The sequence below is a fragment of the Lynx canadensis genome, chromosome D2 (genome assembly GCF_007474595.2).
Source record: "Lynx canadensis isolate LIC74 chromosome D2, mLynCan4.pri.v2, whole genome shotgun sequence".
Taxonomy (NCBI): Eukaryota; Metazoa; Chordata; class Mammalia; order Carnivora; family Felidae; genus Lynx; species Lynx canadensis.
This window is the reverse complement of record NC_044313.2, coordinates 29890680-29962768: the sequence shown is the minus strand read 5'-3', so window position 1 is coordinate 29962768 and position 72089 is coordinate 29890680. Positions and strand designations below refer to the sequence as shown.

Genomic DNA, 72089 nt, shown 5'->3' with positions numbered 1-72089 from the left:
TAAAAAAGAATTTTCAATGGGACTAGAGAGCGAGTAAGAAAGAGAGTCCAGGTTGAGGAAGAGTAAGAGCTGAGGAATAAAAATTAACAAGAATATGAGAAAAGATAGGAGACAAGACAAAGAAAGTGAAAGAGGTCAGGGTTGAGAGACATTCAGAGAGGACTCAAGTAGAACTAAATATTGGTCTTACATAAAAAAGGACATTCAAGTAACAGGATACTGGGGATGCAAACAAACAATCAGACCGAGATAGCTTTAAATCCTGAGCCTTGCCTTCCTCATTGTTAAAAAGGGGAAAACAGTAGTAACATTCCGTGGTGGTTGTGAGGATTAAGTGAGATGATAAACATGAAGTACAAGGCACATAATAAAGTATGTGACACAGATAGCTATTAATTTCATCAGGAAGAAAGCAAAGGGCTGTTTCTGTAAGTAAAAACAACTTAGGAAAGGTTAACCTGAAGTAATAGTCAGAAAGGGGAATGTGCTTGAAATTTTGGAAGCAGAACAGAATCACACTAAATCATGCTATTAACTTCTTATTCCTTCATGCCCCTTGCTATACCAGGTTGGATAGATATTTGATAATAATCCCAACAAAGTCAAGCATTTTAATAAAAATTTTAAAACAGAACAACAACAACAAAAGGCTAAAAATGGTTATAAGAAATTAGGGCTGCCTACCTAACTTGTGGAGTCTAGTGCAAAATGAAAATGCAAGATCCTTTGTTTAAGAATTTCAAAGGTGACACAGAGCATTAAACCAAATGCAAGGCCGTCCTGAGCACAGAGCCCTCAGTGACTGCATAGGTCACAAAGCCATGAAGCCAGCCCTGCAAGGGATAAACCATGCTGGTAAAGTTTATGTCTAAGGCTCTAAAAGTAGTCAGGTGGTAAAGTTTATGTCTAAGGCTCTAAAAGTACAAGCCTGGGGCCCTTGGCAATGAGAATATTCAAGAAGTGTGTCAATTAACTGTGAAGGTTCTGGGGTCTTGAGATACATGGCATAGAGGCACTAGTCACAGTGCCAGCTGGCCCTGAAATGCTGGTTGATGGCCAACTGACATTAGAAGAGTTGGCACTAACTGCTTTTGGGACCTGCATGAAATATAATCATTTCCTGCCTCCTTGATTTTTCACATTTTAGTTAATTAAGTTACCACTTGAGGACATAAAGTAAGCCAGCGATTTAATTTTTAAAAAACCATTCTAGGACACGTAAAACTTTCATTCTGGACCACCTGAGGTGGGTACATTTCCAGCTAATATGAAGGAGGTGGCATTTCTCCCCAAATCCAACATCTCCTAATGTGGATACTAAAGGCAGGCTTAGCCGTGGGAAAACTGGTCATATTTTAAGGGGTAAGTTTGTTTTTAGCATTCCCATTTTTCTTCTCCCTTTAACTGTCCTCCTAGTGAATGCTAACAAAAATAAAAGCCCTTTTAGAAAATGCACCGCAAATAAACATTAAAAAAAAAAAATTTAAAAAAAAAAAAAAAAAAAAAAAAAAGGGGCGCCTGGGTGGCTCAGTCGGTTAAGTGGCCGACTTCGGCTCAGGTCATGATCTCGCGGTCCGTGAGTTCTAGCCCCGCGTCGGGCTCTGTGCTGACAGCTCAGAGCCCGGAGCCTGTTTCAGCTTCTGTGTCTCCCTCTCTCTGACCCTCCCCTGTTCATGCTGTGTCTCTCCCTGTCTCAAAAATAAATAAACATTAAAAAAAAAAAAATTTTTAAATAAAAAAAAAAAAAAAAAAAAAAAAAAAAAGCACCGCAAATAGTTTCAACAGTTTCAATCTACCAGAGACAAAAGATAAAGACAGCAAGCACACTTGGGCATTGTTATTTCCCTACTGTTTTCATTTTCCTATCTTTTTCCTGTTCCTGTTCTTCTGCTGGTTTATCTTCTACTTCACCTCCTTATTTACTTCAATCCGATGTAAATGTAATACCTGATTACAAAGTACCTCATTGTGTCACCACAAAATTGATTAGACAGTGAACCAATCTTGTTTCCAATCCATTTACAGATGCTTATTTCACCTCTTTGGGTGGAATATGAAAAAGCAGCATCATTATTATAGTGACATTTGGCAATTACTTGTCTTGCTTCTACTTAGAATTGTATCTAAAACTAAAATGGAACCTAGAGGTGACTCTGCTTAAGCACCTAATTTCACAGACTAAAAACAACTTCAGAGATAGACCTTTCCAGGGTAAACCCAGGCATAGGTGGAGAGCACGACTGGCATACAAACCAGTAAACTGTACCACAGGACTAAACAGAAAGAGCACAGAGCTGTTAACTAGCAGGTACTCAATAAGTATGTGTCCAACTGAGTAAAGAAATACAAGAAGACATGAAATTCTAGAAACCTAGGTTCTAATAAATGCTCTGCTAGTAACTAAATATACTAAATGGTTATATAATTAATGATAAATATAAATTATAAAGTAGTAGAGATGTATTATAATAAATTATAAGCAAAGTTATAATTATAATAAAGATAACAAAGATAAAATAATTATATATGAAGATAATAAAAGCATTGATTATAGATAAAGATAAACTGATTAAATGCTTTAACCTTTTACAACCTCTTTTTCATCATCTACAAAATAAAATAATATTGTTTTGACCAAAAGCAGAGTTCCAGGAACAATACTTTAATACATGTGCTATACATAATTTTTATTAATTATATAACAATCTAACTTTGGTAAGACTGTTGAAAAGTTTAAAGGTATTGTATTTGAAGTTATTCTTTTCTGGAGATCCTGAAAACACTGTGGCCTTGAAACTTTGTGTTTTATCCTCAGGGGCGAGTTGTGATATAGAACAGACGTGAACTGTCTCCCCATACCACTTTGTTAAAGGTGTGCTTCAGGAGTAAAGCATATGTTTTACAGTGTGATCGGGGAAGGTCTCTGAAAAACAACCCTGTATTATCATTGTGACACTTTTCTCCCAGTTGAGACAGATTCACATTCAACATTTGTCAAATGTCCTCCATTTACAATGGTCTGTATTTGATGTTAGGTTGAACCACACGGAATTGCCCTTCTTGTGGGTCAAGAACAGTCAACGTTGGCAATTTTATATGGCTCAACCTAATACTTTAACGTGTTATCTCCCTTTTCTCTTACAATTATGCTACAAGGTATATGATGTTACCCTCATTTTACAGATGAAGAAGTGAAGGCTCAGAAAAATTAAATTGATTTGCCTAAGGCTCTACAACTTGTTAATAGCAGATTATAGGTAGAAACCTAAGATCTCTGGATTTCAAGTAGGATGGTATTTCTTCTGTACTACAAAACAATACAACAATTTAAAAGACAGTGATTCAACAATGAAATAAAATTGGGTACGGCATTGGGAAGATTGAGTGGGTTGAGAAGCTCTAAGAGTTCCAAAGAAGTTGAGAAGTAAAGAAGTGAAATAAAATAACAATTTCCTACAAAAATATATCAATTCCCTTCCTCCTGGAGACAATGCAATTGTAACTTCAATAATGTATGTGCCTTGGGCAGAGAGCACAGGAGACAAGCAACAGCTACCACATGACTTGAGGGTTCCAGGAGGCAGTAAATGATTATAATCTGAGTAAAGGGAGGTAGAGACAGCACTGAGGGGAGAGAAGAGGAAGTGATGAGACTGGGAGGGAGTCAAGAGGATTTTCCTGTCTGTCTGCTAAACTCACTCACAGTGTAGCTCTTGGAAAACTGAAGTTGAGTACAGAAGCAAGTGAGCAAAAAGCAACTGTTAATTGAATAGATTCTGAAAAATGAGGTTGTGCCGGATTAATCAGCATCTTTTTGCAATCTGTCCACTAAATCTGATATTTGGGCTGTGCGTTGTTTTCTGTTAATTAAAATTCTTAGTGCAACTGCAGGAAAAATGCTTTGTTCTTACAGATATTCCCAGGAGTGTTGGAAGGAGAATGTGCCAGCTAAAAATATCCCATGAATCTGAGGGAGAAATTCATAAAACTGTATGGATCATGATCTTTGACAAACATTTCGGTGCCTTTTGTTCTCTCACACCCAAACTCTGGTCCAGGAAAAATAAAATAAGATAAAATAAAATGTCTTCAGATAGTCATATGTGTCTTCCGTGTGTCTTCTCCATTTCTCTCTCATGATTTAATGAACACTAATCGCATACAAAACACTATGTGAAGTAATGGAGGAGGGACTAAGAAAGAACCACAACCCTTTTCTGTCTCTTGTTACACAAGAATAAGTTAATTTACATTATGATCATTGGGCCTTTATGTGTTCTACTTCAAAAGCAGTTTAAATGAGGACTTGGGGGCATGAGTTAGTAGTGTGGTGTGAGGGCAGGAGGAAGAGATGTCCAAACCTAGTTCTTAACATAGGGTCTTTGGATTCCTTATGAGGTCCAAGGATGGGCTTCAAGGAATCCATAAAAGCCTTGAAATCTTGTCTAAAACTGTGTGTGTATTTCGGCGTATACACATGCATTTTTCTAAGAAAATCGATAGTTTTCATCAGAATTATAAAAGGATTGATTACCTTAAAAGGTACCCTATACCCAAAGAAACAGCACTAGAGATTTGGCTCCTGTGGTAAGTGGATAAGGATCTGGGAAATCTCTTTAGATTTAGAGGTCCTTCCTGAGATTTTGAGTTCCACCAGCCCATAGACTGCTCCCTCACTAGGTTGGTTTTCTTAAGCAAAGGAAGATTGCTGCTGCTGGTGATACCACTGATTTTGCCCTGTCTGGAGTAGAGGCTTTATGCTCTCCTTATGGCAAAACTCTGCTCTTCGTGAAATAAAAACGTCCCCCGTGCCACTGGGAAATCACCCATCTCTTCACTCTGGGCATGCCAGATATCCAGAAGGGCATTTTCCAAACCCAGCTGGACAACTTCCTCTTCACCCCCCTCCTAGTCTGTTAGGCTAACCCCAAGGTTTACAAAATTACCCACACAGAACAGGAAATGCAAATGTTAAACTGCTCATAACGTTTGGCCATATTTTTCATGTGATTCACATTAAAGCATCTTATGTAAAAGTTGAACAAGCATTGAAAAAAAGTATACTAATTACAATGTAAGTGAATTGTTAAGAATTATAGAAAATTTGAATTCCTTGACTTCTATAGGCCAAGTTTGGAACTTTAACATAAGTGTTTGTTGGTGGTGGTGCTTTTGTTACTCTTTGTTTCCTTTTATTTACATGAAATGAAGTGGGAATAGAGAGGGGAACAAAGGAAAAATGACAGGAAACAGCCATCCACCTCCGCACCAAAATACCAGCAGAAAACCACAGTTATGCTGCCATCTAACAGTATATTCTGTTTAAGAAACTCCCTGATCCCAGAAACAGCCATGTAACTCTAGACTATAATGAAATTACATCCTGCACATGCTCAAAACCATCCTCCATAGCTTCTAATGACATAAATTTTGTTGTTGTTGTTCTTTGCTTTCTTGAACTCTCAGAGGAGATTTTGTTTTAGAAAAGAGCCTATGGCTTTCAGAGAAGGTGGTGATGGTGATGACGATGGACACAGACATGGTAATAGAAGTTTATCAGGACCTCTAGTTTCAGCTGCCATTAATTGGGAGCTGGGACAGAAGTGCCTGACCATTTCTTATCAAAGAGAGGAGAAAGCAGCCACTTTTCTTAAGGAGAACAAACGTCTGTCAGGGTAAATGATTCACGCAGAACACTCAGCCCTTTCCAGTGTGACAGTAGCTAGGCTCACTCTCAATCTGTCATCAAGGGACTGGTCATTTCTAAATCTCTTAAGAGAAAAGATTAAGATGCTCTTGGAATCACATACGTGCATTCAATTCTACTTTGCAAACCTTCAAATGGTGAGTATTCCTTGTTTAATTTTTCCAAGAAAAAGGTTAAATACTAAATAATGATAGTAACATAATAACTTTTGTACGGATATCAAGTTTCAAAAGTATTGCTCACAAAGATCATCTGAGATGAGAATGTAGAATATATTACCAGAAATTGAAAATTGGAGATGTCTTCAAATATTTCTATAATTTTCCCAGATGCTATTCAGGTAGGGTTTGCCCTTGGAAATCAGAGTTTTGATGGTGGTAAATTTAACAATGGTTCTATGAGATTCTGGGATCCAGTCACTTGTGAGGTTACCATGTTCTGTAATCCTAGAATCCAAACTCCCAAAGGAGTATAATCAACACTCCATGTAATCTGAGGAATACAATCAAACAGACGTGCTTACTGCACAAAGTAAGCCTGAAAGTCAAACATCCACATTGAGGTAATACAGCTCTCAAAGGGATCAAATGACACCAGAGACAAATGTATCAAGTTGTTGTGGCAACTGATCCAAAGTGTGGTCCAGCTGTTCCCAGTCTGTTTTCCCAACATCAGAGGCTATTCACTCAAGGCAAACCATAAAAATACCTCCTTGCTCATAAAAAAAGACATTCTCTGACTTCTACGCCAGATTGTTCATCTCCTCAGGCCATGGTCTGCCTTTCCCCATTCTTCTGTTCATCAGTGTAGGATCTGGGGAGAAGCCTGCCAACAATTACACTTGGGTTCCCTAATTCAACAGAAAGGCAGGTTACCTCAGAAGAGCAGAGGAACATGTGATTCATCCACCCACAGCCACACACAAACTCAGTTCTCATCTTTTAGGCCCACTGCTTTGGACCAGGTGTTTATACACATCCTGTCGGGGCAAATGCTTTCAAAGTACGTTCAAGGGGAAGCTGATCTATTTCTTTTTTTCTCTATAAAGTAGATTACAAAATACACCTATTAAAAAGAACTGGTGAGGGAAATAGTATAGTGATAGAGTAAGCACTCTTCTCTGTGAACAGACCTCAGTTAAATCCTGGATCATCACTTATTAGCTGTGAGTACTTAGAAAAGATACCTGCTCTCATTTTGCCTTGTCAGGGCAATACTTCTGAGACTATAACGTGCATATGAAACACCTGGGGACCTTATTAGAATGCAGATTCTGACTTAGTAACTGGCCTGTGTTGAGGCCCAAGAGTCTGCATTTCTAACAACTCCCAGGAGATGCTAATGCTGCTGATCTGGACCACACTTTGAGTAGCAAGGTAGTCAGGTCTTTCAGGGATTTAATTTTATATAAAACAGCTAAAACAACGTTTGGCAGATAGAAGGCTTTCAGTTAGTGCTCTTCCCTTTTATTTTCATCATGCTCACCCCACACAATATATCACACAGAACACTATGTATATAGAGCTTCAATGTCTCCAAGGATTTGCAGTTTGAGACAGCCAAAATGGGATTCTAATAACATAAAATCTTTCATTCTTTTTTTCTAAAATGAAAAGAGACATGGAAAGGAAAAATGGTTCGGCTGGCTGGAAATATTGGAAAGTCCTCCCTAGAAGGTGGCTGTACTTTTGACTGTAGTGACCTTTCTGATAATAAACAATGAAGGAAAGATAAAAGAATGGAGACATGGGAACAGTGGTCACATCTCCCATTTAGCTTCCAAAAATTTTAATATAACACAGTTTAAAGCTTTTTCATGCCTGTTGCCAAGGAAGGAACTTATTCAGAGACAATAAATATATATATATATATTTTTTACCTCAAAGTAGTATGTATATAAGTCAAGAGTATGTGTGGAAGAAAACCAGTTTCAAAAAGGCACCATTCCATTCATGTGCTATGTAGATGAATCATTTTGAAAGATTCTGCAACATATTGAACATTTAGAAATGTGACTTCCATAAAAAAATTGAGCAATCATATGATCGAAAGTTACTAAACACTCCTGATTGTAAGTATTATGCTAAACGCTTTACATGTGTCATCGCATTTATCCTCAGAGCAATCTTCCATGGTGGGTAATTATAGAACTCTAAGACCCACTCACACCTTGGAGATCTTGATCTAGCTGTCCCTTCCACCTGGAACACACTTCCTTAGGGTGTCTGCTTAGCTGACTCCCTCACTTCTTTCGTATCTTTGCTCAAATGTCACATTCTTGAAGATCACTCTATTTAATACTGTGGTTTGCTCTCCACCCGCCCCCCCAGCACTTCCTTTATTCATTTAAACCCTATTTAAGACTCAGTGCAGCTAAAGTTCTTGTACATGATAAATAAGTGTTAGAGCCCGAATTTAAAACCAGACTGTCTGACTCCAGACTAGCCAAAAACTTGTTTAACAGAGGAATAAAGAAAGTAAGCAAGCGTGAGGAAGCTGGCATCCACACTTTTCCATTTCCCATGAAGTTGCCAACTAGCATTTCCCCAGGGTGGGCTCCAGGGTGATTGAGACAAGGACGATTGGGACCTGGCACAAAGATAGAAGGGGTGATCCTGGGATTTCAAGCCTCGTAAGTCTCTAAAAGCAGCCCATTTAATGCCCATACATTTAACAGATGCCCTTGATGTAATGCACATAATGTGCCTGGGCAGCTTTAACGAATGACAGATGTTATTAGCTATGCACAAGGCCCTGGACCAGTGTTTTTCAAACTTTTCCTCCTTAGGCAAAGGAGATACCTGTGGAAACCTGGAGATAATGCCATGCCTTTTTGGGGGTTTTGCATATGTGTGTACACTCCAAATGAGAAAGGAGTAGTCCAAATCAACAGTAGCCATGTAAGCCAGTTACCCCGGGAATGGCTGAGGTAAAGAGAGCCACTAATGGAGGCTACATAGCCTTCCAGAATTAGGTTGAGAGAAAAGCTACAAATACCCCTTTGGCTGATGATAAGGAACCTACTACCTGCGTCATAGGTATTACGCCTAATTTACAAAAGAAGTCATTAAGGCTAATGAGGTTCTGACCAACTTGCTTAAGTTCACACAAACAGTAGGTACTAAGGATTTGAATGCAGTCTGCTAGGCAGCAAAATCTGTGCTCTGGATCACTTCTGTAAAGAACTTCACATAAAGTTTGCCCCCAGAAAATGCTCAATTAAAATTAAATACACACACATGCACACACGCACACACACACACACAAACACACCACACACATGCAGCTGTGTATATACAGTCTTCCTAACACAAAGAGCTCTTTGAATTTTCAATTCACTTTAGAAAGTTCTCTTTCTCTCTCTTCCTTTTTCTTTAATTTTGTTTGCAGCCCAGTTCCATATGTCATTTATGGCTTTCTTCCCTGCTTATCCTTTCCTTTTTAAATCCTCTACAGCAGATATTTGTCTAGCACAGCTCTCTTGAGCCCACAAGGATTTTCTTCCAATTGTCATCCTTACTTCCTCCACCAGGAGCACCTCTCCCATTCTCCCTCCTCTTCTGGAAGAAGGAGAAAAAGCATGGTTTCCAAAGTGATCACTAGAAGGATAAACTCTTTGCTAACTAGACTCCTACTAAGCTCCCCAGGGGGCAGGATCTTGTCTCTCCTTTCTCCCTAGTGTATCCATAGTATCTAGCACAGTGCCTGAACCTGGTAGGTGCTCAATAAATGTGTTTTGAATGGATTAATCAATAAAACACAACAGGATTATTCCACAGAACCACCCAGTTTCCTCCTTTGGCTGAAAAGACCATAAGCCAAAGCCTTGGAGCATCTGCAGAATGCTATAAAAATGTTCAGTAATAGAATATGTGCTAAGCATCTGTATATAGTGGACACTTTCAAAAGCACAGAGAGATGGAGAAGGATCACAGAAAGACAGAAGGGGAAGGAAGAAGGGAACTCACATTTGTAAGAGCTCAACCTATTGAGTGTACTGTGCAAAGTGCTTTTCATGCATGCCTCACCTAGCCTTCTCAATAGTTCTGTGAGGTAGGCATTAGCTCCACTTAATAGATGGGAAAACTGAAGGATCCCTCTGAAGGATTTACTTCTTCCTCAAGGCCACAAATCTACTAAGGGTCAGAGGGATTTTGTCCAGGACTGTTTGACTTCAAAGCCCTTGTTCTTTCTAACAAACCATAATGCACAGCTCCCTAGGTTATTTGCTTCCAAAATAGTGTTTTAAATACGTTTTAACACTCTTAAAACACTCTTTTGATTCACTTACATTGTTAAATCTTGCTTCTATATTTTTTCTAAATAGGGTCCACATTTCATTAGCACTCTTTTCTCTAAAATTGAGTATTGATATGATGGATTCCTTCAATTTTTCCTTTTAAACAGAATCTCTGCTTAACAAGTCATTCTAATGTCCCATTACCCGTGAATTTCCAATAGATGCTATTCTCAGAGTCATTTTGCTCACATTTACTTATATTGTAGGCAAATCTATAGTTGCACTTGCAATGACTTTTTTTAATGTTCATTTTTATGCTTTTAAATGTAGCTAAAAATCTAAATTATAGAATTGATCTCTTAAAATTGATCTCTTTAAGCCTACAGCTGTAGTAGACTCACCATATTTCGTTTTTCTGCAACAGCAGAAGTGAGGAATGATATATATAAGTGCAGACTAAGACCAACAAGAGAAAAGTGCTGACTTCTCTATAAGAGAAAAACTTATTGAAAATTAGATGACTTAAAGTTTTAACTGACTACAAGGGGCAGGGATTTTCTGAAGGCCAATTCCCAGGTTAATTTTTCTTACATCTTTTCTCCCATCCACATGTCAGAAAAGAGGCTTCTGAAGAAAGTTTTATGCCAAAAACCCTGGTAATAAATGTATTCTTAGAGATCAGATCTAGGCAGTCAATCTTGATGGCAGTGGCTTCCAGGTTTAGAGTGTGACCAGCATCACCCAGAGGGCATATTAGGGCACAATGCTGGATCCCGGCCAGTGGCTCTGGGAAGACGTTTGAGAATTTGCATTTCTAACAAGTTCCCAAGTGCTACTGCTGCTGCCGGTCTAGAAGCACACACTGTGTGCTCTCTGCAGTTTAAGTGCCCAGGGGCTACTGATGCTCAATTAGAAAGCTCCAGGGCAGTAGTTCCTAACCCTTACTAAATGTCAGAACCAACTGATGAGCTTCTTAAAAGTACTGATGTCTGGGAAATGCAGCCATAGAATTTTATCCTGTTGGTCTCTGCTATCGCTTACACAATGAGAACACCTGGGCTTGCCTAACTTGACAAATACTAAAAATGGATTTCATATCTTTTCAAAAATTAATTTTCAAATTTTATCTAAGAATAATCTGAAAGGTTACTTACTTATAAAATGGGAATACTATTTTTTCCCAAGATGATTGTGAGAATGAAACAAGATAAAATATATAAAGTATCCCAAAATAGTGTGTGGACCATTACAGGCATACAACATTATTTAGTAGTGTTTTCCCTTCATGGTTCAGCACACTTTTCATGACTGCCAATAAAAGGTTCACTTAAAAAACAATCTGAGAGAAACAAAAGAGCAGACAGCAGAATTTCAGGTTAAATATGGTGGTTTAAAAACAGGCATTTCCTGGGGCACCTGGGTGGCTCAGTCAGTTAAGTGTCTGACTCAGCTCAGGTCATGATCTCGTGGCTTGTGAGTTCAAGCCTCATGACGGGCTCCGTGCTGCAGCTCAGAGGCTGGAGCCTGCTTCAGATTCTGTGTCTCCCTCTCTCTCTGCCCCTCACTTGCTCACATTCTGTGTCTCTAAAATGAATAAATGAATAAATGTTAAAAAATTAAAAACAACAACAAGAACAACAGGTATTTACTGAATTCTCTCCCAAATCCCCACTAAAACAATGGCAATGGGACCAAAAAAAAAAAAAAAAAAAAAAAAAAAAGAAGAAAGAAAACCAAAAGGACATTCACCTACATGGTCTCAGAGAATAGGATAGAAAAAGATCACAATAAAGATGTTATTAGAAAACAGAAGGAAGAGGAGGCTGAATTCCCTATCAGTCCCCAGAGCTGGAAGCACAAGGTGTCATCAGGAATAGAAGGGATAGGTGAACTGAAACAGGGCAATTGAAAAACAACTAGATTGTCAGATCCCTACCCTTATGCTACATCAGTGGTTGTTCAAATGTGGTCCAGGGACTCTTGGGAAGCCCCAGGGCCCTTTCGGGGGGGTCCATGAAATCAAAACTATTTTCATAATTACACAATTATTTGCCATGTTCACTATCTTTTTCCCACAAGTGTATAGTGGGGTTTTCCACAGTTCATATGATGTGACAGTGTCACTGCTTTGGTGATTAATGAAACATGTAACTCATATTTTCTTGTTTTCTATTCTAGACTTTTCTAAGGGATATTTTTGGTGTATAAGTACATATGCTTTCAAAAGTTAATTCAGTTTGTTCTCAATACTTCTGCTGTATTCTTTATAATCTATTTTCTATTATACCTTCTGTAACCTGTGTAACCCCATCATCATTCAATAAGTTATTTATAAATTCTAATGTTTTTCTTATGACTACGGAAATAAAAACACTTTGTTGTCTTGTGTTGCAATCACATTTTAAAATTATTTTGAAGACTTCTCTAAATTTTAAATTTATAAAAAGCATCTTAAAGAGTAGGTAATCATACTGCATGTGGTGCACCACATGGCTGAGGGACTGATAGAGTCTGTACAATCGATATTACTGAATGCCTGCTGAATGAAGTCGGTAAGTTAGTGAAAGAAATCACCCTAGTGCCACTTCTCAACAATTCAGGAATTTGTTAAATTAAAGATCTAGCTGCAAAGGTGAAGACAAAGTTAATATCTCAGAATATTAATGTCTGTATAAGCCTAAAGATGAAGCTTTTTTTCTTGTATCCATCTAATGTCAACACCAACTAATCATTGATAAAGATCTTCTTTCATGGGAATGACACTAAAATATACTTGGTGTATTGGCACTACATATAGATAGATGAAATATAGAAAGCGTTAGATAACTTATTTGGTTCTCATTTGTATTGGAAAAACTATGTTGACATTTGAACTGATGGTACAAAAGCAACAGTGGACAAAAGTACACAATCAAGTCAGGAGCAGCAGACTGCTGGGGACTACTGTCACATACTTGGAATAAAACAAAAATGGCAATTTCACTTAATAATTTCTGCGATCAAGTAATAAAACTAATAACTTCATTAAATTTTAACCTGAGTACACATTTAAAAAAATATTCTATATGAATAAATAGAAATAAACATAAAAGACTTCACCTCAACAGCAACTGAGTTGCAAACTGAACTGGTCATGTTTTTCATAGGACAATTTTTTTATTAAAAGAATGACAGGCAAATTTTAGTTGTTCAGACTTGGGTATTTGGAAGATATTTTTTTTTTCAAAAATGAACAAAACAAGCATGTCACTTCAATGAAAACAATCAGAACTTGCTGCTGATTATAAATTTTGAGCTGTTAGGTGAAAATTAGAATTTTAGAATATTTGTACCTGCTATCATGAGCTTGTCAGCTTCCCAAACCTTAACAAGGCTTTTCTGATTAGGTCAGTGGTGATATTAATGAATATGCTTTTTTTTTTTGAGGTTTCATCATGAAATGTGTTAGCATTTGGGAGATCTGTATAACTCATAACTCAGTAAAGCAATATTTTCCAAATGATCAATGCATGATGTTACAGAATCATGCATGGGTAAAATATATATTCAAAACATAAGACTGACATACTTTTATACATCAGAGTCTGAAAAGTTCACTGATATGGCTTCATATTTCATACTACAACTAACCTTTAGGAAACTATCACTTAACTGAATTTTGGTGTAGTATCTAGAAAAATAGCCATAATAATCTGAAAAAGGTTATTCAAATAATCCTCCCTTTCCTAGATACGTATCTCTGGGAGAGAAAATTTTCTTCATAATCTTTTTTTTTAATTTTCTTGAAATGTTTATTTATTTTTGAGAGAGAGACAGAGAGCGAGTGGGGAGTGGCAAAGACAGAAGGAAACACACAATCTGAAGCAGACTCTGGGCTCTGAGCCATCAGCACAGAGCCTGATGTGGGGCCCGAACTCATTAACCGCAAGATCATGACCTGAGCTGAAGTTCGATGCTTAACTGACTGAGCCACCCAGGCACACTAAAATTTTCTTCATATTCTTAAACTCAAACAACATATTGCCATAGAACATATAAGAAGACATGTCTGCACATCTTCAATTAAGCTAGGTATTAAAGAGATCTGCATGAATATAAAATAATGCCAATCTCCTCACTTAATTTTTTTTGTTTTTGAGAAAATATTGTTATTTTATAAAATACATTTTTTATGGTAAAATGTAATGGGTTTATTATTTAAAAATAAACATTTAAAAAATTTCTGTTTCAATTCTAATATAGTAAATATCTATAAATATGATTTTCCTAAAAATTATTTTGGGCACTCAATGTTTTTCAAGAGTGAAAGGGTTCTGAGACAAAAATGTTGGAGGACCACTGCCCCCTACACAGTTAAGAAACTGCTGCATTTCCAATAAAGCAGCACATCAGCCATTAAGCCAGAGTCGGAGACACCATGCACAGTTGAGGTGGGGTCAACCATACTGCAAACAAGAGGAGTAAAAAGGCTACATAGTAAACAATAAGATATCTAGTCCCCTTCCTCAAATGTGAGAATACCTGCTGACTTATATTTCTGAGATGAGAGAAGGGAGAATTCTTCTCTGGAAAAACTAAATTACATAAGAGAAAAAACCAACAGATATAGACAGTTAAGAGTACCCTAATGTAACAACCCAGCCAGATCACCCTACATAGACCCCCATTATTAAGAAGAAATATCCATAAACAAAAAATGTCCAATCAGCTTTACATGCCTCTTTCTTAAATATGAGTAGAGATCCAAGAATCATTTGACATTTGAGGAAAATCTTTAATGTGAAAGACAAAAACCAAAATAAAGAAATGGCAGAAGGAGAGTAGAACATAGAGGAAACAATTTAATACAGAAATCATAAAAAAAAATATTGGAGAAAGAAAGAAACAAAAGAAGGAAGGAAAGGAGGGAGGGATGAAGGTGGGGAGGGAAGGAATAGAAAAGAAGAAAAGGAGCAAAATAAACAAACACCTAAAGTTGATATCCTCAGAGAGAAAACAGAAGATAACTGCATCCAGAAATAAGTAAATAAGTAAAGGAGAGGTCATTAACAGGAAGGCTTGAGGAACAAAAAGAGCTTTTGGAAATTAGATATATGATAACAGAAATGAAAATTTCAACAGAAAATTGAGATGATTAAGTAGATTTATCAGAAAACAGAAGGGGCGCCTGGGTGGCGCAGTCGGTTAAGCGTCCGACTTCAGCCAGGTCACGATCTCGCGGTCCGGGAGTTCGAGCCCCGCGTCAGGCTCTGGGCTGATGGCTCGGAGCCTGGAGCCTGTTTCCGATTCTGTGTCTCCCTCTCTCTCTGCCCCTCCCCCGTTCATGCTCTGTCTCTCTCTGTCCGAAAAATGAATAAACGTTGAAGGAAAAAAAAAAAAAAAAACAGAAGAAAAAGAAAGGAGAGAAAATATATAACAATTAGAGTACTATTTGAGGAGTCCTGATATCTGACTAGCAGAAGTTCCAGAAAGAGAAAGCACAAAAAATAAAATGAAGAAAATTATCAAAGAAAAAAAGATCAAGAAAATTTCCCAAACTGAAATATGAATTTCAGATTGAGAGGATCTACATCTAGTGAACAGAATATAAAGACAGTTGCATAAAGGATCACTGGGGACAAGGAAAAGATCTTAAATGTACCAAGAGAGAAAAAAAAAAACAAACAAACAAGGCAAATAAAAGAACTGGAGATTAAAAAGGCATCGGATTTCTCAACAGTTACAGGAAAAACTAGAATAAAATGGAATTAAAGCATCAAAATCTGAGGGAAATCGGTATGCATCCAAAATATAAATCAAACTCTAATACAAGGTCTCAACATGTTTACCCCTCATTTATCTTTTCTCAGGAAGTTCCTAGAAAAAAAAAAATGTTCCACCAAAATAAGGGAGTAAACCTCAAAAAAAGGCATGGATCCAATAAATAAAGAGAGTCAAAAGGAATCCCTACGATGATGGTGAAGGGAGATCCCAGGACAACAGCTGTTCAGGAAGCACTGAGATCAACCCAGTCCAGATGGGATCAGAGGAGGGATGCCTTCAGGACAGCAGGACAAGGACAAGATGAAACTGATGGCTACCTGGGGTGTATGGATAGAGAGAGAGAGAGAGAGGAGGTTTACCCCTCTGGTACAGAGTTTAGGGATGAATTAGGGATAGATTAATAAGAAACTAGGTAAATGAAAAAGAGACAGTTATTAGCTCCAGGGAAAACAGGAAGTTGTGAAAGAAAGAAAGAAAATAACCATAGCACACTACATTCTCTGCTATGAGTCATATTTACATAGTAATAAAAATGTGAATGCTGAACTCTGATCTAACCAATACTTCAATATAAAATATTGGAAGATGGGGAAAGTAAAGTATTTCAGCATATGAAGAGCTAGAGAGGTATGAGAGCTAAATTCTCATATTCCGTAGTAGGAAGTTTATAGATAATATTTGAACTGGAAAAAAAATCAAGACATAGCAGCATCAGACTGTTGTTTAGAAATATGGAAACAAATAGAAGCGGCTAAAATTGTGACATTTGTTTCTGGAGAGGTGAATATGGGGGTGAGAAGGGTGGAGCTGGGTACTGATGGTTTCTATTATAAACAAAAATGCAATATGTGCTTATTACAGAAAAAAAGAAAAGTAAAAATGGGAATAAAAGAGTCTCAATATTCCCTACATCTAAAGATAAACACTATTAACCTATTAGTGCCTTTTGAGTTTATGTGAATTTTTATATATTATTGAAGTATGATTTGTATATTTTATATTTTACTTTATTCACTTAACAAAAGCATTTTCCCAATTCTTATGTTTTTCACATAAATATTTTCACAGCAATTTATTGTATTATATAATAGATACCATTATTTAGTGTAACAATTTAGGCTTTTCCACAATATTTTATTATAAAAAATTTCTAACAGAGACAGGTAGAAATATATAGTGTATATATATATATATATATATATATATATATATATATATAAAATGTATAGTGAAAACCGTAGATCTACCACCTAGGTTCTACAATTAACATTTTACTACACTTTCTCTATCTCACATTTATCAATCTATCTATCACTCTATCCATTCATTGATCCATTTTATGTTTTTAAGCATTTCAAAGTAAGTTGTAGACAACACTTTATCAGGCATATTGTTAACTAGAGTTAACATCTGTTTATAGTTCTTTTTCTTAAGTAAATTTTACATATATAATGATATGCACAAATCTTAAGAATGCCATTTGATGAATTTTAACAAATGCACATTCCTATGTACCCAAATCCCCTATTAAGATTACAATCACCCCAAAAAACTTCCTCATGTGCCCTTCCCTCTCAATCTATATCCCTACCCTCTACAACCTATAAAAGCAATGTTCTAATTTTTAAAACTTCATATAATTGCAATATATAAATGTTCTTTTTAATATAAGGCTTTTTCCACTTAGCATAATGACTCTGAGATTCATCCATGTTGTGGAGTATATCATTAGTTTGTTCTTTGACCTTGCTGAGGCACATTCCTTTGTATGAATACACAACAGTTTGTTTAATCTATTCTATTGCTGATGGACACCTGGGTTGTTTCTAGTTTTTGCCTGCTATGAACATTATTTTTTTAATGTTTATTTATTTATTTTGAGAGAGAGAGTGAGAGAAAGAGAGAGAGAGAGAAAGAGAGGGAGAGCTGGGGGGGGGGCAGAGAGAGAGGAAGATAGAGGATCTGAAGCGGGCTCTGCTCTGACAGCAGAGGGCCCAATGTGGGGCTAATTCCATTACCTAAGTTATCTCAGGGTTTCTATTTATTGCGCATTCTTTGGCCATGGGTCACATTTTTCTGTTTCTTTGCATATCTAGTAATTGTTTAATTGTATACTGTGAAGTGTGGATGATATTTTATAGAAACAGAAGAGTGTTTGTTTTGGATCTAGCAGGAAGTTGGATGAACAGCTGATCATCCAACTTGTGGCAGCTTCAGTTTACGCTTTGTTAGGGTGAATCTGTTTTGGCTATACATTAGAATTAGGGAAAATCCTTTGTCCCAGGACAAGACTTTACTCCTGAGGCATAACTCCTAATTTTCACTGGAAAGCACAAGGTGTTTATCAAGTCTCTCTAAGTCTGTGAAATTCAAGTTCCAAGCTGTCCCTCATGTGACAGATTGCAGCTGAAATCACTGTTCAACTTTTTCAGGTTTCCAGTTGTTATTTTCTACCAGGCTCCTTGGAGTCTCCCTTGAATATGCACATTTCATGGATCAGGCAAAGATCTGAAGGAAGTTTATGTGCATATTTGGTGTTTTGCCCATAGCTCCTTCTTTCTGAGATTTCTACCTTCTGATTCCTTCTGAGATCTCAAACCAATATAATCATGTATTTTGTTTGAGTTTTAGCCACAACATACTGCATGGATTCTTAAGTAACCACAGATCTCACTAGTATCATTCACTTCTTTCAAGGATTGAATAACTTTTTCCAGTTTTTGCTGCCTTTTGGTTGCTCTCCAGTGTGTGTGTGCGTGTGTGTGTGTGTGTGTGTGTGTGCGTGCGTGTGTGTGTATTATTTATTTATTATTTATTTGGTCCAGATTTAGCACTGATAACTGATACAAACTACTGCACTACTTCTGTAGTTGGAACTTCATCCCAGTAACTCTTGCTGGGTTGGGCAGGACCAATCATTAAGTCATGTATCTTCTACTCAAAATCCAAGAGCATGAACTTTCAAATCAAAACAGGCTAACTATATAGACCTATTTATTTATTACTTCGGACTCAGGGTTCTTGTTCAAGCTCCAAGCTCAATATTCCAGTACTGAATTGATTCTTCTGGCTACCTATATATCGATATATATTGGCAAATTCTATGTTCTTTTAATTTTTTCTGATAATGACTCTTGATTTCTTTACATTATTAAGAAATTCACCTCGACATTTCTCAGGGTTAGAGAAACATGGTATTTGGCTTTAATTTTCATTGAATTCTCCTGGCCAGGATTTCCTGGAATTGTTCCATGACTACTCCAAGTCTTGATTGAAAACTATGGCTGGAAGGGATAAATGGTGGATTCCAGGTGCTACTGGTTGTCCCCAGATGAGTGCTGGTCCTGGAGCCAAAAGAAACACAACCCCTTGCCTGCTTTGGGGGGTATTTTTAGAGTAGTTGCAAACACATGACATTTATCTTGAGAAGTGGCCAATATTTTAAAAATAGCTAATAAACAAAATATATTTATAAAAATTTTATTTCTCCACTATAAACAAAATACTGTGCTCACTTCATTCCATTAGTGCTATGGAAAGTGTTTGAATATGGAAGAAAACTTTTTCCAATCCTCCTTGTCAGTCATAGTAACTGAGTAAGCCTTACATTCTTACCCAATAGTTTTCATACACTGATCTCTTAATTTCTCCTTATAAACACTGCAAATTCTTCAAGCTCCAGCCTTTACACTACATTATCCAGATAGCCTTTGATTAAAGACAGTGAAGAGAATTTGAATTGCCCAGTAGAATGTAATGTTTTCAGTAAAAAAAGCATTGTTGTGTAATCAAAGTAGTAACAGTTAAGAGAATAGACCTTGGAGTGAGACAGACTCAACTTTAAGTTCACAATCTGCCATTTACTGTGTAATGTTTGGATTTTCTACAACTTCCTTTAAGTTATGTAAGAGATAAAAGTATCCCCAAACTCATTTGGTTGCTGTGAAGATCAGTTATGGTAAGGCATAAAAGGTTTACAACAGTTCCTGCCACATTATGATCATCAATATTGTTATCTTCTCTCAGTAAAGGCCCAATAAACAATAGACTAAATAAGCATTTTGGAACTAAATGATATTCTGGTGGAACAGAAAAACACACAAATTACAATAATAAATTAAGAGAAAAATATAAGTTGTATAAAGTACCATGGAAAAAAAAGAGCTAAGAAAGAAAATTAAACACAATCTGTTTCAGATAGGATCATCAGGGAAGGCCTCTCAAAGAAGATAACATGTCAGTTGAGTATTTAGAGATGAGAAGGAGCTAGCCACATAAACAAATAGGACAACAGCATTCTAGGCAGAGACAATAGCACATACAAAGATCCTGAGGAAGACATGCATGTGAACCTTCTAAAAAATGAAAGACCATTATGGTGTTGGGACAGAATGAGTAAGGTTAGGGTGGTACTAGAGGTCAAACTACTAGAAGCAGCAGAGGTCAAACACAAGGCACCTTCCTTATAGGACAGAGTAGAGAGTTTGGCCTTTTGTCTAAGTGCAAAGGGAAGCCACTGAGGGGTTTTAAACATGGGGAAGACAAGATCCTTAGACCTACTCAATCCATGACTCACAAATTGAAGGAGGATAAAAATTTCTGGAAACCTTTAGAACTTGATGTTTAGAGAAACTAAGTACAAATGGCTAATAAAATATTTTCCATTATGATTGAAGTTATTGATTGCTAACAGTCAAAAATCCTTTTGGGATAATTAATGAAGATTTCATCCACTGTTCTTGCTTTCACAACTGTCATGCATCCCAAAGGATATTGTGACCACTTAAAACAGAGGAAGTAAATGTGTTAGGTAGGCAGGTTTAGAGTCACTGAGAAAGGTGGTCATAGTTGACAGCTATGAGGGCCCAGAATAGGAGCACATGTCTGAGCCGTGGGGACTACATTAGATGAGAGATGACCTGGAAGATGCTGTGGGATAGATTTCTTACAAAAAGGAAGGGCAAGATTCCAGTAAAAAATTGGTGAGACATTGTGAGATACTGACATGCCAGCACAAATACCATAAGGAAACTTAAAATTAATTTATGTATCTGATAATTATCTTTACAAATCAAGATACCCTTAAGGTAACAGGTCTTTCCCACTGTAAGCTTCTTCCTGGAATACTAGGGTTTATCTTCTCTTGAGGCTGCTTCATTCCCTTCATATTCCATTTTTTAAAATTGCTTCATGTTAGTAACACTCTAGGCACTATTTAAGACCACTGCCATTACCATAATGAAGTGTTGCTATTTTTCACATGATATGTTGACTATTGAACACTACTTCCTCTCTTAAGGAAATTTATTCTCAAGGAAAAGCTCAGATGAGTGGTGGCATGCTCAGATTCCCATTACCTGTTCACTGATGACATATTAATTTAAAAGTGTTCATAATAGCTGAGCTTTTAGTGTTTTTTAAAAAAAATTTGCAACAACAAAACAAAATTATATTCCCATGAGATAGTATGCATCATAAGAACAGCTTTGGAGTTAGTTTTAACTTTTTCTCTTGGAGGATAGAGAGTGGCTTATTAGATGTCAGCTATAAACTTCATAACAACTTATTATCTCTCATTTCACAGTAGCTGATAATAAGTAAGAGCAAAAATGGTGAATACCTACTGTTGCCAGGTAACTGCATCCACTGTGCTTCCTGCCACCTTCATGAATCTATAAGGAACAGAAAGAACAAATAAAATAAGCTGAGACATAGATCAGGCCAATCTTTGGGCTGAGAGTCCACAGCCACAATTATGGCCTATCTGGAGTTACTGCAAGTTAAAGTATACAGAAGGTGAAGGTAAGGGTACTTTCAGCTCTCCACATGTCCTTTACCATCTAGAAATCAAGACCCCAGTACAGCATGCTGTCTCTGTTTGTCTTCCCAAGCCCTTGCCTGATGGCTTCCACATCACTTTCCCCATGAACAAAATTTCTCTCTCCCATTTTCTATTCTCTGAAGACTCTGAAATCTGCTAGGAAACAAATAAACAGTAACATTTCCCAGAATGATACCACAATAGATAGATGCCTTTGAAAAACCTTAGTCCTCTCCTTCTGAAGAGAGCATGGCAAAACAGAATTTAGTTATGTAAGTATAAAGCACTATCAAATACACCCCAGGGATGGCTGCCATGCCTATCTGAGTGTAGAAAACTGAATACCACACAGAGAAATCTTTTTCTTTTTAGTGTTTCAAGTTTTTATTTAAATTCTAGTTAGTTAACATACGGCGTTATGTTAGTTTCAGGAGTAGAATTTAGTGATTCATCACTTACATATAACACAGAGACATCTAACTATTTCTGAAGCAGTGAAGTAGAGGACTGAGTGTCATCTGACATTTGCTCAGCTCAAAAGGGAAACCAGACCTGTTTCCTCACAAAACACACAGCAAAGCCTTACTTTATTAATCCCCCAGCCTTCTATGCTTCTACCAAAACCAAAGAACTGGGAAGAAGCATACAAGGCCCCACAGATGCCACAAGGTGTCATAAACTTCAAGTCTGTGAATGACCCAACTACCTACTTTTCTCCACTATCTCCATCCACATGTTCTGAGGCCATCTGCTGTCAAAGCCATTGTTACTATTTGAGACAGTTACACCCAGATACAGGAAATCAAAAGGAGTTTCTCAGTTCTTCAAGATATTCCTTTCAACCCTGAGACCCTGGAGGGGAACTCTTCTTCAGACAGAAGCACTTTTCCATCAATACATCATAACCAAAGAACTCTTTCGCTAAGAAGGGAGACAGTGTTTTGTCAAGAAGGTCCTATCCCACCCTATCCCAGCACAATCTGGCAGGGAGACACATGGCAAAGGGGTTGCCATGTGCTGCCCAAACAGAGGCTCTGCTTTGTCATGATGGTGGAAGAGTACTTAATCTTTGCAGGACTGAAAGAGAGAGAGAGAGGATGCCAGTACTGCTGTTTAGCATTGCAGTGAACTTTATAAAAGATGACAAAGAAGGAGAGGGAGATGGGGTCGATAGGAGAAAGAGTATGGGAGAGGAGGGGAAGGGGAGGAGGTGGCAGCTTGGTTCTTGTCTGTATGGCTTTGTCTGTTTTCTCCAGTACCATTTAGTAGTCCAGGAGCAAGAATATGGGAAATGGAACATAGGCGTGATCAAGGAATGGAATTGGTTTGATGGGTAAGACCAAAATGTAAATGGAGATTGAAGGGAATGAGTACCTACTTAGTACCAGCCATTCACATGTGTTATTTCTTATAATTCTCAACACTCTTTTGCTTGGTAAGATGGTTATTATTGATTCCATTACACAAATTACTAACTTCTCTCCTGGCTGGAGAAATAGTGTCTCCAGACATCCCAAACAGCCCATTTTTATGGAGTTATGCCACCCCTCTTAGTAGCACTTCTTGGGAAGCAGGGCATGACGAAGCAAAGCAATAAATACAAGCTGGAAAATTTTGAAAATAGAAATATTTTATGTAAAATTGTCTTAATTTACATATAAAATAACCATAATAAAAATAACACTAACATTTATAGTGATTTATCACTATAAGATGTTTTTTAGCTTCTTGTAGATATAATTTCACATAGCCTCAAAACCACCTGGTATGTAGTGAATATTTCTGATTTATGGTGCAGAAGGCTGAATCTGGTAGAGGTTATGTGACTTGCTCAAATTCATAGAGCTAGTGTGGACTAAACCCAGGTTCTCTGACTCCAAGCCCTACCCTCTTTCAAGGATTCTATGCTGCCTCCAAGCTGTTTTCACTGAGGCCAAGAAGTACAGTAGAACTCTAAGATGCAAAATAATAATAATAATAATAATAATAATAATAATAAGTTGAATTCTTGCCTTGAGAAAATACTAGCAATTTACCTTCTTTGCTTGTTGGCTTCCTCTCAGACTTGAGCATTTCATGCCTATTTGTAAGAGAATATGATGAAGCAGGTATCAAAAGTGACTGACCAGGGGCCTCTGCCATACTACAACCACCCTAAAGCCAAGAAGAAAGACCCAGAGACCATCAGCTATCAGAGTTTCTGTTGCTGTACTACTCGTACAAACTAACTGCTGTGGGACAGCAAGTCAAGGGAGCAGTTAGCTCTACCTTCTTTGGTGTTATAAGAGAGATAAACATTGAGAAAAGCTTTATACTGCACATGATACTGAATATGGCATTGAAAGAAGGGTAGGATTTTGCCATGAAGAGCAGGCCAGACATAAGAACAGCCTGAGCAAAGCAAGGTAGAAGCAAGGTGGTGTGTTCTCAGGAGTCCAACATGACTGGTGTTAGAGGACAGGTAAGGGAATGACAGGAAGTCAGGCTGGTCAGGTCACTAGCTGCTAGCCTATGATGCTAACAAGTCTGGTCTCTCCCCCTTAACAACTAGGTACAAGTCCAGCTCCTATTTATCTTTGTAGGACTAGTACCCAACATAATATTGCAAAATACAGCTGGTTCTTTCTTCACGTATATTTGTTGGATTTATCCTGTGTCTAAACAAATGAGAGAGTATCAGGATCAGATTTGAGTTTCAGGAAGATCACTCTGGCTATGGTAAATGTGAAAGGTACTGCTGTGGACAAACAGGAAGGAGATGACTGCAGAGAGATGGGAGGCTTGGAATGTAAGAATGAAAAAAGACCCACTGAGTAACACTGATGGAGCACTCAAGAAGTTTATGGGCAACCCAGGAACAGACTTTTGATGCTGATGTTGGTGAATGTATTCCAATTCTCTTGAATATGCCTCAAAGAACTGGAAGTAAATAGTCACTGATGATAACAGCTATGCATTCACAAGAAAATTAGGAGGAAAAAAAAATCATCAATGCCCTGCTTGGCTAAAAGGGTCTGTGCTGGGTAGGCAATTAAGAAGACACCTGGGGTGCCTGGGTGGATCAGTGGGTTAAGTGTCCAACTTTGCCTCAGGGCTTGATCTCCTGGCTCTGGAGTTCGAGCCCACATTAGGCTCTGTGCTGACAGCTCAGAGCCTGGAGCCTGCTTCAGATTCTGTGTCTCCTTCTCTCTCTGCCCCTCACCTGCTTGCACTCTGTTTCTCTCTCTCTCTCTCTCAAAAAAAAAAAATTAAAAAATTAAAAAATAAGAACTCATGTAATTTGGTGTCTTAAAAGTTGGAAACTTGTTCTTCATGATACTATAATCTGGAGATCCTCATATGTATTGGATAGTTTGTTCTGCTATCGGTTGATAATTAAGTCCTTAAGTAACTTTCCATTATTAAAAGTAGCAGTATAAAAAGAGTGGGAAAACTAGAGTTAGGAACATTCAAAGTAAGGCTAATATTCTCCCCCCACAACCTACCCCATATTCCTCAAAGAAAATCTATAAAATCTATAATTAAATATAAAATATATTGGACCCTTATATAGAATATTATAGTTTACAGAGAAATATTTTTAAATTGAATAAAGGAAAAGACCTACCATGATCCTGGATAGGAAAATCAATTATCCTTCCTAAACTAATTTATGGGTTTAATGAAATTCTAATAAAAAAACCCAGCAGATATTTTTGAAACTTTGCAAAATCATTCTAACATTCATCTCGAGGAAGCCAAGAATATTCTTTAAAAATGGAATAATGAAGGGACATTTATTTGATCTACCATATAATAAAATATACCATAAACCCCACAATTATTAAAACATTCCTAGGAATTAGAAAGGAGATCTTAGGAACTAATAAAGAGATTAGGAATTAGTAAGGAGACCTATGGAACAGAACAATTTTTTTAAGTTATACATACGAATTTATTACATGGAAAAGAATTTTAGTATATGAAAAACTGAAGCATTTTTTTAATGATGCTATGTGATTTGTGGCTATTTGGGGGAAAAAATTAAAGTCAGATCCTCACTTAAGATCATATTTTGTATAAGAAATCAAAATAGTAAAATATGGTTTAGTTTCATTATATTTAAAGAATATTTCAATTACAATGTAATATTTAGAAACAAACGATATTATTATCTTTAGTAGTATATTGAAGCAATAGAAAAGCTGTTTTAGCTAACTTTGAGGAAATGCCATTATTAAATATGTATTCACATGAAAATTGCTATAAACTACGTTCTTCCTTTTTCCCTCCTAGCCAAATGATGAAACCAACTTCAAACATATGGAAGCATTTCTACACTTATTCTGAGGAGCAAAAATCTAATTCACAAATAATGTCAAACAAAATATGCATTTCCAAATACTACTAAGATGACCAAACATACCCTTATTTTTTGAAAAGTATAAAAAATTTATCTCAAATGAGGGAAATGTTCTGTTTTCAGAAGTCTTTGATATATATTTTTAAAACTAAAATACAAAAAACAACCACAGAAATAACACATAAAGGAAATTAATTAGACAAAACCCCAAGGAATAGACATTACTGAGTCTGGGGGCTTCCCCACACCCCCATGCTCCTTCCCTGAAAATTAGGGCTCTCTGTAACTACCCTATATCTGTATCATTTCTATACTTTGTTTTTATATCTATATTGGCACTGTGGAAGGCAACAAGTCCAAAAAGATCATCATTTTCTTTGTTCAAATTTAACATTGATGGATTCTTCTGCTCTCTAGTTCTGCGTGTTTCTCAGAAACTAGCCCAAACCACATAAATGAGTGACTTCAACACAGCTGCAGAATGCTCAGCAATGGTAATATTAGAGGTGGAATAACATGCACACAGACTAGTGCTGTCAGGAGTGAAATACCACTGGGAAAGTGAAATTCCGTTTAGTGTCTGGTATTATCCAAGGATTTTCAGCCATCTACTTCCATTCTAATCCCTAGATTTAGGTCTATGAATGTATAAGTAAAAGATGACCCAGGATGTGAATAACAAAAGGGGAAGATCTTGGTTTTCCAAAGTTGGATGTCTCCACACCTGAATTATGAAGACAGAAATCCTGGATGATTATCTCAGAGAACAAGAGATGTCTGCCCTCATGCTGACACCTAGTTGTGCAAAGGATAAGAGAGGGAAAGGGCAAGGACTTATATCAAAGGAAATTGGCCAGTGCCAGGCAGACCTTTCAGTATGGGGAGGATCTTTCCCATTGGAGCCAATCTGCTGCTATGGAAAAGAACAAAATATCCCCTTTCATTGTGAGAGTTCCTTTCCTCCCCCAAGAGATCCCAAATCTGGGAGAATTTCTTTCCTTTGTTATCCACCTGCACATATGACGTATCTGAAATATTGTTGAGCCTTCTCTCCCAGGGCATATCACAGCTCTCTCTTATAATAAGGCACATCTTTACTCATGGTCTTTGGGGTTTGATTTCTACTTTTGGACCACAGAATGCAACCCTAAAAACTGGATTCTGAATTTTGCTCCCAGGAAGGAGGATAAATCCTTCACAGGGAACTGGATGTCTAAAATAGGTACAAACTTCAATATGACTGTGGCAGTCTGATCTTTTTTCCCTTGTCCACAAAGAGAACTTTGGTTATGCAACTAGCATGAATAAGATATGACAGCCATTCTGCACAAAGCCTAGGAAAAACCTGTGAGAAAATTATTCATCTTGAGTTACAGCAAACCAGGCATCTTCTATTTGGTCCAAAGCCACTTACTTTTCCATAGCTAATTATATATTGAGCTATATATACTAGGAACTGCATAGAACAAATGATTTATTAATACATCTCTTTCTCTTTCTGTTTCTTTCTCTTTCCCTCCCTCCTTCCTTCTTCCTTTTTCTCCCTCACTTCCCTTTTTCTCCCCACTCCTATTTATATATAATATTACATGGGCAGTAAGCTGATAAATAGCATGGCTATATGTTCATTGACTTTAATAACTAGTGCAACTCTCTATTTAGGCTTCCCTTCTGGCTTACAATTCCTTCAATTTGATAGATTTATAGAGCTTTTTAATATACAGGAACTTGAGATGGATGAGATTCTTCAACCAATCTTTCTTGCCAATAAAAGTCACATCCATGAGGTTTAATTTAAGGGCAAACTTGAATGAAAAAAAGGGAAAAAAAAAGTTGGCTATCATTTATTGATTAACAGGCATTTGGTAAGTGGTTTACATAATGTACAGCCTTGTAAGTTTTGTATTATCGCTTTCATTTTATAGATGAGGAAACTGTGCTCCAGATCACCCAGGTAATAAGTTGCAGAGCTGAGATTCAAACCTAGTTCTGAGTCTAAAGCCCTTGTTTTAACCATGCAGAGATAGCGAACTTGTGATGTGTATAGTGCTGCCCCCTTTTTCTGAGCCCATGGAAGATATTGGTAATAGATCTCAATACTGTCTCACTAATCTGACAATTGACCTAAGAATCCTTCTCAAGACATGTTGCCAGGAACTCTTACCTGGAACTGGCCCCCAGGATGAAGCCTATTTGCTGCTAATGGGGAGTTAAAAGGAGGGAGGCTATAGGACCATGTTTGGAACAAAATGGAGGCAGATGTGAGATAATAATATATAAGGGCAAAATAAGCTTGCTTGATTAAAATGAAGGCAACTGGCAGTGGACTGGGGGATGATGAGAGAAGATGCTGAAACAGATCTGGAAGGCTGTGGTTGGAGCTGGAAGGTGCTGGTTAGGGGAGTGTTATTACAGACACATCTTGACTGTCTAAAATGTTGCTAAGGAAGTCATAAAGGCTTGGATTCAAGCAAAGAAGGCCTGATATGATTTGCCCTGGCTGTGGAGCCTGGTGGGAAGAAGGAAAAATGCATCAAGATGTCATGATAAATTTCACATGTAAAACTAAACTTTCCAAAAGCTCAAGCCTTGGTATGAAGCTGAGTCCAGAAGAGTGAACAGTGTTGAACTAAGGTGGGAAAAGATTCTATTTTTTCTAGTATGCTAAATCATGTGGCTCTATTAAAAAATGAAGATTCAAGAAAAAAGTACCATAGAGTAGAAAGACCACAGGCCCAAGGAGTCAGACAGGTATCTGATTTAAGACTTGGCTCCATAGCTTATGAGCCATGTGGCCTTGGGCATGTTGTTTAATCTCCCTAAACCATTTCAAATGGAAGGTAACAGCACCTATTTCTCAAAGGCCTTGTGAAGATTAACAAGATAATATGAAGGAACAAGTGTACTGCCCGGTATACTGTTGACACTCAATAAATGTGAGTTTGGTAAATAATTTAACATCTGTGTACCTCCATTCCTTTATCTGTAAAACAAAGATATTAAAACTCATTCTCCTATACTAAAAGGTAGTGATTCTCATGGTTTGGTGTGCAAAGGATGCCTTGGAGTTGCTGTTCAAAATCCTATCTAGGTCCCATCACCCAACATTCTGGTTTGGTAGGTATGCACTGGAACTTTAGAAACATGCAGCATTTTAAAGAAACTCTCTAGGTGCTTCTAATGCAGCAGGACCATAGGGCATACCTTTGACAAATTCTGATCTTAGTAGCACCTGTTAGGGTAGGCCATTCTTGGAAGAGAAAGTAGAGTTCTAAGGGACAGTAGAAGAAGAAAAAAATGAGAAAAGAAATGGAAAAAAAGGAAGTGAAGAAGAATATTTTCCAAGACCATCTGTGTCAAATCTAAGTCTATGTCCCAGGACTCTAGCCTCCTTCTTCAATGTTTTTTCTAATCCCCATCTGACTTCTCTGACTCTGGAGGAAGAGAAAAACATCCTTCATCATAATGGCAATAATTGATAGCCTTGGGCTTAGGGAAGGAATTGGGTTGTTTCTCTAATCAAGAAAGAAGTCCTTTCCAGAAAAAAAAATAAAAGAAAGAAAGTTTAGTAGTAGTAGTCGCTAACACAATGCTTAGCTAGGGAGCAGACCCTTGCAGTAGCCAATGCTTCCTTGTTAATGAGTACTGAACAGCTGCTGGGGGCCTTTCCTCTCTAGAGGCAGAGATAGAAACTCTCTTCTTAGGAACTAAGAGGAATAAATTGTTCTCTCCTCTTGTAGTTTGGTCAAGTCATATAACTCTTTCACAGTTGAAATAAAACAGAAAAATTATTAGGAATAACATTGTAATAATTACCCTGTACACCAAATTGTCCCCAGCTGTGCATCTTCCCACTCCAAATGAGAATGTGGTGGTTTCTATGCAGGAGGTGGAGCTGTGATCACCCTCATTATCCTGACATGTTTTTGTAACTAATCTTTCTCGTTTCCATCTCAACTCAATTCTCTAAACTTCTAGGAAAGCTACATAAAGTTATATGCAAATAAAACAGGAAAAAAACCTACCTTTCCATCCTTGAAATATACTTATTCTTAACAATTATGGCTGATATTCCTTTTGGTGTCAATTGCGCCAAGAACTTTAAATTCATTATTTCATTTAACTCTGCAATAAACCTAAGAAATAGGCTCAGTAGATTGAGCGTCTGACTCTTGGTTTTGGCTCAGGTCATGATTCCAGGGTCATGGAATCAAGTCCCACATCGGGCTCTGCACAGAGCATGGAGCCTGCTTAAGATCCACCCCCCCTCTCTCTCTGCCCTCTCCCCAACTTTCTCTCTCTCTCTCTCAAATAAATTCAAAAATAAAACAAAAACAAAAACAAAATAAAGAGTAGGTAATTTAATTAGTCCCATTTTATAGAGGAGAAGATTGAGGTTTTATAGACCTTAAACAATTCCTCAAGATGACCTAATGAGTCACTAACCTGGGTGTCATCTAGTTCCAAAGTGCATGCTCTTCACCATCCTGCTATTTTTTCCCTAATCCTACTCACCATAGTAGAAAACAGACTGTTGTTTCAATGTCTTTATGGAGAAAGGGACCCATGAAGTAAAAAACATGCATACAGCTCACAAAAGTCATAATGGGACCCCAGTAATACGAACACAGAGAGGTTTTCATCTTTACCTATAGAGCCTTCATTACTATCTATGCTTGAAGTGTTAAGTGGAGTCCATAAATCAGCATTAGGCTTAGTAGAAGAATCTGACACAACTCAAGATAGAAATTCTGGACATAAAAAGGCAATTTTTCTGTTTCTGGTTTGTAGACCATTGAGCATATAGCATAGATCATGTGGTCTGCTGTGATGGAGAAGGCCATTATTTGCTGCCTAATTCTCTTCTGCTTTTATCCTTGTTGCCCACATTAGAATGCTTTCCACAGCTCTTTGGGCTGCCATGGGAGCTAAAGGACCTGTCTAGCTTTCTTTTCTAGCATAGATTCAGGTTAGAATCCACTAGCTACTCTGTAGATGTTAGGGTAACTGCCATTTTCATTTATTCAACAAATTGGAGCACGTGCTATGCATTAGGCTTTTTGCCAGCACTACACACACATTGGTAAATACAACAGACATACTTCCCATCCTCATAATGGGAGTTTGTAATCTTTAACCAACAAATAAACATAAAATAAATACGTAGTTTTAAACTATGATAAATGCCATAAAGAAAACCAACAGAGTATGCTGATAGAGAATTACTTAGCTAAATTACACAAGAAAGGTCTTTGATAGATGAGGAGAAACCAGCCATGTGGCAAGCAGAGAGAACACTCTAGAAAGAAGAGCACTTGTGAAAGCCCTCAAATAAAGAGAAGCTTAGCACATACAAAGCCAGTGAGGCTTGAGTGAAGTAAGAAAAAAGGAAAGATGGAGAAAATAAGAATGAAGAGCTAGGAAGCAGCCAGAATGTTCATTATAGAGCCTTGTCAGATGTGATAAGGAGATTAAATTTTATTCTAAGAGCAATGACAAGTCATTAAAGAGTCTTTAGCAAGAGACTTACATTATGTGAATTATATGTTTGTAAAAGATTTTCTGACAACTGAGTGGTGAATAGATTGGAGAGGAAAAGAATGGAAGCAAGTACACTGATAACTAGACTATTAAAGTGGTCCAGGTTCTGAATTCTCCAAATAGTAATTCTTTTGTTATTGTCTGCTCTACTGCCATCCCTCACCTAAATCAGGGTTCACTTTCCCAGTCAGTGTAGTCCAAAGACGTTAGTGTACACGAGTCTCTCAAGATGGTCTCTTAAAATAAGACTCTGATCAAATAAGTTTAAGAAATTTTGTGTACTACTGCTAGGAATTTAGCCAAGGGATACAGGAGTACTGATGCATAGGGGCACTTGTACCCCAATGTTTATAGCAGCACTCTCAACAATAGCCAAATTATGGAAAGAGCCTAAATGTCCATCAACTGATGAATGGATAAAGAAATTGTGGTTTATATACACAATGGAGTACTACATGGCAATGAGAAAGAACGAAATATGGCCCTTTGTAGCAACGTGGATGGAACTGGAGAGTGTGATGCTAAGTGAAATAAGCCATAGAGAGAAAGACAGATACCATATGGTTTCACTTTTATGTGGATCCTGAGAAACTTAACAGAAACCCATGGGGGAGGGGAAGAGAGCCAAAGCATAAGAGACTCTTAAAAACTGAGAACAAACTGAGGGTTGATGGGGGGTGGGAGTGAGGGGAGGGTGGGTGATGGGTATTGAGGAGGGCACCTTTTGGGATGAGCACTGGGTGCTGTATGGAAACCAATTTGACAATAAACTTCATATATTGAAAAAAAATCATTAAAAAAAAACCTAGGGTATATGTCTTCTGGATAATTCATGAAATTTGTAGATTCAATTGTGGTTAGTGGAGATTTCTGAAATTTCTACATCCATTGACAATAAAAATTCTTCCTGAATCTAAAAAAAAAAAGAAAGAAAAAAAAAAGCAATTTTGCGTGCTAAATCCCCTTCTTGGAGATTCAGGATGTAAACTAATGTATTAAAGGTGTTGGGAAGTGTATACACAAAAATATATTTGTGTATCCCAGTATTTCTCAAACTTACTTGGGCATGGAATGTTTTATTACCCCCTCCCCCAACATAATGTTAATACCCTACAAAAAGTGATATTCACCAGAACATATTTAAGGAAATGCTTCCTTAAATGCTTCTAACCAAGAGTTAACTCATTGTTCTTGGTTTACTGAGACCCCATTTCTCCACCTCCTTGTTTATTATTTCAGTGGCTTACACAATATTTTCTGACTCCACATATATTATCTGAGATATCAGCCCTTGTATGATTTATTTCTTCTCTCCACTTCCATCATCTATTTTCTGTCACTTGTTCCTTTACTTTTACATTATAAAAGTTATAAAATTTTCCTTCTTTTCTGTAACCACAATTTTCTTCTTTTTTTCTGTATCTGGATCTTCTATAAGACAGCTTGAGTATCCTGAAATGATCCTCTAAACAGTAATATTTTATCTCAAATTTTCTATCTCTGTCTAATGCTCTGCATACGGGAGATTTTCTTGATTTTATCCTCCACTTCTTTAAAAGAATTCTTTTTAAAAGCTTTTTGAAGATATGTTTCAATAGAAATTTATTTAAGTGTACTCTTTAAGTATACAACTCAATAAGTTATATTTATAGAATTATACATAATCTAATTCTAGACTATTTAATTCCAAAAAGAAACTCCATACTTATGAGTAGTCACTCTCCATTTTCCCACAAGCTCCACCAGCCCTATCCAACCACTAATCTATTTTTATAACTATAGATTGCCTATTCTGGTCATTCCATATAAAGGAAATCATACAATGTAGGGCCTTTTGTGACTGGTGTCTTTTGGTTAGCAGTGTCTTCAAGGTTTATCCATGTTGTAACATATATTGGTATTTCATTTCTTTCTATTGTCCAATAATATTCCAGTGTAGAGATATGCCACTTTTCATTTATGCATTCATCAGTTATGGGTATTTTGTTTTTTTATGCCTTTTGGCTATTATGAATAATGCCACTATGAATATTTGTATACATGTTTTTATGAACACACATTTTGTTTCTCTTGGGTATATACCTAGGAGTGGAATTGCTGAATCATAATGGTAACTCTGTGTTTAAACTTTTGAGTAATTGCCAGACTGTTTTCTGAAGCAGTTACACCATATTACATTCCTACCAGCAGTGTATGAGGGTTCCAGTTTCTCCACATCTCCAATTTGTATTCTTTTTCTTTTCTCCAATATTTATTCTTGTATGTCTTTTTAATTTTGGCCATCCCAGGGGATATGAAGTGTTATCTCATTGTGATTTTGATTTGTATTTCCCTAAATGACTAATGATATTAAGCATCCACTCATGTGCTTACTGGCCATCTGTATATCTTCGTTGGAGAAATGTCTGTCCAAGTCCCTTTTGCTCATCTTTAAAATAGGCTATTTGCCTTTTTATTGCTAATTTGTAAGAGTACTTTATATAAATCTTGGATACAGGTCACTTATTGGTTACGTGAGTTGCAAATATTTTCTCCCATTCTGTGTGTTTACATTTTTGATAGTGTCATTTGATGCACAAAACTTAATTTTGATGAGGTCCAATTAATCAATGTTTTCTTTTATCACTTATCTTTTTAGTGTTGTACCCAAGAAATCACTGTCTAACCTTTATTGGACTTAATTTCAGCAATTATGTTTAGTTTCAAAAGATATCTTTTTGTTCTGATGGTACTTTTTTCACAGAAATGTATTTTTACTCTTTAAGTACAATAGCTTCCTATATCTTTATGAGGATACTAATTAGAGGTTTTTATTTTTTAAATTCTGGTCTTGAATTATGATTCTTCCTGGGTTTGTTTGTTTGCTTGTTTGTTTATTGGGTTTTCTCCTTCATGCTACTGGTTTCGCTTGTAAATTTCTTTAATGTTTATGTAGTTTTGGGAGACATAGAGAGAGACAGCACAAACAGGGGAGGGGCAGAGGAGAGAGAGGGTGATGCAGAATCTGAAGCAGGTTCCAGGTTCTGGGCTGTCAGCACAGAGCCCGACACAGGGCTCAAACTCACAAGCTGTGAGATCATGACCTGAGCCAAAGTTGGACACTTAACTGAATGATCCACCCAGATGCCCCTCTACTGGTTTTGTTCTCATGTCTTGTGGTCTTTGGCTATCTATTCATATTTAAAAGTTGGGGACTAAGTAAATTCTTCTGGTAGCATGAACAGATTTTTCTCAGCTGTTGAATATTTGGGCTTTTTAGGTAAGTCTCTCCTTTCACTGGGATCTCTATTTTATGGGCAGAACTTGTTCACCAACACATTTCACTTTAGAGGGGGAGTACAGTAGGGCATAGACAGCTTTTGGGCTAGGGTATCCCGTAGTGCTTTATCTTAGTGTTTTACTATGCAGGAATAACTCTATCTTAGCAATACTAGCTCATCCCTAGGTTATCCTTTCAATTTCTTTGGTGAAGGGATTTGCTTGGAGATGATAGATTGAGTTGTCTTTGCTCTATATTGGCAGGTTAGGGGACTTAAAATAATGGAAGGGAGAGATGAACTGTAAGTGTAGTTCCACTGCAGACAGAATTTAATATAAACCCCTTGGCTTGGTCCCCTTTTCTCACTCCAAACCCTCCTGACTCTCAGCCTTCTGCTAGATGGATTGGCTATCTTTCCCAGAGCCCATGTTGTCTGGGTTGCCACTTCCTCATTCTGCTTAATATGTCAACAGGCTTCCATCTGTTTACTGTCTTATAGAAATCTATCAAAAATCTCTCATCAGCTTCTGATCCCTTTTTTGTGTGTTTGTTATTATGAACTTCTTTTTTAAATCAATTTTTAATAGGAGTTGGGATGGTGGTTCCAGAAGGAAATGCAGCTTGTCCTCAGATCACTATCCTGAACGTGAAGCACACCCAATAATTTTAAAGCCATCTTTTATTTCTCTAGAGATAGTATTTCCTGAATATGAATGTGTGTTCCTCTTGGTATAACTTCCTTTTGAAAGGCTCCCTTTTCTGCATGTGATGGCCCTTGAAAGAGATGTTAACTTCCAAAAGGATGAATTCATCCTTTATTAATTCTCTCATTCCTACCTTGCTGAGATACCCATCAATAAATCATGTCTACCTTAACTTCTCTCCATCTCTTCAGCCATTACCTTAACCCAATCTACCATGGTCTTGTAGTGAAACAGTCTTCATGCTGAGCTCTTCTGATCCCTTACTTTTGTACCTTGAAATCTATTTGGCACAAAGAATACAGTAGATGTCACTGCTCTTACAAAAACTCTGTAATGGGGCACCTGGATGGCTCAGTTGGTTAAGCATCTGACTTTGGAAAAGGTCATGATCTTGTGGCTTGTGGGCTCATGCCCCATGTCAGGCTCTGTGCTGACAGCTCGGACCCTGGAGCCTGCTTTGGATTCTGTGTCTCCCTCTCTTTCTACCCCTCCCCCGCTCATGCTCTGTCTCCCTCTGTCTCTCAAAAATAAATAAAAACGTCAAAAAAAAATTTAAAAACCTCTGTAATGATTTTTCATTGCTCATAGAATAAAATATACAACTTCTTTTCCATGGTATACACAGCCCAGTAATGATCTGGTCCTGGCCTATCTACCATTCTTTTTCTCACTATACTGTCCATCTTTATATTCCTCAAATGTCTTATCCTTATTTCTGATTCAGGTCATTGACAAACATGACCTAGAACCTCTATTTAGAACTTTCTTCCCTCTACTCTGAACATTTGGCTCCCATTCATTCTTTTGTTCTTGGTTTAAATAAATTATTCTTCAGATAAGTCTTTTCTGATCACCTTGTCTAAATAGACCCTCAACCCCAGTCATCTTGATCATTTCCTTCACAGAATTACACATTTTTGTAATAATTTATTTTCTTATTTACTGTGGCTCTCTTGCTAAGCTCCAAGAAGGTAAGAAACACTTTGACTTTTTTCTTCAATATATACTCAGCACTTAAGCAAGGATCAAATACAAAGTAGGTGTTCAATATATGTTGAGGAGGGAATTTAGTAGTCATCTCACTAGGATTTAAAAGCCTCAAAAAGAGCCTCAATAAACACTATTTCACTGAATATCTGCTTTTCTTCACACTGCCACATTAACCAAAAATAGATTAGGTCCTTACTCTGTAGCAGTTACAGCAACAAACTCCAACTTTGTTAAAACTTTGTAAGTTAAAAGAGCTGGGAAATTAAAACATTAGAAAGCCTAGATGAAAATTAAATAGTAACTTTATCCTAAATGAATAAGGGAATAAACAGCAAAGGCTATCAACAAGAAAGTAGACAAGAACAATTATAATAAAAATAAACTTCTGAAAAAACAAAAACATGTTTCAAAGTAACAAGAAAAGCAATAGATTCAGATAAAATTATCATTATATAGATGTTGCATACCAAGTTTACTAAAGAGAAACAGGAAACTGATATAACCCTAAAGAACAATTCTTACACTTTAGATACAAATCACTGACTTAAAAAAGGCCAGTTCACCAATGAGGAAATGGAAATAATAAAACAAGCATTTTATGAACTATTTCTCATATTCCAGGCAATATGTTAGTCCCTGAAGAAACATGAGACTTCATGTTTCTATCGCTGTCCTAGTGAAGTTATATCCTAACTGAGAAGATATTCTTGTTTAGTCCTGTAACTACCTAAGAAAAAAAGCTTAAAACTGGTTATGTAAAGCTAAAGCTAATGATTATGATTTATATAAATCACCATAATTTACTTAAATTACTATACAATGATTTACAATGCTTCACAATCACATTTATGCATACTGCTTTTAGATCAATGAATTTAGAACCAGCTGTTGAATAAGTCAACATTCATTCAATAAGCATTTATAAGACACCTACTGTATTCATAGGTTCTGAGTCTAACTGAGTAAAATATAGACCATGTCCTGATCCTAGTCCACAGTCTATTAGGGAAGGCAGATATATAAATAAATAATTTATCATCAATTTGATAAGTGCTAGAGAAAAAAAATTAAAAATGCTATTATAAAGACAGAGGTGGTGGTAAGAAATTCTGCCTGAGGATGTCAGAGAAGACCTATTGGAAAGAAGAAAAATGAGAGTAGAGAGTGATATTCCAAAGAAAATTACACAAACTAAAAAGGGGCATAGGTATACTTTGATGTAGTTAAGGGCAGATTGTGCACAGGAGGTATAGCTGATTCCTAGCTGCAAAGTGAGGCAGGCACTAGACCCTACAGGCCAGGGGTGCATGTGAAAGTGTTTGGATTTCAAGCAAGAGTGATTTGACCACATGCTGTATTAAAGAAGAGAAAACTACTCAGAACAAATATATGGAGAAATAATTAGAGTCTGAGACTACATATAGAAAAACCATTTAAGAGAAAGAATGATAAGGTTTAAAATAAAAATGAGAAGAAGCTGGGATGTGAGTGATACTAAGAAGTCAGAAATAACAGAACTTAATAACTAACTAATGGAGTATGTGAACAAAAGAGAGGAATGAATGTAAAATGGCCTCCTGGTCTGCACCTCGGGCAAATGGTTATGGTGTCATTAACCAAACGTGGGATAGCAGGAAAGGAGACAACCTAAGGATTTGGAAAATGTTCAGTTCTTTTCATAGTTAACAGAATTCTAATTTAAACAGCCATGTGGCACAGTCTTGCATTAATTAAAATAGAGTAAATTAATAAAAATGACTATAGTCATTGCTGTGGGGTATTGGGGGAAAAGATATACTAATACACTGCTGCCCTACAACCTGGTGAAGTCATTCTGAAAAGAAATTTGGCAACAAATATGAAAGCCATAAAAATTATCATATACTTTGACCCAGAAACACAACTTTTTGGAATATAGCCCAAGGATATAATTCAAAAGAAATAAAAAACCTATTTGTATAAAGATGTTTATAGCTGTGCTATATATTACAGACAAAAACTGGAAACAACCCAAATGCCCAGCAGTGAGGGAATGTTTAAGCAGACTTTGGTACATTAATGCAATGGAATATTTCATTGCTATTAAGAATGACAAATATGAAAACTATGTAGAAATAATAAAAGGGCAACATAAAGCAATGAATAAAAAATGCAGAACTCAAAATGATGCATATAGAATGATCATAACTATGTAAAACTGTATCGGTATAACCAGGAGGATTGGAAAAGAGCTGGTAATTTAGAGTGCTGACATTTTTGTTATTGTTGGTTGAGTTGCTGGGAATGTTTATGTGTTTCAAGTTATAATTCACTGTATTTTTATTACATACACATTAATAAAGATAAATTTCCATTTTTTCTGGCATATAAAATTTTTAAAAGTTCTTATCAGTACCTTTCCTTTTCCCTAAATGACTTTCTCTATTCTCTGGAGTCCTATTAGTTTTTGGATGTATGGGGAAGTGGACTCCATATTCCATGACCTCCTAACTCAGTTAAATCCCAGCCTTTATAATCATTCATAGCACCATGTTCCTCTCCTTGTTATTGTCTTAATTTTAAGATCAGCTAATTAATCTCCATGTCTTCCTTAACATACTGTATACTCCATGAAGGCAGAGAAAGTATCTGTTTTTGTTTATGATTACATTCCTAGTTCTGAACATAACACCCAGAACATAGCAATTACTCAAGGAACGTTTGCAGGATGAGTGAATTGACCCTGTAGGCCATGTTAGTGAAAAGGCATTTCAGTACCATGAAATACATTGATGAAATCATTACGGAAAAAGGACAATCCAAAAGAATAACTACATGGATTAAAATGATAGTTACACACCTTGCTTTATTATATATTATGAACTATGAATAAAGTTCTATACATGTGATTCTTATTCCTCAATTGTAATACATAAAATGAAATCAACCTATTTCCATCACAACCCCCCCCCCCACACACAGAGTAATTTTAAAGTTCAGTGAAAGTATGCAAAAGGAAACCAAGAGCTGAATTTGTGGGTAGGAGCCAAAATCATGAAATTGTTGTGTAAGAAAAAGGGGAAGTTGCTCTTGAGAGGCAAGGGGAGAAAAGAGACGGATGGGGAAAGGAGAGCTGAAGTAAGGACTTAGGGATTCTTTGTAAAAAGGAAAGTGCCTAAAATTAAATTTCAGGTTATTAATGTTGTTACACTAAATCTGTATGCTTTCCCAAACCTCCAATAATGTCTGCTATGTTAATTACCTTAGATCAAGACTAGGGCACCACAAAAGGAGGAGAGAGAGTTCTAAGAGCCATTAAGGCACAAGGGCCAACCTGGAGGTTAGCCAAAGGTTTCTCTCCTCAGATAATCTCTCTTTGTATTCATATGGCATTTATCTAACCTCATTTAGAATGTGCACTTCACTGGAAAATGTCTTACTCATCTTTGAATTCTCAGGAATAACCATATTCATCCCAGAGTATGACAGGATGGCACATAACAGGTGGGTCTTGGTGCATACTCTGTGTTCCGGGGGAACTTCTGACTCTCCCCACTTCATAGTTCCCACCCTTCCTGCTCAAGTCACATCTCCACTTTGGGTCTTGGATTCAACATACAGCCTTCCTCTTCTTCAGCCTTCCTCATACCATTCCCTCAGACATTCCCTTTGACCCTATATAACTGGACCTAACCTGCATGGGTTCAATTGGGCCTGGCCCACCAGCAAGACTGGGCATAGTGCCTCATCCATAACCAATGCTTAAAATGATTATTAGATTCAGTCAAAGTAATCACATGGTAGCAATTCTCTAGAATACCTACTAATGACTCTATCAGTTAAGTAGTGCTTGAATCTACAAGTAGTAATAGTGATTCTCAAATTTTTAATCCAGCTCCAACGGCCAGGGTTATGTTAAGGTTTACTTTCTATAAGAGGTCACAAGAATACAGTAATAGTATTTTGACTTTTTAAAAATATAAAATGCTATCAAATGCTTTAATATTAAATGTGTTTTTTAAAACAATGTAATCCCTTCCAACCTGCCCAAGAGATTGTGATACCCTTCCCCAGTCCCACCACCTCCTGATGACTGTGGAAGGCCTGGAGAGATGAGAAGTTCTTCCGCTGTTTGATGGAGAATCATTAATTTAGAGTTGGGGAAGTCACTATGGAAAAAGTCTCTCCATCTTTCTTAAGACTACAAGTAACCAGGAAAAATACAAATACATTAATCCATTACACTTATGAATAGTGTCATACGAACTGCTAAAAAATATGACCTACCCATCTAGGAGGGCGATGACGTTCTTCCTGGGCCGCCCAATATTAGGGCCATACAAGCTGGCTCTGGAGTAAATCCGGATGGGCTGCAACAGGCTCTTCAGCTGGATGTAATCCTTTCCCAACTGACTGCCATTTACTGCCCGGCCATGCATGGTTCGATAGTTATTTGGCTCTAGATTAAAAGCAGACATGCAAGTCAGAGTTGAGAAGGGTAAGGCTCTGCCAACCCTTTCCTGTCCACATATCTCTCTGCTTTTTTCTTAACAATGTGAATAAAATAGCCAAAAAGAGGGTGTGAACTAGTTTAACTCGAGGAACCATCATAACAAAAAGTCAAGTGCTATTTTACCATTCTCCTCATTTTCAAATGAATCTTTCAAAAGATCTCCTACTCCACAAAAGAGAGACCATACTGATTTTGGGTGATACTTTATAATGAATTATAATGAATAATACTGGGTTGAATATTGTATCCCAAAGTTCATATCCACCTGTAGCTTCAGAACGTGACCTTATTTGGAAATAGCGTCTTTGAAGATGTAGTTAAGATGAGGCCATATGGGATCAGGGTGTACCCTAAATCAAGTGACTGGTGTCTTTATAAAAGAAAGGAGGGGCGCCTGGGTGGCTCAGTAGGTTAAGTGGCCAACTTCGGCTCAGGTCATGATCTCACGGTCAGTGAGTTCAAGCCCCGCGTCTGGCTCTGTGCTGACAGCTCAGAGTCTGGAGCCTGTCTCAGATTCTGTGTCTCCCTCTCTCTGACCCTCCCCTGTTCATGCTCTGTCTCGCTCTGTCTCAAAAATAAATAAACGTTAAAAAAAATTAAAAAAAAAAAAAGAAAGGAGAGGGAGGTTCAGGTACACAGACATACTGGGAAGAGGGCCATGTGTCGACAGAGGCAAAGACTGGAGGGATGATGTTATGCCAAAGATCGCTGGTAGCTACCAGAAGCTAAGAGCAAGGCATAGAGTAGATTCTCCCATAGAGCCTCTAGAAGGAATCAGCCCTGCAATGCTCTGATTTTGAGCTTCTGGTTCCTTGAACTGTGAGAGACTAAATTTCTGCTGTTTTACACCACTGAGTTTGTGGTAATTTGTCATGACAGGCTTAGGAAACTGATATAAATGGTAAGAAAGCAAGGCTTTATAAAGATGGTCATTGTACCAAAAATAAAAATCTTGGGGTGTCCGGGGGGCTCAGTCAGTTAAGCATCCGACTTCGGCTCAGGTCATGATCTCACAGTTCATGCATTTAAGCCCCACCTCTGTGCTGACAGCTCAGAGCCTGGAGTCTGCTTCAGATTCTGTGTCTCCTTCTCTCTCTGCCCCTCCCTTGCTTGCACTCTGTCTCTCTCTGTCTCTCAAAAATAAACAAATGGTTAATAAAAAAAAAAAAAAAAGAAAGCAAAAGAAAAATCTTAATTTTCAATAATAACAAAGTGGCTGGGTTAAACAATTTAGAGTACAACATCCTCCCTTAGTTTCTATTAACTTGGTGTTCTAAAAGGGCATAGGAAAATCCTAAAAACCAGCAGCTCCACTGCTGGAAAGAGCTAACCTGATTTGGAATGAAGCACATGCCCCAGGTAAGGCCAACACCTTGGTTACCCACAAGTTTTAATACTGGTAGGGTCAAGAAATTGACCAGCAGACTTGCAAGAAATTTAACAGGGAAATTTTGGGAATAGGACAGTCACAGTGGGCCTTGATAAGCCCACACATACCCTTTGTAGTCTGGAAAGCTGTGTGTGCTCAGTAGACTGGAGAGGGCACTAACTATCCATGTACTGACAGATGAATGTGAAACCTAGCACACTCATAAAGGAGACATAACAAAGCATGTCAAAAAGGAAAAGTCAGTGAGAATTGTAAACTGTTTAAATTTGGAATGTGTTCCCCAAATCACACACAGATCCACTGGCAAAGGTTAGAAGTCTTACTGGCTTAAGATAAGCACAACCTCTAATCAATCATTGTCTCACCATTAAGCTATGATGACTCAGGGGCAATCTTTAGGAAGCTGGCCTAGACAATGATTAAAAAATAGAAAAACAAGATATATCAACAGCTATAAAATGCAAAAGAGACAGATGCTACACTATTAGTCCAGGTAAGTTACTAAACAAACAAATAAAAAAGAAACAACAGAAACAACCTCTGAGATGGAGGATTTGGAATCTAGAGTTGTTCCAACATATTATTTAAAATGTATAGTTTTCAACAACAACAAAAATTACAGCATGCAAAGAGATAGGATCCATAAAGAAGAAAAAAAAAGTAGTCAATGGAAACTGTCTCCTAAGGGAGAAGGACTTCAAAACTACTATCATAAATATGTTCATAGAACTAACAGGAACAATACAAAATTAAAGGAAAGTATGATTGTATCGACTAATCAAATATAAATGAAGAGAGATATTATAAAAATGATCAAATGAAAATCTGGGACCTGAAATAACTCTTCACATACAGAGGAACACAATGAAATTATCAGCTGAATTTTTACCAGAAATAATGGAGGTCAGAAGACTGTAGAATGACATATTCAAAATGCTGAAAGAAAAAAAAATTGGCCAAGAATTCTATATGTAGCAATCTATCCTTCAGAACTGAAAGCAAAATTTACATCTTAAAGATTTTTTTTTAAGTTTATTTATTTTGAAGTGCAGAGCCTGATGGGGTGCTCAAACTCACAAACCACGAGATCATGACCCGAGCAAAAATCAAGAGTCAGATGCCTAACCGACTAAGCCATCAGGTATCCCAAAATTTAGACCTTAACCAGAAAAACAAAGAACAGAACTTGTGAGAAAATCTGCCTTACAAGAAATAGGAAAGGAAGTCTTTTAGGTTGAAAGGAAATGATACCAGATGTGACTCAAAACCACACAAAGAAATATAGAACACTAGTAATGGCAATTACATAGAAAATATAAAAGATAGTTGAAAATATCCATTACTCTCCTTTTTTTAAGTTTATTTAATTTTGACAGAGAGAGAGAGAGAGAGAGAGAGAGAGAGAGAGAGAGAGAGAGTCCATGGGGCTCAAATCCATGGACTGGGAGATCATGACCTGAGCCAAAGTCAGACACTTAACCAACTGAGCCATCCAGGCACCCCTCCATTACTCTTTTTTAATGAATTTGAATAATAGTTGCATAAAAACAAAAACTATAAAACTGTGTTGTTGGGCTTATGACATATGAAAATGTTTATAATAATGTTTATAATAATAATGGCTACAAAACAGAGAGAAATGGAGTTCTATTGGAGTAAATTTTCTATAGTTAAGTGGAATTAAGTTAGAATTACTCTAAAATAGATTGTAATGAATTCGGATATATTACAATAAGAAATTACTAGGAAAATAAGTAAAACAAAATAAAAACAAAGAAATTAAAGTGGTATATTATACAATATCTCTTCTGCATAAAAAGGCAGTACAGGATGGTACAAAAACAGACACTCAGATCAATGGAACAGAATAGAGAACCCAGAAATGGACCCACAAACATATGGCCAACTAATCTTTGACAAAGCAGGAAGGAATAATCAGTGGAATGGAATAAAGACAGTCTCTTCAGCAAATGGTGCTGGGAAAACTGAACAGTGACAAGCAGAAAAATGAATCTGGATCACTTTCTTACACCATACACAAAAATAAACTCAAAATGGATGAAAGACCTAAATGTAAGAAGGAAACCATCAAAATCCTCGAGGAGAAAGCAGGCAAAAACCTCTTTGACCCTGGCCGCAGCAACTTTTTATTCAACACATCTCCTGAGGCAAGGGAAACAAAAGCAAAAATGAACTACTGGGACCTCATCAAAATTAAAAGCTTCTGCACAGTGAAGGAAACAATCAGGAAAACTAAAAGGCAGCCGACAGAATGGGAAAAGATATTTGCAAATGACATATCAGATAAAGGGTCAGTATCCAAAATCTATAAAGAACTTATCAAACTCAACACCTAAAAAACAAATAATCCAGTGGAAGAAATGGGCAAAAGACATGAATAGGCACTTCTCCAAAGAAGACATCCAGATGGCCAAGTGACACATGAAAAAATGCTCAACATCACTCATCATCAGGGAAATACAAATCAAAACCACAATGAGATAACCACCTCACACCTGTCAGAATGGCTAACATTAACAACTCAGGCAACAACAGATGTTGGCGAGGATGCGGAGAAAGAGGATCTCTTCTGCACTGCTGGTGGGAATGCAAACTGGTCCAGCCATTCTGGAAAACAGTATGGAGGTTCCTCAAAAAGTTAAAAGTAGAACTACCCTATGACCCATCAGTTGCACTACTAGGTATTTATTCAAGGGATACAGGTATGCTTTTTTGAAGGGAAACATGCACCCCAATGTTGATAGCAACACTATCAACAATAGCCACAGTATGGAAAGAGCCCAAATGTCCATCAATGGATGAATGGATAAAGAATATGTGGCATATATATACAATGGAGTATCACTCGGCAATCAAAAAGAATGAAATCTTGTCATTTGCAACTATGTGGATGGAACTAGAGGGTATTATGCTGAGCAAAATTAGTCAGAGAAAGACAAACATCATATGACTTCACTCATATGAGGACTTTAAGATACAAAACAGAGGAAAATAAGGGAAGGAAGGGAAGCAAAAACAGGGAGGGCGACAAAACAGACTCTTAAATATGGAGAACAAACAGAGGACTACTGGAGGGGTTGTGGGAGGGGGGTATGCTAAATGGTTAAGGGCATTAAGGAATCTTACTCCTGAAATCATTGTTGCACTATATGCTAAATTGGATGTAAATTAAAAATAATAAATTAAATAAAATGGTAAAAAATAAAGGCAGTACAGGATAAACAGAGGAACAAAAAATGAAATAAATGGAAAACAGCAAGATGGCAGATATAAATTCAACAATATTAACAATTACATTAAATGTAAATAGATTGAACACTCCAATTAAAAGCAGAAATTGTCAGGATGAATAAGGAAACTAAGATCCAACTAAACAGACATACTTTAAAGTAAAAGATACAAATAGGTTGAAAGTAAAAGGATAAAAAAAGATATACCATGCAAACAGTAACCATAAGAGAACTGGAATGACAATACTAATATCAGACAAAATAGACTTTAAGACAACAGTGTTACTAGTGTTACTATAAAATGTGGGGCATTTTATAATGATAAAAGTGTTAATTTGTCAGGAAGATATAACAATTATAAACATATACATACCAAAAACAGAACACCAAAATATATGAAACAAAATTAAATAGAAAAAATAGAAAATCCAACAATAATAGGAGACTTCAATATGGTATTCTTAGTTATCAGTAGAACAACTAGGCAGAAAATTAGCATTGATATAGGAAACTTAAATAACACTATCAGCCAACTTGACCTTATTGATATCCTTAGAACACTCCACTCAACAGTAGGATACCCATTCTTTTTTTAGTGTATATAGAACATCCTTCATGATAGACCATATGGTAAGCCATCAAACAAGTCTCATATATTTAAAAGGATTAAATCATATAATGTATGTGCCCTTCTCACAACAGAATTAAACTAGAATTCAACAACAGAAAGAAATTTGAGACATCTATAAATATTTGGAAGTTAAATAATCCATGAGTCAAAGAAGAAAGTGGAATTAGAAAATATTTTTAATGAAATGAAAATAAAAATATAGTATGTAAAAGCACATGGGATGACACCAAATGCACAATCCATGAAAGAAATAATTGATTAATTAGACGATTAAAATTAAAAGTATTTGCTCTGCAAAAGACAATTTTATGAGAATGAGAAGACAAGCCACAAATTGGGAGAAAATACTTGCAAAAGACACATCTGATAAAGGACTGTTACCTAAAATATACAAAGAACTCTTAAAAATTAGCAAAAAAGAAACAAATGACCCAATTTAAAAATGGGTCATAGACTTCAACAGACACCTCACCAAAGGAGATATACAAATGGCAAATAAAAAATGTGAAAAGATAAAAACAATATGAAAAGATGCTCCACATATGTCATCAGGGAAATGCAAATTAAAACAACAATTAAATACAACTCTATACTATTAGAATGACCAAAAATTGTTAACACTGACAGCACCAAAAACTATGTCGAATGTGAAGCAACAGGAATGCTCAGTCATTGCTGGCAGAAATGACAATTGATATGGTCATTTTGGAAGAGTTTGGTGGTTTCTTATAAAACAAAACATACTCTTACTATATGATGCAGCAATTGTGCTCCCTGTTATTTGCCCAAAAGAGCTGAAAATTTATGTTTTTACTTTTGGCTATGCATGGATTTATGGCAGCTGTATTCATGCTGTATTCATGCCACAACTTGGAGGCACTGAAGATTTTCTTCCATAGGTGAATGGATACATAAAATGTGGTACCTCTACACAATGGAATATTATTTAATACTAAACAGAAATGAGGTAGCAAGCCATGGAAGAACCTTAAATGCATAATATTAAGTGAAATAAGCCAACCTGAAAAGGCTACATAGTGTATAATTCCAACTATATGACATTCTAGGAGAAACAAAATTAGGGAGAGAGTAAAAAGATCAGTGGTTGACAAAGGTTGAGGACAGGAGGAAGGGATATATAGATGGACCATAGAGGATTTTTAGGGCAGTAAAAATATTTTGTATGACACAATAGTGCTGGATATGTCATTGAACATTTGCCCAAATCCATAGTATGTTCATACTAAAGTAAACCATAATGTAAACTATAGACTCAGGATGATTATGATGTATCACTGTAGGTTCACCAATTGTAAAAAGTGAACCACTCTGGTGGGGGATGTTGATAGTGGGGTAGGCTATGCATATGTGGAAGCAGGGAATATAAGGGAAATCTCTACTTTCTTTTCAGTTTTGCTGTGAACCTAAAGCTGCTCCAAAAAAAAGGTGTTTTAAAAAAAAAATAGAGAGCCACAATGAGATATTAGGGATGTACAGACAGAGAGAAGGCCATATGAGAACACAGAAGTTGCCCATCTGCAAACAAAGAAGAGAAGCCTCAAAAGAAACCAGGTCTGCTGATACCTAGATTCTGGACTTTGGGCTTCCAGAACAGTAAGAAAATAAATTCTTGTTGTTTAGGAGATAAAAAGACTCCTATATTAGAAAAAAAAGAAATATCTCAAATTAGTAATCTAAGCTTCTATCTTAAGAAAGCAGGAAGAGACAACTAAACCCAAAACAAGAAGGACTGAAATAATAAAAATTAGAGTGGAAATCAATGACATAAAAAAATAGAGAAAATCAATAAAAGCAAAGGTTGGTTTTTTGAAAAGATCAACAAAACTGACATACCTTTAGTTGGACTGATCAAGAAAAAAGAGAGAAGTCACAGAGTATCAAAATTAGGAATGAGGGGCGCCTGGGTGGCGCAGTCGGTTAAGCGTCCCACTTCAGCCAGGTCACGATATCGCGGTCCGTGAGTTCGAGCCCCGCGTCGGGCTCTGGGCTGATGGCTCAGAGCCTGGAGCCTGTTTCCGATTCTGTGTCTCCCTCTCTCTCTGCCCCTCCCCCGTTCATGCTCTGTCTCTCTCTGTCCCAAAAATAAATAAACGTTGAAAAAAAAAAATTAAAAAAAAAAATTAGGAATGAAAGAAGGGACACTACTAAGGACCTCACAGTAATTAAAAGGATAAGGGACTACTATGAACAACTTTATGCCATTAAATGACTTAGATAAAATAAAAAACTTCTGATAAAGATGCAAATTACTAAAACCAATTCAAAAAGAAATAGAAAATATGAATAGGCCTATAACAACAAAAGACACTGGATTAGTCATTATAAATATTTCCACAAAGAAAGCTCAGATGGATTAATTGGTAAATTCTATCAAATATTTGAAGAAAAAATAATACCAATCCTTCACAAACTCTTCCAGAATATGGAGGAAGAGGGAACACTTCTCAGCTCATTTTATGAGGCCATTATTCTCCTGATACCAAAATCAAACAAAGACATCACAAGAAAAGAAAATTACAGATGAATATCCCTCATAAATATAGACCAAGAAATCCCCAACAAAAGAGTTACAAAGTGAACCCAGCAATATATAAGAAGTATTATAATACCGTGGATAAATAGGATATACATCAGGAATGCAAGATTGATTTAATATCAAAAACCCAACTAAAGAAGGGGTGCCTGGGTGGCTCAGTCAGTTAAGCGTCTAACCAGCTCAGGTCATGATCTAGCAGTTTGTGGGTTCAAGCCCCATATCAGGCTCTGTGCTGACAGCTCAAAGCCTGGAGCCTGCTTTGGATTCTGTGTCTCCCTCTCTCCCTGCCTCTATCCCACTTGTGTGTGCTCTCTCTCCCTCTCTCTCTCTCTCCCTCAAAAAAAAAAAAAAATATATATATATATATATATGTATGCATATATTAAAAAAAACTTAAAAAACCCAACTAATGTAAAATATCATATTAATAGAAGACCAAAAACACATTATCATCTCAATAGGTGCAAAAAAAAGAGGCATTTGACAAAATCCAACACTCATTCCTGATAAATATTATCAACAACTATGAGTAGAAAAGGAATTCTGCAATCTTATAAATAGTATGATGAAATACTGAAAGCTTAATGGCAAAACATCATGCTTAATGCTGAAATATTTAACGTTTTACCCCTAAGACTGTGAACAAGCAGGAATGTGTACTCTTGCCACTTATATTCAACATTTGTATTAGAGGTTCTAGCCAGTGCAGTCAGCTAAGGAAAGAAATAAAAAGCATTGCAATTATATAGAAAGAAGTAAAACTGTCTGTATTCTGAGACAACATATGCTGCACGTAGAAAATCCTAAATGACTCACACATGTGGGGGAAAAAATACAAGATCTAAGAAATAAATTCAGCAAAGCTGGAGGATAAAAGATCAATATATAAAATCAATCATATTTCTAAATACTAGCCATGTACAATACATAAATGAAATTAAGAAAATAATTCCATTCACAATTGCGTGGGAAAAAAATAAAATACCTAAGATTAAATTTAACAAAAAGAGTGCAAAACTTGAACACTAAGAACTACAAAACATTACTGAAATTAAAAATTGAATAAATGGGGAGATAATTTATGTTCATGGACAGGAAGACTCAGTATTGTTAAGATGGCAATTCTCCCCCAAATGATCTATAGATTCAATGTTATCTCTATTAAAATTCCAGCAGGCTTTATTGAGAAAATTAAAAAACTGATCCTAAAATTTGTGTGGAAATGCAAACACCTAGGATGGCCAAAACAATTTTTAAAAAAGAACAAAGTTGGATGATTTATACTTCCCAATTTCAAAACTCATTACAATGCTATTGTAATCAAGACAATGTAGTCCTAGTATAGGGACAGACATACTTATCAGTGGAACAGAATTAGGAGTCCAGAAATAAATCCATTTTTGGTTGATTTTTGGCAACAGTGTTATGAGAATTCAATAGGGAAAGGATAATCTTTTAAATAATGCTGGACAACTTGATATTCACAAGCAAAAAGATGAATTTAGACTCTAACTTCATGCTATACTCAAAAATTAATTTTTATATTAACTTGTAGCTCAAATGTAAGAGCAAAAACTATAAAACTTTTGGAAGAAAACAAACAAAAAAACACTTTGTGATTTTAGGTTAAGCAAAGAAATGATACCAAAAGTATGACCCATAAAATTAAAAATTGATAAATTGAACTTTATCAAAATTCAAAACTTCTACACTTCAAAGGATGCCATAAAGAAAATGCAAAGATAAGCTATAGACTGGGGAAAATATTTGCAAATCATATATTTGACAAAGAACTCATATCCAGAATATATTTAAAACTTTTACAACTCAATAATAAGGTAACTCAGTTAAAAGGGCAAAAGATTTGCGTAGACATTTCACCAAAGAAGATGTAAGAATAGCTGATAAGCACATGAAAAACCATTCAATATCATTTGTCATTAGGGAAGTGCTAATTACGGCCATATTAAGATACTACTTCAAACTCACTAGAAAGGTTATAATCAGAGACAGACATTAACAAGTGTTTCCAAAGATGTAGAAAACCTAGAACCCTTATACATTGTTAGAGAAGAAAAATAATTTGGCAGTTGTTAAAAAACAAAAATAAACAAATTTACCATATGATTAGTAACTCTATTCCCCTCCCAGGTATCTTCCTAAGATAAATAAAAACATATATCCACACAAAGGCTTGTATGTGAATGTTTATGGCAGCATTATTTATCAAAGCCCCAAAGTAGAAACAATCCAGATGTCCATCATCTGGTAAATGGAAAAGCAAAATGTGATATATAGTCACACACTGGAATACTATTCAGCAATAAAAAGGAATGAACTACTTTTACATGCTACAGCATGGATAAATTTGAAAAACATGCTATGTGCAAGAAGTCAGATGCAAAAGACTATTATATGATCCAGTTATATGAAATGTCCATAAATGACAAATCTATAGATGAGAAACAGATTAGAGTTTTCTGAGAGTGGGCATGGTTACAGGAATTGATGGCAAATGGGCATGAGGGATCTTTTTGGAGTGATGGAAATGTTCTAAAATTGGTTTCAGAGATGGTTGTAGGAGTATATACATTTGTTAATTGAATTGCAAATTGAAGAGGAAGGAAGGGGGAGAAGGAGAGTGAGAGTGGGGGAAGGAGAAAGGGTAGGAGGAGACAGGAGGGACTGAACAGAGGGGTGCATTAATTAATTGTTATAAAAACAATAGGGTCAAGTTGAGCATTTCAGTTTGAATTGCTATAGGACAAAAATATTGTGTGAGAGAAGATAATGATGAACTGTTTTCAAATCCTTTTTATTATCTATCTCCTCTACTAGAATGTAGGCAGGGATATTTATCTGGTATTTACTATTATATCTCTCAAAACTAGTATAGTGTAGTATAATATGCCTTTGGCACATACTAGGCAGTCAATAACTATTTGTTGAAGGAAAGTTGAAGGAAGTGAAGAAAGCCAAGAAGTTTTAATACCACTAAAGAAAAATAACCAGAGGGTAGTAGAAAGTACCTCCCTTTCTGTTAGAAGTCCCAAGTTCCTGACATAGATTTAGTACTTCCTGCTGTCTTTAGCAATTCTCTTTACCTTTTTCAACATATTTCCTCACCTGCATGATATGTCCTTTATTAGGCACTTCATTTAGGACTTTAAGGTCCAAATAGAAGAGTATTTGGATATGCTATGTAAACTAAATACTATCAACTATAAGATGACAATATTGTTGATAATTACAAATGTAAACTCCCTAAGGAAGTAACTCTAAGGCTTTTGTCACTAACCAGTGGCAGAAAATATGCATCATATGCCCTTTAAAATAAAAAAGACTAACAGTATTTTTCCCTTGTTTTTGGTAACAGCAATGTTGAGATATAATTTATACCTATACAATCATCACATTAATGTATATAACTCAATGGTTTTAAGTATGCTTACACAGCTGTGTAATCATCACAATAAATTTTAGAACATTTTTATCATCTCACTCCCCTAGCCCTTGGCAACCACTAATCTACTTTCTGTTTCTTTACATTTACCTATTTTGGGCATTTTATATAAATATGTGACTGGGTTTTTTCATTTAGCATAATCTTTTCAAGGTTCATCTATGTTGTAGTTGGTGTCAGTACTTCATTCCTTTTTAATGGCTAGATAATATTCCATCACATGGCTATACCAGATTTTATTTACCCATTCATCAGTTGATAGACATTTGGGTTGTTTCCACTTTTTGGCTATTATGAATAATGCTACTATAAATACTTGTGTATAAGTTTTTCTGTGGGCTTATGTTTTCATTTCTCTTAAATATATACTCAGGAGTAGAACTGCTAGGTCATATAGCAACACCACGTTTAACTTTTTGAGGAATTGCCAGACTGTTTTCCAAAGTGGTTATACCATTTTACATCCCCACTAGCAGTATATGAGGGTTCCAATTTCTCCACATTCTTGCCAATAGTTGTTACTATAATCTTTTTTTAAAATTATTATTATTGGCATCCTAGTGGGTGTGAAGTACTCTATCATTGTGGTTTTGATTTGGTTTTCCCTGATGGCTAATGTGGTTGAGTATCTTTTCATGTGTTTTTCAGACTTTTATATTTTTTCTTTGGAGAGATGTCTATTCAGATCCTTTGGCCAATAGTATTCTTTTACCAGATTCTTGTGTTGCCCTTAATATGAAGTGAAACATCCCAAGTGTTTTCTGGGCCAGTATGCTAGAGATGGTCTAACTGAGGCTATGTCCTGGGCCAACTTATTTTTTATCTTGTCAATTCAGAGGAAATGACATCTTTACTTACCATTACCCAGTTCCCAAGATATGTTGTACTTTTTGCTGGCACTGTACTTCAACAGACTCAGGGCACTAGAACTGTTCCAGGAGTTATTTGGATTACGACGCAGTGCATTTAGAGCAAATATCAGGTGGAGTCCAGAACAATCAGCAAAGTTATAAAGTTTGTCTAGAGACCTGGCTGGGAAGAAGCAGAATAAGGCTTGTAACTTTAAAATCAACATTCCAACAAAAGGAAATTATTAGCTACTACAAAAAGGCTTTCTATGAGCTTCCTGCTAAGTAATTCCTGCTAGGAATTATGCAGAGAGGCTTCAGAAGGATTATATTACCTTTTGGTTCAGAGTACATTTTGAAGTGATTTAGAAAGCAGCACACACAATTCTAGACACAGGTTGCAAATTAGCAACCAAGTCTAGTCCACAGTATGTTATTGTTAACAACAACAACAAAAAATAGAATTGCTAACATTTAAAAATGGGATGGTATTACAAAGTAGCTAGATTTCTAGCTTCTCTTGAAAAATCAGAGGATCTGACACTGCTGGGTCTGTATTCCTTTATGAAATGATAGGAATAGTGTTGGGAGGCAAGGCCAGGAAAGATGACTGGCTGGTAAGTCTGGGAAAATTGCTCAGCCTAGCAGCACTTCAAAAAAATCCACTCAATTCCACATTTCTAATATTTCTGAGAATGGAAACACCATTAGGGTAAATATATTCATTGTTGGTTTGATCCCTGATACCATCAGTTCTACTCACATGTCCCATACCCACCCCATTCCTTCATATCTATTGCCACTATTTTGGTTCTCGCTCTCAGTTTCACTTGTATGAATTATCACAACAATATCTGTATTTGCCTATCTACTTCCAGATTCATCCTTCTTCCAATTTCTTTCAGCAGTTTCACTCACCCTTCAAACCTTAGTGGATTTTTTTAGGGGCTCCTGGGTAGCTCAGTCAGTTAGACACCCAACTCTTGATTTTGTCCGGGTCATGATCTCATGGTTCATGGGATCAAGCCCTGCACTGAGCTCTGTGCTGACAGTGTGGAGTCTGCTTGGGATCCTCTCTCTCTCTGCCCTTCCCATGCTATCTCAAAATAAATAAACTTAAAAAAAAAACAAAAACCTTAGTTGATTTTTAAGACTTTCTTCTTCTTTACTTCAAGGACTCTATGACTCAACCATAATTTTCTCCCCGCTTCAAGCCTCTCTACTGTTATCAATGAATTCTTTGTTGGTGTCAGCCAGTTCTATTTATCACAGAATCCCCTGCTGCATTAGGCTTTGCTCTAATTATTCTCATTTAGCATACCTTTTTTCCTCTTCCTAACATACCCAGATCTTACTTGTCCTTTTAGACAGTGTTTTGCAAGGTATGGATGATATGACTTTAAGTGATAAACAGATTGAAAAAAAATTAGGTTAATAATTATGTACAAGGATTCGCCTTACTCTATCTGGTATTCACTATCCCAGTCCCTAGAGCAGAGTTTCTCAAATGGGGTTCTGTGGAACACTAGAGGGTTCTACAAAAGATGATGCAGAGTGACCAAAGTGCCCCATTAGCAATTGTTATAAGACCTTAAGTCTTGTAAAGCAGAACCATGATCATTTGGTTGAGTCCATTATCAGTTTTTGAAGTGGGGAAGGGGGAGCGGGTTGTCATTTTTATTTTCTTACATATATGGGAAAGTAGTTTTTAAGAAGCACCAAGAACAAGGACAGAAACTGTCTCATTTTAGTTAAAAATAAAATCCATGGGAATTTACCTCACATTTAACCCAGAGTCTAGTAGTTTGCAACAACAAAAAGCATAGGTTCACATTAAAGAAATAATTATTTCTTTAATAGACTTAATTTAATAAACAATTATTTCTTTTTTTTTTAATTTTTTTTATTAAAATTTTCTTTTTTTGAACGTTTATTTATTTTTGGGACAGAGAGAGACAGAGCATGAACGGGGGAGGGTCAGAGAGAGAGGGAGACACAGAATCGGAAACAGGCTCCAGGCTCTGAGCCATCAGCCCAGAGCCTGATGCGGGGCTGGAACTCCCGGACCGCGAGATGGTGACCTGGCTGAAGTCGGACGCTTAACCGACTGCGCCACCCAGGCGCCCCAATAAACAATTATTTCTTAATAATAAACTAAATTATTTCTTTTTAGCTCCAAAACAGCAATTAAAATTAAAATGCATTTATAAGCCTATTAAAGTGATCATGAGGGGCGCCTGGGTGGCTTAGTCAGTTAAGTGTCCAACTTCAGCTCAGGTCATGGTCTCCCACTTCGTGAGTTCAAGCCCCATATCAGGCTCTATGCTGACAGCTTAGAGCCTGGAGCCTGCTTCAGATTCTGTGTCTCCCTCTCTGTTCTTCCCCTGCTTATGCTCTGTCTCTCTCAAAAATAAACATTTAAAAAAAATTTTAAGTGATCATGAAACCAACAGATGTGTTTACTAATTTTACAATTATCTTATGTGACCGTAATTATGCCACTCATTAAGAAAATGGCTTCTTTCAAAGTCTTATATAAAATTGTGTCTTAGGCTATAATGTTATTCATATTGCTTTGACATATAGTTTTATTAACTTTACTATTCAACATTGCTAATTTATTTTCATATTAAGAACATTAATTAAATTCATAAACTTTATTTAAGTAAGCCTAACAAGTCTACCTTTAGTAAAATTTTATCCCATTTTGGCTTAATCCAGTTATTTAACAAAAACATATTACGTTTGCCTTATAAATTTGCAAATTCATGACAAGGAAAAAAAGGGATAGGATAATTTCAGGAAAGAAAGTTAACTATTTGTTTTTCCTTTTTCTCTTCAAGAAAGGTTTTCTAAAAAGTAATTTTTTACAAATCTATCCTTATACTTACCATGTACCACATACCATATTGAATAGCATACTCAATAGTAGGATAGAAATTTGTGGTAAGACTTCCAGCCCTACTTGTCTAAGGTAAAAAAAAAAAATCAAGTAGAAATTTTAAAAAAGAAAAACTGAAGTATCTTCTATCTATACCACTGACCTATATTGGAGTTGGTATCCTTTTTGGGGAAGGGAAACCTACAAAAGAATAGGCTAAGAAGTTGGCTAAACAGATTCTCAGGAAAATACCGCTATCTATTTAAATAAGCATTGGCAATTATTATTGGATAATAATTTCTACAACTAAATGATCTCACTGACATACAATGAGATTTAGATATTTTTATCCAAAGGAACCCTAAAACTTGAGAATTTATTCAAGTGTTCCTCTGGTATAAAAAGTTTGAGAAAGCACTTCTAGAATTAAAGAATGCATAGAAGAACAAGTCATCTGAACACCAAAATATTCACTGTTGAACTGATAATTGACTTAAACATTCTTCCCACTTGGCAAAATCCTATCTAATCAAATCAGTGTTTTTAATTTCTCCAATATAATGCAAAGCCATTATAAATCTAGTGGAGAACCAAGTTACAAGTCTGAGAGAAGAGGCAGGATTTCATGAAATCAATGAAAATAATGTCTGATTACTGGTCAAATCACATGCAAATCCATCAACAAATAAGGATTCAGAAGAATTAGGTCAGTGAACTGAACAAGAGAAAATTCACAAGGATAACACAATAGACTGCTCAAAAATAATTTGAATATTAAAAGATGGAGAGGTCTATTTTGGAGTCTTTTTAATATTTATTCTCATGTCAGAAAAAAATTATTTTCTCAGGAAAATACTCAATATTTAATTAAATAATGTTCTGTTCATTGAAACTGTTCATAGTTACAATAACAGCTTACAATTTATTACATTTATTTTCATAATATTTAGTGTCATTTATAAATCAAACTTTTGCATCAACATTGAATATGAATGACTAATATTCTTTTTAGGTAACCTGATTTCCTTTAAGCGGCCTTTTTCTGGAATTAATTACCTTTACATAATGAGGATTTCCTATGTTATTTTCATGTATATTAGAAAAACAAATATATATCAAACACAAAAGCACATCCAACCTATGATTTCATTGATCTGATGGTTTAAGACAAGGCAAAGATATTTACCCAAAAGAAGATGTGAATATAGAAAAAGTGTGGAGAAATAAAAACACAGATGGTTTGTTAATATGGCAAAAATTGAGAATCAGAGTGCCAGAAGTTTGGGAAATATTTCCTTAAGGATAAGTTTGAATCCCACCTCCTCATGAAGCCATTCCTGAACACATCAATTTCCCTATACTGACCTTGACCTTCTCTAAACAGGTGCTACACAATTTGTTAGCATCTGAGTGCCTTGTGACATCTATGGCATTATCTTACCTTAGGATTTACCGCTTGATTTAGTCACTTTTCCAGAGTGAATGGCTTATTTTCCCAGATAACCTGTTAAATTCCTTAAGTATAGTTCTGTATCTCATTGTATCCTTCATAGCATCTATCTGAGAGCAATTTTCTCCCTTAAAATCATGCTGAAGTATTCTTATAAGACAAATCTGTCTGTTGCATATAAGTGCATATACGTGGTCTAGTAAGAAATTGAAAGGACCAGGGGCACCTGTTTGGCTCAGTCAGTTAAGGATCTGACTCTTGATATTGGCTCAGGCCATGATCTTATGGTTTGTGAGTTCGAGGCCCACGTCTAGCTCTGTACCAACACTGTGGAGCCTGCTTGGGATTCCCTCTCTCTCTCTCTCTCTCTCTCTCTCTCTGTCTGCACCACTCCCCCAGTCGTGTTCATTCTCTCTCAAAAATTAATTAATTAATTAATTTTTAAAAAGTAAAAAGAAATTGAAAGGACCCAAAGAAAGATCTAATAATTATTATTGCTAGCTCAGGATATGTACTCTAGAGTTTATTAGAAGATTACATATATTTTAAAAAAGAATATTACATGTATTTGAATACAGAGCATTTAGTGGATGCTCAGCCAATGTAATCTTCCTTGGAATATCTGGTGTCAGGTTCCATCCAAGCAGATACTTAAGTATGACTTTTTACTCTCTCCACCAGAGGGTGCCAATGCCTCTATGCCTTCTAGCCAGGCTCCCTGGCATCTCATATAAATAGAATTCTAAGCAGCCTTGTCTGGCAGGCAACTGAAAATAAGGAGCTGGGGCTTGGGTTGAAAAGGAGAATAGGCTTGGGAGTCATCTATATGGTGCTGATAGTTGATGCTGTGAAAGTTCTTGAGGCTTCTAAAGAACAAAAAGGCTGAGGATGAAACCTTAAGAAATGTCTGCATATAAAGATCAGGAAAAAGGGCAGAGAAGTAGAACACAGAAATGTCATCTTAAGGAACCCCAAAGAAGATATTTTCAAGGAGATGTTAGTTAGTGACAGTACATAATGACGAGAAATTAAGAAGAAAACAAACTCAGACAAAAAGTCATTACAGTTAAACAGTGAGGTTAGAAACTAGATTTAGGTTGGGGTGTAAACTTAAAGAATGAGTGGTAAAGAACAAGGAACAATCCTGGTACATTCAACTTATTTGTTGAGGTTCTGTGGCAATAATAGAGAGGAAGAAAACCAAAAAAGTTACTAGAGAAGCACCAAAGTTAAATGTAGGGGAAAAAAACCAAAATTCAAGATCTCATTTTATCAAAAAGCCATTTCTTCAATAAGGCTAATCACGGCTTTATATTACAAACAGATAAGCTCAATGAATTCATACTAAGATATGAATGATGGTCCTTTTCCTTAGTTTCCTCAGGACTTGGTACTTTAAAAACCAAGTAGACAGAAGACAATCCAACAGACAAAAAAAATAAGATTTTCATTAATCTAAGCAGCTGGAGGCTGAAGTTTCTAGTAGGAATTACTCATCTGTTCAATAAATATTGACTAAGCACCTACTTTAGGCACCTACTTGAAGGTTATAGTAATGAACCAAACAGAAAACATGGGTCTGAGCCCCATGAAGTTTATGTTTAGTGTGGTTGCCATGGGGTTCAATGGGGTAGGTAAAGCAGGGTAGGGGATTGTAGAACCAATGGAGGTGGTGTGTGTGTGTGTGCGTGTGTGTGTATACATACATATAAATAAAATATATATATATAAAATATATAAATAATAAATATAAAATATATATATATATATATATATATATATATATATATATAATACTTTTTGGAGGTGGTATATTTTAAATAAGCCTCACTGATAAGGGAACATTTAAGCAAAGGCCATATGGAAGTAAGAGAGTAAGTCAAGTGAACATACAGGCAAAAGGTCCAAGACAGGTATGAGACTGATGAATGTGAAGAACAGCAAAGAGCCCAGTGTGGTTTCCCCAGGAAGAATAGCAGTAGAAGGCCAGATTATGCAGGGTCTTAAAGGCCACTGTAAATAAAGACTTTGCCTTTTACCCTGAATGACAAGAAAACAATGATGGGTTGTGTTTTTTGGGTTTTTTGGTGTTTTGGTTTGGTTTGGTTTGGTTTTTTTGAAGAGAGAGAGAGAGAGCTGGGGAGGGGCAGAGGGAGAAAGAATCTTAAGCAGGCTCCACCCCAGCGCAGAGCCTTACAAGGGGCTCTATCTCACCATCCTGAGATCACGACCTGAGCTGAACTCAAATGTCAGAGGCTTAACTGACTGAGACACCCAGGTGCCCCTGATGGTTTTGAATATGATCCAAATCACATTTTAAAAGCACCAAAATAGCTGTTGAGCTAAAAAGAGACTAGGGGGGAGGAGAGGGCAAAGATGAAAGCGAAGAAAGTAGTTAGAAATCTATAATAATAATTCAGGCAAGGGATAACACTGGCTTGGATCAGGGTGGTAGCAGTAGAGTGGTTAAAGTGGCTGGCTTCCTGGGATATTTTAAAGGTAGAGCTGATAACATTTGCTGAAGGGTTAGATGTAAGGTATGAGGAAAAAAAGGAGTTAAGGAAAACTCCAAACTTTTTGACCTGAGAAACAGATAGATAAACTTGACATTGAAGAAGAAAGTGTGGGAGATTGGGAGAAGGAAGAAGGGGTAGGAAAAAGTTAATAAATCAACTCCTATTATAGCAAGAGCCAACTATGCCATCGTTGTTCAACTCTGCCCGCACCCTCTTAAGGCACAGTGGACCATTTTCCAAAGAGAAAGTATCATGTCTTCCCTTTTAGCATCCATTTAAATGTCTGATATATGATAAGCCTTAATAAATATCTAACTCATACAGGTGTTATTTAGGCGCATTCAATGCCACTTATGATCTGCCTTGTACCATAAATACTCAATCTCAGTTATCATTATTCACTGTAGCAAGTTCCCTCTAGATTATGTCTATTGCTCCATGCTGTTTAAATGCACTCACATAATATACCAATTGCTTTAAGAGTTCAATTTGGAGTGAATAATACGGGGGAGGTATAGGAGACTATCCACCAGAAGCTGGAAGAACAGAGGAATTTCTAATGGAAGCCAGAAAGAAATATGAGAGTAAAAAGCAGAGTGAGGTGAACTCTTTACCAACTCTGTCTCTTGTAATTCAGAGAGAAACCATCAGTTAATGGGGAAATATTTGAGTAGTGAGTACAACCAATAAAAAGGGGAACATTTTAATTGTAGCTATTAAGAGAGAACAGTTTGAAAATTGCCTGGGAGAAAAACAGAGCCATTTCACAAAGAATGAAGACATCTTTAAGCTATGAGCTAATTTTAATATGAATAGAAATATCTCCAGTTTAGTCAGGGCAATGAAACCTTAACTAGGTTATAAAGAAATCAGCCTATATATCTATAATTTGACTGAAGCTGTTGAAGAAGAATGAGATTTGGGAAATATCTGTGAATAAAAATTACAACACTCTCAAAAGACTGTGATAGAGACTAATTATTGCATTAATCAACTTAACTAAATTTAAAAGTAAAACTAAAGGCCACCGAATATAATGGGATCTCTGGATCCCATCAGAAGTCCATCTAAAGTATGACAGGAAAAGAATAAAAGAGACACTGACATTAGTAAAGAGGCCAGGATTGTTTTTAAGAAATATGCCCTTAAGTAAATGATTTTAAAAGATGCAAGTAGAGAAAGGCCAGAAAGAGATGGGAAACTAGTCCAGTTCTCAGAGATTTCCAACATGGCATAAACCACTACGGTGGTGAAAATAGTTTCTCTAAACACAAGCTTGATAGATACGGCAATGGTTCACCGACGGGGTCTTTCCAGGGGTACATCTTAATAGGTATGACTTTTTTTATGAAAAATCAACCATAGGAGGACAGGAAGATGGCGGCGTAGGAGGACGCTGGGCTCACCGCGCGTCCTGCTGATCACTTAGATTCCACCTACACCTGCCTAAATAACCCAGAAAACCGCCAGAGGATTAGCAGAACGGAGTCACCGGACCCAAGTGCAGACGAGAGGCCCACGGAAGAGGGTAGGAAGGGCGGCGAGGCGGTGCGCGCTCCACGGACTGGCGGGAGGGAGCCGGGGCGGAGGGGCGGCTCGCCAGCCAAGCAGAGCCCCCGAGCCCGGCTTGCAAAAGCGGAGGGGCCTGACGGACTGTGTTCCGACAGCTAGCGCGACTTAGCGTCTGGGAGGTCATAAGTTAACAGCTCTGCTCGGAAAGCGGGAAGGCTGGAGGACAAAGGGAGGGTGAGCTGCGGAGCCCCCGGACGACAGAGCTCAGTTTGGCGGGGAACAAAGGCGCTCGCCAGTGCCATCTCCCCCGCCCATCCCCCAGCCAGAATCCCAAAGGGAACTGGTTCCGGCCAGGGAAACTGCTCGCTCCGCGCAAACACCCAACTCTGTGCTTCTGCGGAGCCAAACCTCCGGCAGCGGATCTGACTCCCTCTGGCTGCCACAGGGCCCCTCCTGAAATGGATCACCTAAGGAGAAGCGAGCTAAGCCTGCCCCCCCTGCCGCCGTGCACCTTGCCTTCCCACCCCAGCTAATACGCCAGATCCCCAGCATCACAAGCCTGGCAGTGTGCAAGTAGCCCAGACGGGCCACGCCACCCCACAGAGAATCCCGCCCCTAGGAGAGGGGAAGAGGAGGCACACACCAGTCTGACTGTGGCCCCAGCGGTGGGCTGGGGGCAGACATCAGGACTGACTGCGGCCCCGCCCACCAACTCCAGTTATACACCACAGCACAGGGGAAGTGCCCTGCAGGTCCTCACCACGCCAGGGACTATCCAAAATGACCAAGCGGAAGAATTCCCCTCAGAAGAATCTCCAGGAAATAACAACAGCTAATGAGCTGATCAAAAAGGATTTAAATAATATAACAGAAAGTGAATTTAGAATAATAGTCATAAAATTAATCGCTGGGCTGGAAAACAGTATACAGGACAGCAGAGAATCTCTTGCTACAGAGATCAAGGGACTAAGGAACAGTCACGAGGAGCTGAAAAACGCTTTAAATGAAATGCAAAACAAAATGGAAACCACCACGGCTCGGATGGAAGAGGCAGAGGAGAGAATAGGTGAACTAGAAGATAAAGTTATGGAAAAAGAGGAAGCTGAGAAAAAGAGAGATAAAAAAATCCAGGAGTATGAGGGGAAAATTAGAGAACTAAGTGATACACTAAAAAGAAATAATATATGCATAATTGGTATCCCAGAGGAGGAAGAGAGAGGGAAAGGTGCTGAAGGGGTACTTGAAGAAATAATAGCTGAGAACTTCCCTGAACTGGGGAAGGAAAAAGGCATTGAAATCCAAGAGGCACAGAGAACTCCCTTCAGACGTAACTTGAATCGATCTTCTGCACGACATATCATAGTGAAACTGGCAAAATACAAGGATAAAGAGAAAATTCTGAAAGCAGCAAGGGGTAAACGTGCCCTCACATATAAAGGGAGACCTATAAGACTCGTGACTGATCTCTCTTTTGAAACTTGGCAGGCCAGAAAGAATTGGCACGAGATTTTCAGTGTGCTAGACAGAAAAAATATGCAGCCGAGAATCCTTTATCCAGCAAGTCTGTCATTTAGAATAGAAGGAGAGATAAAGGTCTTCCCAAACAAACAAAAACTGAAGGAATTTGTCACCACTAAACCAGCCCTACAAGAGATCCTAAGGGGGACCCTGTGAGACAAAGTACCAGAGACATCACTACAAGCATAAAACATACAGACATCACAATGACTCTAAACCCGTATCTTTCTATAATAACACTGAATGTAAATGGATTAAATGCGCCCACCAAAAGACATAGGGTATCAGAATGGATAAAAAAACAAGACCCATCTATTTGCTGTCTACAAGAGACTCATTTTAGACCTGAGGACACCTTTAGATTCAGAGTGAGGGGATGGAGAACTATTTATCATGCTACTGGAAGCCAAAAGAAAGCTGGAGTAGCCATACTTATATCAGACAAACTAGACTTTAAATTAAAGGCTGTAACAAGAGATGAAGAAGGACATTATATGATAGTTACAGGGTCTATCCATCAGGAAGAGCTAACAATTATAAATGTCTATGCGCCGAATACCGGAGCCCCCAAATATATAAAACAATTACTCATAAACATAAGCAACCTTATTGAGAAGAATGTGGTAATTGCAGGGGACTTTAACACCCCACTTACAGAAATGGATAGATCATCTAGACACACGGTCAATAAAGAAACAAGGGCCCTGGGGCGCCTGGGTGGCGCAGTCGGTTAAGCGTCCGATTTCAGCCAGGTCACGATCTCGCGGTCCGTGAGTTCGAGCCCCGCGTCGGGCTCTGGGCTGATGGCTCAGAGCCTGGAGCCTGTTTCCGATTCTGTGTCTCCCTCTCTCTCTGCCCCTCCCCCGTTCATGCTCTGTCTCTCTCTGTCCCAAAAATAAATAAACGTTGAAAAAAAAATTTAAAAAAAAAAAAAAAAAAAAAAGAAACAAGGGCCCTGAATGAGACATTGGATCAGATGGACTTGACAGATATATTTAGAACTCTGCATCCCAAAGCAACAGAATATACTTTCTTCTCGAGTGCACATGGAACATTCTCCAAGATAGATCATATACTGGGTCACAAAACAGCCCTTCATAAGTTTACAAGAATTGAAATTATACCATGCATACTTTCAGACCACAATGCTATGAAGCTTGAAATCAACCACAGGAACAAGTCTGGAAAACCTCCAAAAGCATGGAGGTTAAAGAACACCCTACTAACGAATGAGTGGGTCAACCAGGCAATTAGAGAAGAAATCAAAAAATATATGGAAACAAACGAAAATGAAAATACAACAATCCAAACGCTTTGGGACGCAGCGAAGGCAGTCCTGAGAGGAAAATACATTGCAATCCAGGCCTATCTCAAGAAACAAGAAAAATCCCAAATACAAAATCTAACAGCACACCTAAAGGAAATAGAAGCAGAACAGCAAAGGCAGCCTAAACCCAGCAGAAGAAGAGAAATAATAAAGATCAGAGCAGAAATAAACAATATAGAATCTAAAAAAACTGTAGAGCAGATCAACGAAACAAAGAGTTGGTTTTTTGAAAAAATAAACAAAATTGACAAACCGCTAGCCAGGCTTCTCAAAAAGAAAAGGGAGATGACCCAAATAGATAAAATCATGAATGAAAACGGAATTATTACAACCAATCCCTCAGAGATACAAACAATTATCAGGGAATACTATGAAAAATTATATGCCAACAAATTGGACAACCTGGAAGAAATGGACAAATTCCTGAACACCCACACTCTTCCAAAACTCAATCAGGAGGAAATAGAAAGCTTGAACAGACCCATAACCAGCGAAGAAATTGAATCGGTTATCAAAAATCTCCCAACAAATAAGAGTCCAGGACCAGATGGCTTCCCAGGGGAGTTCTACCAGACATTTAAAGCAGAGATAATACCTATCCTTCTCAAGCTGTTCCAAGAAATAGAAAGGGAAGGAAAACTTCCAGACTCATTCTATGAAGCCAGTATTACTTTGATTCCTAAACCAGACAGAGACCCAGTAAAAAAAGAGAACTACAGGCCAATATCCCTGATGAATATGGATGCAAAAATTCTCAATAAGATACTAGCAAATCGAATTCAACAGCATATAAAAAGAATTATTCACCATGATCAAGTGGGATTCATTCCTGGGATGCAGGGCTGGTTCAACATTCGCAAATCAATCAACGTGATACATCACATTAACAAAAAAAAAGAGAAGAACCATATGATCCTGTCAATTGATGCAGAAAAGGCCTTTGACAAAATCCAGCACCCTTTCTTAATAAAAACCCTTGAGAAAGTCGGGATAGAAGGAACATACTTAAAGATCATAAAAGCCATTTATGAAAAGCCCACAGCTAACATGATCCTCAACGGGGAAAAAATGAGAGCTTTTTCCCTGAGATCAGGAACACGACAGGGATGCCCACTCTCACCGCTGTTGTTTAACATAGTGCTGGAAGTTCTAGCATCAGCAATCAGACAACAAAAGGAAATCAAAGGCATCAAAATTGGCAAAGATGAAGTCAAGCTTTCGCTTTTTGCAGATGACATGATATTATACATGGAAAATCCACCAAAAGTCTGCTAGAACTGATACATGAATTCAGCAAAGTTGCAGGATACAAAATCAATGTACAGAAATCAGTTGCATTCTTATACACTAACAATGAAGCAACAGAAAGACAAATAAAGAAAATGATCCCATTCACAATTGCACCAAGAAGCATAAAATACCTAGGAATAAATCTAACCAAAGATGTAAAGGATCTGTATGCTGAAAACTATAGAAAGCTTATGAAGGTAATTGAAGAAGATTTAAAGAAATGGAAAGACATTCCCTGCTCATGGATTGGAAAAATAAATATTGTCAAAATGTCAATACTACCCAAAGCTATCTACACATTCAATGCAATCCCAATCAAAATTGCACCAGCATTCTTCTCGAAATTAGAACAAGCAATCCTAAAATTCATATGGAACCACAAAAGGCCCCGAATAGCCAAAGGAATTTTGAAGAAGAAGACCAAAGCAGGAGGCATCACAATCCCAGACTTTAGCCTCTACTACAAAGCTGTCATCATCAAGACAGCATGGTATTGGCACAAAAACAGACACACAGACCAATGGAATAGAATAGAAACCCCAGAACTAGACCCACAAACATATGGCCAACTAATCTTTGACAAAGCAGGAAAGAACATCCAATGGAAAAAAGACAGCCTCTTTAACAAATGGTGCTGGGAGAACTGGACAGCAACATGCAGAAGGTTGAAACTAGACCACTTTCTCACACCATTTACAAAAATAAACTCAAAATGGATAAAGGACCTAAATGTGAGACAGGAAACCATCAGAACCTTAGAGGAGAAAGCAGGAAAAGACCTCTCTGACCTCAGCCGTAGCAATCTCTTACTTGACACATCCCCAAAGGCAAGGGAATTAAAAGCAAAAGTGAATTACTGGGACCTTATGAAGATAAAAAGCTTCTGCACAGCAAAGGAAACAACCAACAAAACTAAAAGGCAACCAACGGAATGGGAAAAGATATTTGCAAATGACATATCGGACAAAGGGCTAGTATCTAAAATCTATAAAGAGCTCACCAAACTCCACACCCGAAAAACAAATAACCCAGTGAAGAAATGGGCAGAAAACATGAATAGACACTTCTCTAAAGAAGACATCCAGATGGCCAACAGGCACATGAAAAGATGTTCAGCGTCGCTCCTTATCAGGGAAATACAAATCAAAACCACACTCAGGTATCACCTCACGCCAGTCAGAGTGGCCAAAATGAACAAATCAGGAGACTATAGATGCTGGAGAGGATGTGGAGAAACGGGAACCCTCTTGCACTGTTGGTGGGAATGCAAATTGGTGCAGCCGCTCTGGAAAGCAGTGTGGAGGTTCCTCAGAAAATTAAAAATAGACCTACCCTATGACCCAGCAATAGCACTGCTAGGAATTTATCCAAGGGATACAGGAGTACTGATGCATAGGGGCACTTGTACCCCAATGTTCATAGCAGCACTCTCAACAATAGCCAAATTATGGAAAGAGCCTAAATGTCCATCAACTGATGAATGGATAAAGAAATTGTGGTATTTATACACAATGGAATACTATGTGGCAATGAGAAAAAATGAAATATGGCCTTTTGTAGCAACGTGGATGGAACTGGAGAGTGTAATGCTAAGTGAAATAAGCCATACAGAGAAAGACAGATACCATATGGTTTCACTCTTATGTGGATCCTGAGAAACTTAACAGGAACCCATGGGGGAGGGGAAGGAAAAAAAAAAAAGAGGTTAGAGTGGGAGAGAGCCAAAGCATAAGAGACTGTTAAAAACTGAGAACAAACTGAGGGTTGATGGGGGGTGGGAGGGAGGGGAGGGTGGGTGATGGGTATTGAGGAGGGCACCTTTTGGGATGAGCACTGGGTGTTGTATGGAAACCAATTTGTCAATAAATTTCATAAAAAAAAAAAGATGCAAGTAATATCTCTAGAGGACAATTTAGAAATATCTATCAAAATTTAAATGTGCGTTCCTTTAGATCAAGCCATCCCACTGCTAGGCATTATAAACATATATAATAATTTCCCAAAGGTATACAGAGATTATCACTGCATTTTCTTTTTAATAGCCAGTAACTGAAAACAATCCAAATGTCTATGAAATGGGGACTGTTCAATAACTTATAAAGAATCTATTGTACAGAAAGAGATTCCAAAGAAGGAAAAGGAGCAGGCTAGACTAAACCATGTGTTGAATTGGACTATAGGTATCAGTATAACTTACAGTTTTTAGTATATGTATATATGGATAGATACAGATATATAAATGTGTATATGGGTGACATACACACAGACACACAGACACACAGACACACAGACACACACACACACACACACACACACACACACACACACTTCTCCTGTCCTCTGAGCAAGCCTGGAAGCAATAACATTCCGGTATCAATGAGCACACTTAGCACCCAGATCTTGGTTTCTAAATACCATTCTCTCACAAAAGAAACCAGTGTTCCTTAAAGAAATGGCTAATACCAGAGCTAGATCAGAGAAGATATAAGATAAGCCTAGGGGGGTTCCTGGGTGGCTCAGTTGGCTACGGCTCTGGTCATAATCTCACAGTTCTTGAGTTCAAGCCCCACATCAGGCTCTCTGCTGTCAGTGTGGAGCCTCCTTCAGATCCTCTATTTCCTTTTCTCTCTCTCTCTCTCTCTCTCTCTCTGCCCCTCCCTCACTCATGCTCGCTCCCTTTCTCTCTCTCTCAAAAATAAACATTAAAAAAGATAAGCCTACAGTATTTTGTGGTACCAGAAATTAAAGGAGTGCTCAAAAAGTGATGGAGGCATGTAAAAAGGTCATAAGAGCCAATATGAATGAGTCCCCAGTGGCCAAAGTTGAGAAAATTTAAACAACAAAATGAATAATGATAGCACTGGATTATAACCTTCAGAATAAAAACAAGACCCCAAAGTCATATTGTATAAATAAATGACTAAATAAATAAAAGGGAGAGAAGGAACAGCTCTTCCTTACAGAATACCACTTAATAAATGTAAAAGAATGGACATAGAAAACTGCCATTAGGCAACACCTCAGTAGTAACTATTGCAATCAAGGACTATTGATGGATGCTAAAATTAGTATGTTAGAGTATGATGACAAAAAGACTTGGATTGTCTCAAAGTATCTTCCCTAACATAAAAGATGAAAATAGTAACTTTACAGAGGAGAGGCATGACAGACACCATCTTACCCTTGTGATCAAAATTAACCTTAGCAGATATATTGACACAAAGTACACTGATACGAAGTCCTGGGAAGCATAGAGTATCACTTTAGTGATATTTTGATAAAAAAATGTAAAACCTGAGATTAATCATTAGAAAACATCAGACAAACTCAATTTAAGGGACACTCTATAAAATATATGGCGTGGACTCTTCAAAAGTGAAAAAAAAAAAAGACTAAGGAACAATCATCCCAAATTGAAAGACAGGATAGCTAAATGCAATGTAGTGTCCTAAATGGAATTCTAGAACAGAAAAAAGTATAATAGAGGGAAAATTGGCCAAATTTGAAAAAGATCTATAGATTAATTAATAGTACTATATCAATGTTAATTTCCTTATTTCTATAATTATACTATAGTTATGTCAAATGTTAACGTTAGGGGAAGCTGGATGAAGAGCATATTAAAATTCTACGAACATATGAATTGTGATTTCATAAAATTTGATGAACTTTTTCATAAGGCTAAAAATAATTCAATATATGTTAAAAAAGAACAAAGCAGATCTGTATACATTCACATGAAAAACATCAAAATGTATTTTTGTTTTAAAAAGTTAAAAAGATGGGGTGCCTGGGTGGCTCAGTCAGTTAAGCACCTGACTCTGGCCCAGGTCATGATCTCATGGTTTGTGAGTTTGAGCCCTGTGTCAGGCTCTGTGTTGACAGCACAGAGCCTGGAGTCTGCTTCAGATTCTGTGTCTCCCTCTCTCTGCCCCCTGCCTGTTCTCTCTCACACACAAGTAAATAAACGTTAAAATTTTTAAACAAAAGTGAAAAAGAAAAAAAAAAAGCAATGACCAGAATGGTATAATATGATCTCTTCTAAGTGATATACTCACGTACATATATACACAAATACACAACCCTATATGTATATACAATTAGGTATATAAATAACCATTTTGTTGTAAGGAAACAAAACTTAAAAACTCGTAACTTGGGAGGAAAGGAAGTGAAGGTAAGAGGGGGAGTGAGACTTTTATTTTTCAGTTTTCAACAAGTCTGCATTTCTATACAAACAAGGATTATCTAGGCAAGAAATTATGGCCCTTTTCTCAATTTCTTTTCTATACCTCTATTAAAATAAAGGAATAAAAGAAAATTTGAAAGTATTTAATCTGTACTATTTACCATATAACTTAAGGATCTGCTTTTGTGAAAAAAATTAAGTCTTCAGTGGCATTGCTTAAATTTTCTAAATAAGTTATATTCTTTTGCATATAATCCCCAGTATTCTATGAGTCTGGTTCACATGCTTTCTGGAATGAAAAGATTTCTCACTCACTGCTAGCAAACAATACAACCTAGCATTTTGTTGTTGTGAAACAAAGAACATGTAGATTATTTTTATCTAGGTTTATGAGAGTTTAGCTAAGAATCACATCACTTTTTCTATGAAGGACCACATAGTAAATATTTTACATTTGTGAGCCACATATCATCTCTGTCACATATTCTTTTTTTTTTCTAAATAGCAATTTAAAAATATAAAAGTCATTCTTAGCTCATACTGGGTTCTGAACCTGAGGGGCATGCACAATTTACTGCAGAATTCCAGACAGCATTCCACCTCTACACTGGATAAATAACATATGTTCATACGTATATTTAATGGTATTTCTTGAATAGCTATAGATACTTTTAGGATTAACACAAAACAAATTACTTTAAAAAGCATTACTGAATTCATATAAACCTCCTGTCCCTATTAATTTTCTTCATCAGTGGACACCAAAATTGTAACTGGTTTTATGTGGAGTGTTCATTAAATGTCTTAATATTAAAAAAGACTTTTCACACAAAGACTCAGAAAGTGTAACTTCCACCTACTCCCTTAAGGGAATTACTTAAAGTTGCAATTCATTCAAACAAGAGAAGAAGCCATGAGATCCAGAAGGAGTAGATCAAATTCAGGGCGTAATAATGAAAAGTCTACGAATGAGATTTATACAGAATACCTAGAGGGGAATGACTTTACAGTGAATGAAAAGAATAGAAAAAATGTGTAAATGTGATAAAGATATATTTTGTAAGGGAAAAAAAGCAATTTAAAAACTGAGAACAAAAAAATCTGAATAAGAAATTTAAGTTCAAATATGAAATAATCTAAAATGTGATATGGTCTTAAGCAGTTAAAGGAGTATAAAGGAAAAAAAAGATTATTTGACCTTGATGATAGGGAAATTCTTTGAGTGGCCCAGGAGTTGTGACATTAGAGTATAAAATAGAAAATGCCAATCTACCATAGGTTTTGTCCCAGCAAAAAAAGACTTTTATGTCAAAATTATGTAGCTCCTCTTTATTGCTTTTCAATATTTGGATACTTTCTATAGCAAAATGTAGAGAATCGGTAAGGATTGCAGAACAAAATGGGAATAACACCAATGATAAAGTAAAAGTAAATGTATTACCGAAAATGGAAGATTCCTTTAAGGGGAAGTAAATGAAAGAGTTGCAGTATTAATATCTTTATCTTACATAACAGGGTATCAAGAAACACAAAAGTTGACAGAACAAAAAGTAGAAGTTAAAATATGTCATTTAAAGTTACAGAACTGGACAGCAACATGCAGAAGAATAAAACTGGACCACTTTCTTAAACCATAAAGATAAATTCAAAATGGATGAAAGACCCAAATGTGAGACAGGAAAACATCAAAAATCCTAGAGGAGAAAAAAGGCAACAACCTCTTTGATCTCAGCCACAGCAACTTCTTACTTGACATGTCTCTGAAAGCAAGGGAAATAAAAGCAAAAATGAACGTTGGGACCTCATCAAGATAAAAAGTTTCTGCACAGCAAAGGAAACAATCAACAAAACTAAAAGGCAACCAATGGAATGGGAGAAGATATTTGCAAATGATGTATCAGATAAAGGGTTAGTATCCAAAATCTATAAAGAATTTACCAAACTCAACACCTGAAAAACAAATAATCCAGTGAAGAAATGGGAAGAAGACATGAATAGACAATTTTCAAAAGAAGACATCTGGATGGCTAAGAGACACATGAAAAGATGCTCAACATCGCTCATCATCAGGGCAATACAAATCAAAATCACATTGAGATACCACCTCACACCAGTCAGAGTGGCAAAATTAACAACTCAGGAAACAGATGTTGGTGAGGATGCAGAGAAAGGGGAACCCTCTTGCACTGTTGGTGGGAATGCAAACTAGTGCAGCCACTGTGGAAAACAGTGTGGATGTTCCTCAAAAAATTAAAAATAGAATTACCCTATGACCCAGCAATAGCACTACTAGGAATTTATCCAAAGAATAAAAAGGACTGATTTGTAGAGGCACATGTTCCCTGATGTTTACAGCAGCACTAACAACAATAGCCAAATTATGGAAAGAGCCCAAATGTCCATCAAC

General features: G+C 36.9%; 1 non-coding gene across 1 annotated transcript; it reads right to left on the bottom strand.

The window, feature by feature from the left end:
- Positions 1-21334: 21334 nt before the first annotated feature.
- Positions 21335-53176, bottom strand: LOC115527650. The gene is made up of 3 exons (XR_004344254.1): positions 53010-53176; positions 40634-40805; positions 21335-21382 (listed from the first exon to the last, which is right to left on the bottom strand). It is a non-coding gene; the product is annotated as an uncharacterized LOC115527650 (transcript).
- Positions 53177-72089: the final 18913 nt, after the last annotated feature.